This window comes from Bubalus kerabau, chromosome 14, assembly GCF_029407905.1.
Source record: "Bubalus kerabau isolate K-KA32 ecotype Philippines breed swamp buffalo chromosome 14, PCC_UOA_SB_1v2, whole genome shotgun sequence".
Lineage (NCBI taxonomy): Eukaryota > Metazoa > Chordata > Mammalia > Artiodactyla > Bovidae > Bubalus > Bubalus kerabau.
In genome coordinates, this window is record NC_073637.1 from 26197742 (window position 1) to 26269830 (window position 72089).

General features: G+C 40.4%; 1 long non-coding RNA gene across 2 annotated transcripts; it reads right to left on the reverse strand.

Annotated features, from left to right (window-relative positions):
• Positions 1-14062: 14062 nt before the first annotated feature.
• Positions 14063-44099, reverse strand: LOC129627220 (uncharacterized). Of its 2 annotated transcripts, none has more exons than XR_008702485.1 (4): positions 43892-44099; positions 34096-34155; positions 33768-33921; positions 14063-14307 (listed from the first exon to the last, which is right to left on the reverse strand). It is a non-coding gene; the product is annotated as an uncharacterized LOC129627220 (long non-coding RNA). The 2 variants fall into 2 exon arrangements; XR_008702486.1 differs by lacking the exon at positions 14063-14307 and adding an exon at positions 27952-29107.
• Positions 44100-72089: the final 27990 nt, after the last annotated feature.

Genomic DNA, 72089 nt, shown 5'->3' on the forward strand with positions numbered 1-72089 from the left:
TAATTTTTTGTTGCTGGTGTAATAAACACAAAGGAAACAATACATTATTCTATAGTATCACTTTCCAGCCAACACATTTTAGAATTACGTTATATTTCATAGAAGAAAATGATACTAGGAAATAGTCTCTAGAATCTGCCTTTATGTCCATCAAAGGTACTGGAAAGTTGACAGAATTTCTCAGCACCTTTACAAATATTTTCATTCTTCTAACAGAAAAGTAGAAGTCCTGATAAAAACCAATAAAAAATAATAAGTATCATAGAGATAAACAGAACATTCAAAAATGTATTGAAAAATGAATGAACTGAGTTATTAATAGCATCAACTAGATTTATTTAGTTAGATTTTGGTTTTGTTCATATCTTTTTAGCATAAGCTTGCTCTGACTGTGGAATTCTTTTAGGGAAAAAACCCAGGAAAAGTCGTGGACCCCTGACATTGAGAGCTCTGTGGTCTGAGAAAAAGTACCCCTGAGGGAGAAGGGAGGAGAACTGGGCTGTAGGTCGGGTCAAAAGAGTTTAGACAAAGGTGTAAAAAAGAAATACCATTTCAGAGGTGGCAGTACTCTCCAGAAAATGCCAGAGCCTCTGGTATTCTTCTGGAGGGCAGGGGGCAGGGAGAAGGTGTGGTCTGGCTCCTTTCAACCCACAAAATCACAGGAACCAACTTTCTTTACATTTTGGAAGGAACCAGCAGTCACACTGACAACAAGGACAATATTTAAATCTAAAGTTCATTTTAAATATATACATATGGTTAAACAAAACGATCTGACTTAACAGACTGATACTCGGCACTGAAGAACATAGAGAACAACACAGGGGAGAGACAGTCCCCGCCTCCCTGGGACAGCAGAGCTCTTGTGAACACAAGGCCCTTATGGTCACTCAGCCTTGTCTCATGGTCTGGAATACGGCCAGCATGCAAAAAAAAAAAGCGGGTGGGGGGTGAGGGGTGGCGAGGCTGGTAATGAATAATGGCTAGGTAGTTATGCGATTAACAGAAAGCAGCATTTAATTAAATTGTAAATACTGCAGAATACAGATTTGGCTTAGCATTAAACATGGATTAGGTAATAACTAATTGGAAACAAATGTGTGGGATTTTACATATTTGGCTCTTTAAAGCTTGTGTGTGTGCATGCTAAGTCACCTCAATAGCATCCAACTCTTTGCGACCCCATGGACTATAGCCCACCAGGCTACTTTTGCCCATGGGATTCTCCAGGCAAGAATACTAAAACAGATTGCCATGCCCTCCTCCAGGGAATCCCAGGGGTTGAACCGGCGTCTTTCACTCTCCTGCACTGGCAGGTGGGTTCTTTGCCACTAGCACCATCTGGGAAGCCCCTTTAAAGCGTGCTTTTCCCCATAAGTATTTTCCTCTCTTGATATAAAAGATACTGAATAAATCCAGAAACTGGAAAAATCCTATTTCACCCTTCAGCTGTGACCTCATTAATGTCCAGAGCGTGCCTACCTATTGCACAAAATGTCCCTCCATTTCCAAACTCCTGAGTCTTGAAATGCCAACATTTCATGATTAGGAGGACATAGTCACATTGCAGATGCTAAGAAACTCTGGCAACCTCATTAACTAGAGCAGGTTTTGGAGAACAAAACATTTCTTGCCACATCAGATCCAATTTCTCTTCTGTCTTTCGTGGGATCCTGCAACCCATTCAGCCAATCAGCTTTGTTTCTGTAAATTCACATCAAGGTTTTTTCCACAGTTCACTGTGTTTGGGAGCTACATCAGTGTTTGCTGAGGCAAAATCTTCAGAAAGAGACTCACCGTGTAGGACACTTTCTGCAGTGAGAGGACATCTAAACTGAGATGTCAGTTTCGACCCTTCCTACCACGTACTTCACCTTGTCTTTTTTTAAATGAATTAGTTACTTGATTTGGCTGCATCAGATCTTGGTGAAGGCACATGGAGCTCCACCGCATCATGCGGCATCTTTCATTGCAGCACTTGGCCTCAGCAGTTCTGGTGCAAGGGTTTCCTTGCTCCCTGGTATGTGGGATCTTAGTTCCTGGATCAAGGATAGAACTTGTGTCTCCTGCAGTTCAAGACAGATTCTTGATCACTGGATCTCCGGGGAAGTCCCTAATTCACCTTGTCTTTTAATTCAACCTCCTTCTCACCACTAGCCCAGGACTGAGGGCGGGGTCTTCAGTTGGAAGATGGTGGACACTGGCTGCTCTGGTGGCAAATCCTCATCACTCGCTGGGGGAGGGAGCCACACGGCCAAACAACTTTGCTCTCTGAAATTCCATTTTGCACACTCACCTCCAGAAGTGTCACATTGAACCACTTTTCCTGATGGGAGTGTGCCATATCTCAGGTGGTTTAATGCATGCATGAAAAAAAAAAAAAGTGGAGGTAGAAATAGATTCAAGGGAAGGAAACCCTTTTTAGGAAACCCACAAAGAGTCAAGTCTTAGAGGAGTGCACGAGTGAACCATGGGCTACATTGGTTATTCAACTGGGAAATGGTGTGGGGGTGGCAAGCTTCGAACTGATTTTTTAAAAGCCAAAACCCAATACGTGATGAATAGAGGATATAAAGTGTCTGGTTCTTAAGTCAACTGTTTCAGTTTTCATGCTGACCTGTTTCATGTAAATGTTTAACACAGATAAATTCAATTCAATTAATTTTAAATATTACTGTTTCAAAATGAAAGATCCTGTGGAAACTTGGAGAATTAAACAAAATAGGAGAAAAGAGTATGAAAAGTGAAAATAAGTTCTGATGCTGTTTTCTTTCTTCTCACATTCCATTTCTAGATACTTTTCATAGAAAGAATATTTAGTTTCTGACACATATTTACCATCTTCTATCCTTCTATGTACACCTTTGAAATCCTTTTGCCACAAAACTTTTTCATGTGCTCCTTTAAAAGTTTTTTTATGATAAAATATTAATTTTTTAAAGAAAAGCCACAGTGAGCAACACGCATTTTCATTTATGGGGTTCTGGCTCTGAGCTGTCCACGGACTATCTTGATTATTTGTTAAGAACTTGAGGCAAGAACATATCAGTGAATTTACAGCACTCTGTTCTCTGATGCCATGTAAGAATAACTGTAGTAGTATCTTTACATGGGAATGCTTTTGCTTTCAGATGCCCTCTAGCTTTAGGAAATGAAAGTGAAGTTGCTCGGTGGTATCCAACTCTTTGTGACCCCATGGACTGTAGCCTACCAGGCTCCTCAGTCCATGGAAGTTTTTCAGGATAGAGTACTGGAGTGGGTTGCCATTTCCTCCTCCAGGGGATCTTCCCAACCCAGGGATTGAACCCTGGTCTCCCACATTGCAGGCAGACGCTTTATCAGCTGAGCCACCATGGAAGCACCCCTCTAACTTCACTGAGGTATAATTGACATAAAAGCTTTCAACTCTTATGATATAGAGTTCTGTGTTTGCAATTGGTTTTCAATACTTCAGGTTAATAGGATTCTAAAAAACATTCAATCTATTTTTGGACATTTTAATTTGTCAGAAATTGTCTAGGCTGTCCCCACTAAAGACACCGGGCTTGGCAATCTGGGAGACTCTCTGAAATCTGAGAGTTGAGACAAGTTCTCAAAAATTGTTGTACTAACATGAAAAGAAAAGGAAAAAAAAATTTCAAGAATCTAAGAGGGAATCTGAATTACAATAAGCCTCAAATGACACAAGTATTTATAGACTAAATGAGAAGGGGCAGATGTCAAGAGAAATAAAAGAGAGAGAAAAAAGAGAATGTATGGAAATACACATGGGCTTCCATGGTGGCTCAGTGGTAAAGAATCCTCTTGCAATGCAGGAGACCATGTTCGATCCCTGGGTTGGGAAGATCCCCTGGAGAAGGAAATGGCTACCCACTCCAGCATTCTTGCCTGGGAAATCCCATGGACGAAGGAGACTGGCAGACAGCAGTCCCTGGGGTTGCAAGAGTAGGACATGACTGAGCAACTAAACCACCATAAGAAAATACATAGAGGCTGTGGCAAAAAGAGAGGAAGGGACAAAGTTAAATTACAGACAAAACCTAGAGGAAGAGCCCAAACAAAGGAGAGCAGCCTTGAGAAAGGAATGGATATCACAATAGTTTCACGCAAAGGAGTAGGATGAGCAATTTGGGGACGCACTCTTCATTTCACACGTGTTGTCTGGTTGTGGTGTGCCATTCAGAGCTTCTGGGTTTTTTCATCCCATAGAATCTCTTTTTCTTATAGGTTTGCCAAGTAAAAAAATAAGATCTCTTTGAATAAATACTTCTACCAATTTACTTAGAATCACAGTTTGAGAATCTCGTAGTTTTTTAAAGAATGAATGTCCTAGGGATAAAAAATTTACTTCCAAAGGGGCAAACATTGATAATTTAAAGAGAAAAGTTTAAATCCCATCTCTTACTTTGGGTTTCTACAACAGGTCTTGTAAGCAGGAGGTTGATAAGAAGAGAAGTGACAGGGACTTTCCTGGTGATACAGAGGTTAAGACTTCACCTTCCAAGGCAGGGGGTGTAGGTTTGATCCTTGATTGAGGAGCTAAGATCCCACATGCCTCAGGACTAAAAAAAAAAAAAAACAAAATATAAAACAGAAGCAATATTGTAACAAATTTAAAAAAGACTTTAAAAATAGTCCATGTCAAAAAAGAAAGAAAAAGAGGGCAAGTGAGGAACAGAAGGAACTCAATAAAGGAGAAACCAGGAGACTGTGCTTGGGTGAGGGTGTGCCTATGAGAGGCCTCCCAGAATTTTCCAGCTGGCTACCCACAGGATGGGCACCCACCAGCTGCCACCACTCCCCGACTCCCACCACCACCTGAGGGCTGTTCCTAGGAATGCTAAGTCCCCTGCATTTCTCAGCTGTGTCTATATCTGGGCTGAAAAGGCTTCTGTTTCTCAAACAAATAAACAAAAAGGCCTGAGGCAGGAAAGCAGAGATGGACAGAGGGTGACAGAGATGGATGCAGTTGGTAGCCTGCAGACTGTTCTCTAGAGCTGCGGATAAAGTTAGAAATGCCTTAGTTCACCCTCAGGTGGCTCAGATCTGCTTATGTTCCCATCAACTTATCACTGCCTCTTCAAGGTGGCAGTCGGCACCATCTCTAACAAATACACACACAACAGGACAAACCTTAGTCCCCAGTCATGCAGCTCCTACCAAAGATGTATCATCTTGCTCCTGTGTTCCAGTCCCCTTCTAGATTTTTCTCATCCCCAGCCAGTCTTCAGCTGCTCCTAGATGGCTAGACGATTAGAAGACTCCACCTCCAGGGTCTGAGCACACTTGGTAGCTTGGTTTGGTTCTGGTGACTATTATCACTGAGCATGGGAGCACCAGGAAAGGATCCCACCAAACCACTGATTTCCAGATACATGTCCCATACCTGTGTAACAGAAGCACCAGCTAATCATAGTGAATTACCCTGGCCAGTGACTCCTTTGTTCATCTACCAGCCTGAGCATTCAAAAGAGACCCAAGTTGCAGTTGTAGGAATAGCTTCAATTTAATAGATTTTTTTACTTTACTCCTTGAAATCTTAGCTCTCTAATCCAGAAAGATGCTCTCTTCCCCTTGCACCTTCCCATGAGAGAGCAAGCAAGCTTTCTCCGAATTGTGGAATCTAGATTTGCTTTAATCCAGTCTGATCCTCTCTGTGGCAGTATGCATTGCTAACTTTGGAAAAGAGCATTTTATGAATTGCAACATAGTTCTAACTGACTGAATGAAATAGAGTTACAGTTTTCTGGACAATTCTCTTTTATTTTAATCACATCCCCAAGGCACATTGATTATATATAGAGAGAAATCTTAAAGAAATTCTCATCAATTCTTTTTGCAGTATGGAGATGGTCCGATTTGAAACTATGTATGTATATGTACATGTGCGCTCAGTCATTTCAGTTGTGTCCAGCTCTTTGTGACCCTGTGGACCACAGGCTGCCAGGTTCCTCCGTCCATGGGATTCTCCAGGCAGGACTACTGGAGTGAGTTGCAATGCCTTCTTGATGCAGGGATCAAACCCTGTGTCTCCTGCACTGCAAGCAGGTTCTTTACTCACTGACCCACCAGGGAAGCCCATGTATGTATACATGTACTGTATATTATAATTATATTTTGAGTCATTTTTTTTTACATTTCACTAATAATCCTCCCACAAACAAATGTAATTCCATTCTACTCTAGGAATCTGAGTAACAAAGAACCAACTTGAAATGAGAAATTTGGCACCTGATGAAAATAAAACATACCCAGAATACACAGATCATTTAGCTTTACAATTTGTTTCCTGGGTAAATGTAAAACTCCTCCTTATTTTTGGTTGTTTGAGCTCTTCTCTAGGCTTCAATTCTATTAAATAAGTATTTTTTAAAGTGAGAGAATGGGACAGTTACTAGGAGCTTTAGAACTCAGGTTTGCGAAACCATTTTCTTGACTTCATACCCAGTTTATCTTTTGTGTGTTTTTTATCGTTCTATATTTCATTATTGACAAATCTAGCAGCAATATACTGCCAACTAATGTCACTACTTTCACTTAAATCATGGCATTGTTTTAAAGGAAATTCCGGTAGGACTGTCAATTCCAGCTCTCTGATATGGGCTGTAAATGCAGTTCTTCAGCTTTAAACATACCCTACCATTGTCTCTTTTAGGGAAAAATATTCAGAAAATTGCATTTCAAGTGGTGGTAGGGATAATTAAAAGAAATAATAAGGCAAGTTTGGTTGAATAATGGAAACCATAACACAATTTAACTCTCTGTAGATAGTTTCATAAGCCAATAAATCACAGGGGATATGAAACAACTTGCTAGAGAAGAATTAACAGGAAAAGATCTGGAGATCATGAGTGACCACTAGCTTCCACATGTTATATTAAAAGAGTTACATACTTTATTAAAGTGTGACATGAAAAATAATATTAACAAAACTGAATTCTGGAGACTAATAATCATGAAAGAGATCAAAACCTGTCAAAGAACTATCTAAAATATTCCCTGTGTACAGATGGTAAATTCTATCAAACCTCAAGGAACAGATAATTCTGATTCCAGTTAATGTGTTCTAAAGGATAGAAAATGATTTCAAGCTTCCAAATTTATTTAGGACTTTGATATTAAAATCTGACAAAGATCAACCAAGAAAAAATTACAGCCAAATTTTGCTTATGAATATGGATGCAAAATTTTAAATAAAATATTGATGAGTTAAGATATAAACATTTAGATGGATTAAAGATGGAAACACAGCTAACATCTCGTTTTCACCCTTTCTCTGCCCTTCTAAAATGATGTATTATAAACATACTTCAGCACTGATTGGAGGCAACTGAAGCAAAGTTCTTGCTGTTCTATGGAAAGGGGAGGTCATAGCCAAGTTGCTCACAATTCAGGCAGTGGAATTAATGGATTATAAATTCCTCCTGCCTGGCAAAGCCCCAGAGAGAAATAAATTCAAGGTGTGTCTACAGAGACAGGACCATGGACCTGGCTTTCTTAGCTTGCAAATGTTCTGAAGTCCCAAGACAGTCATGGAAGCAGAAAGCCACTGGATCAGAAAAGATCAGGGTTTAGAGGGTGCCTGACTGTAACTGTGGGGACAATCTGGGACCAGCATTTAGAAATCAGCCAACAGTAGTCTTCATATTAGTATTTTAAGGAGGATAATATTATAATTACCAAAGAAATGCCAAAGAAGTAATTGCTAAAAGACAGCTTCGATTTATTGCTAAATATAAAATCTTTTATTTTTTCCAGGAATGGTAGGATATTCTTTTATCATAATAAAAACCCATCAGCTGCAACCATATTTTACAGTGTAACACAGCATCATACCCATTATGATAAGAATAAAACATTTGGGGGCAAGTTTTAGCCAATACAAAGCAGCAAGAAGAAAAAACAAGTGTGAATATTGAAAAGGAAGATATAAAATTAGTGCTATTTGCAGATAATGTACACTGCTCTGGAAATCTAAGAGAGATTACATTTTAAAACTGTTAAAAATGAAAGAGAGTTGGGAAAGTAGCCAGACATAGTTAACTAATTTTAAACATATATTCTATATTTAATAATGTTATTTAACACTTATATAGCACATAAGTATTTGCAAGACCTAATCTAAAGTATACTGCCTTTACTGATCACATACCACATGGAACTCCACTCAGTGTTATGTGGCAGCCTAGGCGGGAGGGGAGTTAGGGAGAAAATGGATCTGTGTATATATACGGCTGAATCCCCTTCACTCTTCACCCGAAACTATCACAACATTGTTGGTTAATTGGCTACAGCCCAGTACAAATTGAAAAGGCTTAAAAATAAATGAAGAATACTAACTTTAACATCACTATATTAAGGATAGAAAATGGAGATACAATCAAACTAAGTGATTTTTTTACACAGCTAGTAGTAAGTGGAGGAGTCAAGATTCAATCCCAGGTGAGCCGGCTCTAGGGACCACCACCAAGACATATTGACATGTTTGAAAACAATAAAAAGATTATCTAAAAGCTGAACAGGAAAAAAAAAAAGTATGAGAAATAGGCAGAACCCACAAGAAGAATGAAACCTTATAAAACTATTCTTCAAAGTATTAGTTTTTAATGGATAGATATTTTAATGGATGAACTTTCAAAAATGTACTTTACAGAAATATTATGCAAAATATTGTGTTTGTGTATATGCAATTTTTCCCAGATGTCAGGGTTTTATGCTTCAAAAAATTTGTCAGGAAAGTTTATAGCTCCCAAAGGCTTAACTTTGGTTATAAAAATAAAAGATCTGAGTAATTCAAGAAACTTACTTCTTTCCAGGTGGGAAGACAATACGGTAAAGATGACCACACTTCTCTTTCCCAGAGAAACATAAATGAAATGCATTTACAATAAAAACACAGGTCATATTTTTTTAGGAGAAAAAGTTGCCAAGAAGACTTAGAATTTCACAAAAAGGAATAAATGGGCAGTAGTGGGTTAGACAGTCTTAAAAATAAGATTGGAGGTGGCCCTTTCTGTTATTCAAACTTACTCTAAAGCTACTGTAACTGAAAATCCATGGCACTTTTAGAGTAAAGCAAAGATTCTAAAAATGAGATCAAATACACACATGGACATACAGGAGACACATGTATACAGCACAAACACTTACATATACTTTATAATCTAATAACTATGTCCTTCAAATAAATGGAGAAATTATAAGTTATTCAGTAAGAGGCAATTGGAAAGTTGATAACCTTTTTTGAAATGAGAAGTTAAACCACTACTGAATACCTAAAATTTAATTCCAGATGATTCTTTTAAAAATTTTTTATATGAATTAAATTTTAAAATACTGTAAACAGGAGAAAAATGGGCTTTTTTCAGTAACAACGAAGGTGGAAGGAGTTCACATGACAACAAAGTTAACAATTAAAAGCAAACTACTAAATTTGTTTATATAAAACTTAAAACTGCTTTATGATGGAAAGAACCATGATGCTCTGGCTGTTTTCCTACTAAAATAGCAAAGTTGAACAGAGCCACAGAGATCATACATGTGGCTATATCAGAGAGTGAAATATTTACTCTCTGATCTCTTCCAGAATATCTTATTAGTATAAGGTTGAACAATTAAAAACAGAATTTATAATATGATTTTTATATAAAGTCCAAAACCAAGTGAAACTAAACAACATATAATACAGCAAAAAAAAAAAATAAACACATGGTAAGGCTATATTTTTTAAAAAGTATAAGAATGATGAATATAAAATTCAGGATTGTGACAAACTGGGGTGAAAGGAGTCAGTGTGGTACAGAAAAGAAACTCACCCTGTTTGCACCTTATCAGCAACTCTGATTTTAGCTTCTCCATGGGTTTGAGGTTTCATTAGCGTGGTTTTTTTTTTTTTTTTATGCTTTGTAATTTACATTGCTGTTGTTTATTTGCTTAGTCGTGTCCGTCTCTTTAGGAACCCCATGGACTGTGTTCATGGGATTTCCCAGGCAAGAACACTGGAGTGGTTCCCATTTCCTTCTCCAGGGGGTCTTTCTGACCCAGGGATCGAACCCTCTTCTCCTGCATTGACAGGTGGATTCTTTACGACTGAGCCATCAGGGAAGTCCTTATAATTTACACAGACATTACATAATCTTGAAGGTGTTAAATATTACATATGAAAGAAAGAAATGAAAACAAGTTAGGTACTAACAAGCTGACGAGGGAGTCTGTATGTGGGTTGAACAGCTCCATTCGCAGATATGATACTGGGAATGACCAGCGTGATGCTGAGTGACCCAGAAATGCCAGACTGTGGGTGTCTTTTCTTTGATGCTATTAAATCTTTCTAGAGAAGGTTTCCTCTGAATTCCTGCCAGAGGTTGGGAGGTAGACCCTTACCTACTTATATTCTGTTAGGGTGCTGGATTTAATGTTCACATGTAGAATCCAGTTAATCTTGGTCATTTTTTTCCTGAATATTCTTCCATCCTCTCTGTCATCTTAGATTTTTTTAAAATTCTTTTGTTACAGCTTTAATGGCATCTCTGGGAAAAAGGAAATCATTGCCTGTTGTTAATCCACCATGTTTAGCTAGAAATAAATTACAGACCAATTTCTCAATTTTAGATGATAATCTCATACCTTTCCACCATGAAAGATGAGGGTTTGCCCTGCTTCCGTTTTCTTCCTAAGAATGTTTGATAATAATTCTGTTTTAAGTTACACTCTTTGTTACTTTTCTAAACTTAAACAGTAGCTGTTCCTTTTTCAATTATCACCTTGATAAACACTATGTAAGCTCTATTAATTCCCTTTACCTTTCTTTTGATGCCTTTACATAGTTTTTGTTCATTTATCAACAACACTTTCCTTATTGACAAAAGAATAACGTTCATTATCATACCCTAAAAATTTTCCATCACATCAGTTATTCTAATTGTTGCTTGGAATCTTTATTTTTCCCCCATGGATACCTGTCTTGCAGAGTCCTACATCATCCAAATCCCATTTCTAGCTTAGTATTTTTGTACATTTTTTGTTTTTTGGAATCTGAAAATCATTGTCCTTTTTTAAGTTCTATGAAATTATTTTTTTTTATAATTTCCTCTCATTTTTCTGTTCTCTTTCTAAAACTGACCATAGTCTGATGTCACACCTCCTGGTTTGACCCTGTAGATCTTTTTCCTCCCCTCTAATTATCTTCCTTGTCTTTCTAAATTTTTGTCTCTACATCTTGAGAGATTTTGCCACTTAGTTTTTAAGTCTTCTAATTAAGCTTTTTCTTTTTACAATAATATTTTTAACCTTTGAAAGACCTGTCACATTATTTGAGTATTCTCTTCATCTTATTCTCATTTTATAAGAAATCACATTTAAAAAATTTTTTCTTCGTATTCTAATTAGAAATTCTTCCAAGTTCTCTTTGTTTTGAAAGCATCTATTTCCTCCACTATTAGTTTTCTTTTAAAAATGAGATAAAATTGACATATAGCACTGCATAAGTTTAAGGTGTACTGCTTGCTGGTTTTATGTATTTATATATTTAGACATGACTACCACTGTAGCATTAGCTGTCTCTTCTATTATGTTACATAATTACTGTGTCTTGTTTGTGGTGAGAACAGTTAAGATCTAGTCTCTTAGCAACGTTGAAGTTTATAATGCAGTATTATTGACTACAATTACTATGCTATGCATTAATCTCCAGAACTTATCTACTAGTTGTAAGTTCTTACCCTTAAACATCTTCCCAATTAGATTTTTTTATCTTATTAATTTTTTTACAATCTTCCACAATCAACATCCATGATTCTCTAAGTCCTCATTACGTGGTCATCCCAGGAGTGTGTTCACATGTAAGAATGAAATACAAGCTGGCCAGTGCGGGTTTTCTTTGCTTTGTTCTAGGAAGATTCATGTCCTGGTAAGATCCACCTCTTTAATGTGAAGCTTTTCTAGAGTCCTGGGTATTGCTGGGTGTCTTCTCTTGGAAGTCTGTGTTGGGGGTGGGAGTGACCTGAGATTAAGCCTGTAGTCCCTCAAATGTCAGAACTAAAAGCTTTACTCTGATGGATAACCAACGAGGACCTACTGTATAGCACAGGGAGTTCTGCTCAATGTCAGGGGCAGCCTGGATGGCAGGGGAGTTTGCAGGAGAATGGATACATGTATGTGTATGGCTGAGTCCCTTCACTGTCCACCTGTCACAACCAAAATACAAAATAAAAAGTTTAATTAATGTAATAAGAAGCAAAAAAAGCTTTATTCTGGAAATAGAAATTTGTCCATTTATTTCCTGACTTAGCAGCTTTAAATAACAGTTCTTCACCTTCCCAGAAAGAAAGGTGAGAAACTGGCTGTCTTTGACACTTCCTCTTTCTTTGTACAGTTACTAAATGGCTTAATTCTCTCTCTACTCCTATTTAAAAGTGAGCCTCCCTTGTTCTTTGCAATAACCCTCTTGCTGGTTCTTCCATCATCACTCAGAACCCCTAATGGAGTTCATTTCCTTACTGTTCACTATCCCTTCCCTTATATCAAATCTTTAATTTAAGCTAAGGTGACAACCACTTGACATTAAAAGATGCTTGAGTCAGCTTCCCTAGCAAATGGTTGCTTTTTGACTAACTCAGATCAATGGTTCAGTCCACGGTGCACTTCTATGGATGAAGAAGGATTTCATGATTTCAGATTCCAAGCAAGGTTTCAAAGAGAAGTACTCTGAATAATTGGATGCTAAAAATAAGAACAGTATATTTAGGATGTTGACAGTAAAAATAAATTAACTAATTGTCATGGACAATAAGATAATTCTACTTTCTTTAAGAAAAACCGCAATGCTGAGCTCCTTTAAAGTTAATTAATTCAATAGCTCACTGATGTCATCAAGGAGTAGGCTGGCCACATCTCTCTCCTCTGCCCGCCCCCAGCCAGTATCATCAGGCTCTGAAGGTGGCTTTCCCAATTCCAATTCATCATGCTGTTTCTTCCTCCGTGTCTCTTTTTGGCTAAGAAACCCTCCAAAGCTCTCCAAGTTGGCTTCCCCTCTTTTCTCATTAACCAGCATTGAGTTGAAGATCCTTTTCTAAGTCATCACTGGCAAAGGGAATAAAATCACTGTGATTAGCTTAAATTAGTAAGAATTTACTCCTGAGCCCATGTGTATTGGGTCAGAGGCTGAACACTCTGACAAATATGGAACTCTGCTGAAGGTGAGAAGGGAGAAGTGATTCAGGGACAGCAGACAGCCATTGATGTCTCCTTCAGTCTTTTTTTAAATTATAGTTGATTTTACAGTGTTGAGTTAATTTCTGCTGTAAAGTGAGATATACACATATATATTATATACATCTTCTTTTTCATATTCTTTTCCATTATGGTCTATCCCAGGAGATTGGATGCAGTTGCTATACAGTAGGACCTTGTTTATCCATTCTATGTAAGACAGTATGCACCTGCTAATCCCAAACACCCACTACATCCTTCCCCTTCCTCCCCCTAGTCAAACACGAGTTTGTTCTCTATGTCTGTGAGTCTGTTTCTGTTTTGTAGATAAGTTCATTTGTGTCATATTTTATATTCCACATATAAATGATATCATATGGCATTTGTCTTTCTAGTTTAGACTTACTTTGCCTAGTATGATTAACTCCAGGTCCATCCAAGTAGCTGCAAATGGCATTCCTTCATTTTTTATGGCTGAGTAATATTCCATTACATACATCTTTGTCCCTTCATCTGTCGATAGATATATAGTTTGTTTCCATGTCTTGGCCATTGTAAATAGTGCTGATATGAACAAAGGAGTGCATATATCTGTTTGAATTACAGTTTTATCAAGATACATGCCCAAGATGTACATCTGTCAAAGACATTGATCTGTCAAAGAACCTAAGGAAAGCAGCTTCCTTTTCTCTTTCAGCAGCTGGATGTGGTGGTAAGATGTGGATATAGAGAAGACCATAAGAATGTTAACATATGATTGATCAGAGTCAGAGACAAACATTCTTCATAAAATTATATATTTAGTTCATAAAGGGGATCAACAAGTATTTTTCCCTCATCTGCAAAATGAATGTTCTCTCTTCCTCTCAACTTTTATGAATTCCGATACATCTTCTTATACAATGAATAGTGTAGACAGTGTCAGATACAAGTCTTCTGATATTTTCTAAGAACTCAGTATACCAGATGGTAACAGTCTGAAGCTCTTTATTCAGTGCAGGGTTGAAGGTATTCACCAGAAGCCTGTACAGCTTGATAAGAGTTGTCAAGGAGACAGGTGGCTGGTTCAATGATAGCTGATAACTGTCCTTTCAAGGGCTGCACACAGTCAAGGAGGGGAAGAAAAATGAGGTAGGAACAAATGAGGCTGAGATGAATAGGTGTATTGAGAGACTGTCTCTTTACCCTTACAACTCCCCCTCCCATCCGGGTACTAAATGACACAATGGTAATAGAACTCACATAGGAATGAATAGCTTATTGGCAGGTGCACAATGCTCCCTCACCAAGTTAATCTGTGTTCTGCTTATGTCAGCCAGTGCACAATACGATAAAAATTGCATGGGTAATGAAAGAGTGGAGCAAACTCTGGAGGGTCTCGTTCAATCACTTTCTCTACAGAACACCAATGTGCGTAAATTGACACCACCAGTGAAATGGATCCTGCCAACACCACGTGGGAGCAAAGCCTGTGGTGAACAGAGACTCAGATTCTCCCTGAATTTGCTCTTCGTGATGTGAGAAGTTTAAATTTTATGTCCTCATGTCTTTTGACGGCTTGTTATTGGTAGTTTCTGAGTACAGCGAATGCTATTTAATTAACTATTCTCAACGTAGGCTGAGAAGAAAGACCCTATGAGCTCATTTGTCTATTAACACAGAAGTGATACCCATTTGGAGATTTTTTTCTTTAAATCAGATTTTGGATTATTTACACAATAGGAAGCTTAACAGGTATGTACATTTTTCTAACTGACTTTATTATTATTTGATCTTAAGGAAATGAAATGAATACGTCTGATGTTCTTTTCCATTTTTTTTTTTCATGGATAACACATTTCACATTTTCTATCCCACAAGTCCTGGGTCTGGGATCATGAAATGCTTCTGTCCTCCCCATGGTCCCTCTCTCCAAAATCTGAAAAATGAGCTATTTGGTGTCCTTACAGATCAGATGCATCTTCTAAGTTCTCTTGAAGACACTGGAATAATTTCTCCAGAATAAGTTTGTGGACACTTGCAGTGAACCTTGAATACCCTTTTGCTAGTAACTGATGGATTCAGTGGTTAGTAGGAGAGAAGTTTTGACTAAGTCTGTAGCCCACCCACAATTGAAAATAGGAAGTTTTAATCCTCCAAATGTGAAGGATTTTAATTTATTAAGTTTTAGAAAAACAACAAAGAGCATAATTTTTTAAGATTTACTAATCAAGTGAGGAACTAAAGAGCCTCCTGATGAGGGTGAAAAAGGAAAGTGAAAAATCTGGCTTAAAATTCAACATTCAAAAAACTAAGATCACAGCATCTGGTCTAATACGTGTGTTGTTTCATCTCATTGTTGTTTTAATTTGCATTTCCCTGGTGACATATGAGGTAGGGGCTTCATTTTATATGTTTATTTTCTATCAGTATATCTTCTTTGATGAGGTGTCTGTTAAGGTCTTTAGAAAGTGAAAGTGTTAGTCACTCAGTCATGTCTGACTCTTTGAGACTCCCTGGATCATATCTCTGTCCATGGAATTCTCCAGGCAAGAATACTGGAGCATGTTGCCATTCTCTCCTCCAGGGGACCTTCCCATCCCAGGGGTTGAACCTGGGTCTCCTGCACTGCAGGCAGATTCTTTACTATCTGAGCCGCCAAGGAAGCCTGTTAAGGTCTTTAGTCTATATATTAGTTGAGTTGTCTATTTTCTTATTGTTGAGTCTTGGGTTCTCTGTGTATTTTAATAACAGTTCTTTATCAGATATTTCTTTTGCAAATATTTCCTCCCAGTCTGAGACTTGTCTTCTTGTTCTCTTGGCATTGTCTTCCACAAGGCAGAAATTTAATTTTAATGAAATGCAGCTTATTAATTATTTCTTTGATGGATCATTCTTTTGTTGTATCTAAAATGTCATCATGATACCCAGGGTTATCTATGTTTTCATCTTTGTTATTATCAAGGATTTTTCTAGTTCTGTATTTTTGATTTAGGCTTATGACCCATTTCAAGATAATTCTGTGAAGAGTGTAAGGACTGTATCTAGATTCACAGTTTTGCCTGTGGCTGCTTAGTTGTTCAATCATTTGTTGAAAAACTATCTTTATTCCATCATATTTCCTTTGCTCCTTTTTCAAAGTTCAGTTGACTATATTTATGTGGGTCTATTTATGGACTCTCTATTTTGAAATATAATTTTAAGTAGATTTTCTTTTCTGAGTCTTTCATGACTTTTAGTTTCCTCTTTTCCTTTTCCTCTGTGCTCTGGAAGATTTTCTAAATTTTTCCTTCATATCACAATTTAGTATTTGTACCACTATGTTTTCTTTTTCTCTAACTAGTCCCAATGCAAATTTTGATTCTGTCCTTCCAGTAAATTTTTTGCAGTCCTTGTGCATTGCACTCAAATCTGTTTTAGTTTTAATTTTATCATGAATCTTTTCATGCTCTGCTGCACTGTAATCTTACCCCAAGTAGTGGGCCTCTGTTTGCCTCTCTAGTTTTCATTTCCACTGTTCCAAGCCAAGTCTCCTGGTTTACCTTAGAGATTTATTCAAGTCTTTGTGACCTGACAAGTCTCAGGGAAAGGCAAGAATCTTGCACCAAAGCGGCTCAGTGAAATCAGCCCCAGCAACTGATTTCTAGAAAGACAACCTGACCTGACCAGCCAATGAAGTTACAAGAGCGAGGTGCTGGGTGAGAGGCCCTGCTCTGTTTCCATGGATACTGAACCTGAAAGGTGTGACTGGAGCTCACAGCCATTCTTCTACCCAAAAGAAAGAGATTTTCTGATAGAACCCACAGAGAGGATGGTAGTTTTCCTCTTAAAAAGGAGGAAGACAGCAAGAAATCATTTTGTGAGAATACAGTTTGGAGTCTTCTATGCAGCAGCAACTAAAACCAGCACACTCCTGGGCATTTCATATAAGGGAGTTAGTTAAATCCTTTTTGCTGATGCCAGTTTGTCCTGGGCTTTCTGTCTATTGCAAAGGAATCATGATTAATACAACCCATTCTCTTATTGCCTTTTGGACCTGTTTCACAGAGGTCTTTTTTTTTTTTTCATCCTACTGATGGAGATTCATTTAGGTGCTATTCTAAATAGTCCGATGTTTCCTGTAGTAAGATATTTTAGGAGGTTTGCTGTTCTACTGACCCTTTACAATAATGTTTTATGCTCTTAGGTGTCAGAAAAAGTGAAGGATGTTTTATTTCTGGAGAGATTTGGGCAAAATGTGTATTTCCTTTGGCCCCATTGCAAAGGTTAATTAGTATAATTTCAGCTGAAATCCCAGGGCCCAGTCACATTTATCCAGTGCTGCTCTGGAAAAGGACCTCCACTCCCCCAACGTGGACCACTGGCTTTGCACAATCTTAGGGTAGCTGTCACTTTCTAGCTGGAATTTTATTAACCTCTGCACCTTTTGATTAGAATCGTGTGGATGCAGAGGAAGTCAAGGGCTTCCCAGGTGGTGTTAGTGGTAAACAACCCACCTGCCAATGCAGGAGACGTAACAGACAGGGGTTCGATCCCTGGATCTGGAAGATCCCCTGGATAAGGGCATGGCAACCTATTGAAGTAATCTTGCCTGGAGAATCCTCATGGACAGAGAAGCCTGGCAGGCTACAGTCATGGGGTCCCAGAGTCGGACATGACTGAAGCCACTTAGCATGCATGCACACAGAGGAGGTCAAGCATGACCCCCAACCGGATACATCAGTACTGGCAGGATGATAAGGGAGCTGCTGCTGCTACTGCTAAGTTGCTTCAGTCGTGTTCGACTCTGTGTGACCCCATAGACGGCAGCCCACCAGGCTCCCCCGCCCCTGGGATTCTCCAGGCAAGAACACTGGAGTGGGTTGCCATTTCCTTCTCTAATGCATGAAAGTGAAAAGTGAAAGTGAAGTCGCTCAGTCATGTCCGACTCTTAGCGACCCCATGGACCACAGCCCACCAGGCTCCCCCGTCCATGGGATTTTCCAGGCAAGAGTACTGGAGTGGGTCGCCATTTCCTTCTCCTATAAGGGAGCTAGTCTTCCTATAATTTAATTGAATATCACAAACAAGCACATGCAATGTTTTCAAGATTTTTTATTTCACATGTACGTGTGTCCTTTCTTCAGCTTTATTGAGGCATAATTGATGAAAATTGTATATACTTAAGGTGTGCAATGCAATGATTTGAATCATTGTGAAATGATTACCAAAATCAAACTAACAAATGTTATCTCACATAGGTAGTTTTTTCTTTGTGGTGAGCACATTTAAAATCTACTTTCTTCATAAAACTAAAGTATACAATGCAGTATTATTGACTATAACCACCATGCCGTACATCAGACTCTCCAGAACTTATTCATCTTATAAGTTAGAGTTTGTACCCAATGGCCAAACTCTCCCCATTTCACACAGCCCCCAGCTCCTGGATACTTCCATTCACTGCTCAGAATTCTGAGTGTTAACTTTTAAGATTCCACATGTAAGTGAGATCATGCGATATTTGTATATGTCTGGCTTAGTTCACTTAAGGATAATGTCTTCCAGGTTCATTCATTTGTCCAATAGCAGGATTTCCTTCTTTTTATAGCTAAATGTGCTGTGCTTAGCTGCTCAGTCCTGTCTGACTCCCTGCAATCCCATGGACTCTAGCCTGCCAGCTAAATAGTATTCCTTTATAGATGACTAATAGATAGATCACCTTCTTTGTCCATTCATATGTTGATCAATGTGTATACTGAGTAATTCACTCAGTCATATCTGACTCTTTGCAACCCTATGGACTATAGCCTGCCAGGTTCCCCTGTCCATGGGCTTTTCCAGGCATGAATACTGGAGTGGGTTGCTATGCTCACCTCCAGGGGATCTTCCCAATCCAGGGATCAAATCCAGGTCTCCTGCATTGCAAGAAGATACTTAACCGTCTGAGCCACCAGGGAATTCCTGATAGATGTGTAGATTGTTATATATTGGCTGCTATGAATAATACTGCAATGGATATAATAATATAATGATGATTTCAGTTATCTCTTGGATACTGATTTTATTTCCCTTTAGATATATACACAGAAGTAGATCTGCAGGCGCATATGGTAGATCTATTTTTAATTTTCAGGGGAAACTCCCTGCTGTCAAAAGACTGAATCTTAGCATTTCCTACCCTTTAAGAGTTGGGTTATCTGAGTCCTGAACCCCTCCCGTACTTGCAGTTGAGCTGAAAACGAGTCTGCAGTTATAGGTGTTAAGCTCTTTCTTGGCAGTTGGCCCCAGGTGCACTACAGAAAATTTCCCCTGCTCACCTTATGAGACACTATCACCTTTCCCACCTCACAAGCACCACGGCCACTTCTATTGAAAGTTTTAAAAGGTTTTTGAGGGAAAAAGAATGCCAGAAGCCTTCAAAGCATAATAGTGGGTTTAAAACCATAGTATTGACAGAAGCATTCTAACATTATAAGCCCTACTAATAAATGAAACTATTTACCAAAATACCCTAAATCATATAAGATTGTACTAGTAATCTAAATTATACAAATAGATGGGCTTCCCCTGTGACTAAATAGTAAGGAATTCTCCTGCAGTGCAGGAGATGAAGGAGACACAGGTTCAATCCCTGGGTCAGGAAGATCCCTTGGAGAAAGGAATGCAACCTCCCAGTATTCTTGCCTGAAGAATCTCATGGACAGAGGAGCCTGGCGGGCTACAGTCCACAGGGTCACAAAGAGTCAGACACGACCGAAGTGACTGAGCATGTATGCTTACAAATAGATTGGATAAACTCCCAGTGGCCCCTAGAGAGCTGGGGATCTCTGAAAATGAACAGGTCTATAGCCTGATATTTCTGCCTGGCATTTTATTACATTTAGAAACTTCAACTGCTCTTGCTTTACCTTTTGGCATCTAAAAACAAAGACTAGTTTTATGGATGGTGCTCAAGTTTTAATGGTGATTATGAGTAATGAAAAGCATTCATGTTTAAAATCCAGAAGTTATGCCAGGATCAACATTAGGGTTTTCTATTAGCGCAATTGAGGGAGATTTCATGTTCGTAATTTAATTGAGACTCACCGTTCTAATTTCCTTCCCTATAAAGCTGTGGAAATCTGATGCTGTCGGACACAATAAACAACTCCACATTTCAGTGCCTTTCTGTGCAGTAGCTTATGTGCTATTTTGGTGTTTACTACGGTTACATAACTTTTCTGCCCTGGGACTGTTTTTTTCTTATTGTCCATAAAGTTTGCCTCTGAAAGTCTCCAGTTAGCCCCTTGGGAAGGGTTAAAGAATTGCAAGTACTTCTCTTTTAGGATAGCTACTGAAAGGGTTTTGTTCCATTGATGGTGATGTCTACATTCAAAACCTCTAATATCACTGACAGAAGACTTTGATGGAAATCTAAATTAATATAAAAATTTAGATGGTGCTGGAGCAAAAGATAGAAGAGCTGAAACAAGGCACTTATGGTATTGGATTTTACTTCAAGATCTTTTGTCAACTGCCAAGAAACTGAATTCTAGGAGGAGGCAGGGGGATCAAAGAAACGTGTTAAACTGAATAAGAAAATAAAAGGTTAAAAATGGGGAAAGCCCTGGTATGTTGCATTCTTCAGAGTACATGAGATGATATTACAGTCCAGACCTGCATATGACTCCAGTCAAGTGATGGCCACAGCATCTTCCCACCATCTGACTACATCCGAAGCCTGGGCATTCTCCCCATTGTTCAGTACCATCTGGAAGTCTATTGCTGGTCCCACAGCTGATCATGTGCTGTCTATAGGCACTAAGTATGTGTCAACTACTGTGCTGCTTAGGTTTCATTACACATTGTTGACGTTATTCTGTCGCTAAGTTGTATCCAACTTTTTTGCGACCCCACGGACTGCAGCACTCCAGCCTCTTCTATCTTCCACTATCGCCTGGAGTTTGCTCAAATTAACACCCATTGACTCAGTGATGCTATCTAACCATCTCATCCTCTGCCGCCCTCTCCTCCTTTTGCCTTCAGTCTTTCCCAGGATCAAATTTTTTTCCAATGAGAGCTGCACTCTAGCAAATGCTACAGTCTCATTCTTCTATGTCATAATTTGTAGACACGTGGATGGACCTAGAGACTGTCACACAGAGTGAAGTAAGCCAAACAGAGAAAAACAAAGATTTTATAATATCACTTATATGTGGAATCTTGAGAGTCCCTTGGACTGCAAGGAGATCCGACCAGTCCATTCTGAAGGACATCAGCCCTGGGATTTCTTTGGAGGGAATGATGCTAAAGCTGAAACTCCAGTACTTTGGCCACCTCATGCGAAGAGTTGACTCATTGGAAAAGACTCTGATGCTGGGAGGGATTGGGGGCAGGAAGAGAAGGGGACGACAGAGGATGAGATGGCTGGATGGCATCACTGACTCGATGGACGTGTGTCTCAGCGAACTCCGGGAGTTGGTGATGGACAGGGAGGCCTGGCGTGCTGTGATTCATGGGGTCGCAAAGAGTCGGACACAACTGAGCGACTGATCTGATCTGAGCTGATATGTGGAATCTAGAAAAATGGTACAGATGAACTTATTTGCTAAACAGAAATAGAGACACAGACATAGAGAACAAATGTATGGACACCAAGCAGGTATGGGGGTGATGGGATGCATTTGGGAGATTGAGATTGACATATATACACTATTGATATAAAGTAAATAAATAAAATAGATAATTAATGAGAACATGCTACTGCTAAGTTGCTTCAATCGTGTCCAACTCTGTGTGACCCCATAGACGGCAGCCCAACAGGCTCCTCTGTCCCTGGGATTCTCCAGGCAAGAACACTGGAGTGGGTTGCCATTTCCTTCTCCAATGCATGAAAGTGAAAAGTGAAAGTGAAGTTGCTCAGTCGTATCCAACTCTTAGCGACCCCATGGACTGCAGCCTACTAGGCTCTTCTGTCCTTGGGATTTTCCAGGCAAGAGTACTGGAGTGGGGTGCCATTGCCACTGTATAGCTAATGGAAAGAAAATCCAAAAAGGAGGGTATATACGAATACCTATAGCTGATTCACTTTGCTGTATAGTAGAACTAATATGACACTGTAAAGCAACTATACTCCAATAAAAATAAAAAGTAATAAGTAAATATATTTTAAGAAATAAAACTTTAAAAAGTAAACCCATGCCAAATATCAGCTGGGATCATTAGTCACAGCATGTAAGTATGGTATTAGTTTCCTAGGGTTCTCGTAACCAATACCACAGACCGGGGAGCTTTAAACACAGAAACAGGACTTCCCTGATGGTTCAATGAAGACTCCACACTTCCTTGCACGGGGCATGGGTTCCATCTAACATGCTACGCAGCATGGCCAAAAAAACCATGAACAAAAAACAAAAATAGACTGTCCCACAGTTCTGGAGGCTAGATGTCTGAAATCAGGGTGTTGGCAAAGCCATGCTCCTTCTGAAACCTACAAACAAGGACCCTTCTAGCTCCCTCCAGCTCCTGCTGGCCCAGACTCACCTTCACTTGTGGCAGCATAACCCATCTTCACTCACCTGTCTCCTTCCTTACTAAGCCTTTCTCTGTGTCCACATGTCCTCTTTGTATAAGGACGTCAGTCATACTGAATGAGGACCCACTCTAATGACTTCCCTGGAACTTGATTACCTCTGTAACGACTCTCCACATGAGGTCACATCCAGAGTCACTGGGGTAAGACTTCCACGTATCTTTTTGGGGAGCACACAGCTCAACCCGTAATTAGCACCTCCATTCTCCTGACATTCCAACAGGACTCAGAGAAGACTGGGGAGAAGATCATCCAGACTGTAGCCTTGAAAACTGGAAATAGTGGTGAAACTAGTCCTTGGGGGGCCGAATCGCATTACCAGCCACTCCAGCACTGGGACCACAGTGTCCACCTCAGACTTCCCCCAACCTCATGCCCTCTGAGGATCCTCCTCACTTTCCAAGCCAGTGACAGAAAGGATTGTACGTTATACACTCAGATAAGTGTGTGTCAGTTTGCACGAGGAGCTAAAGCACAGTCTTTGTTCTCTGTGACTGACTTCTTCCATACCCTGATAAAGAGCTAGAAATCTAAACTTGGTCAAACACAAAAGTGAAATTACATCACACAACACAGCTAAGAAAACTTCTAACTGAGGAGCCAAAGAGAACATATCTGCTTCCAAAGGCTGATTAGCGTTGAAGGTTGACTGCTAATTATAATCTTGTGATAAAAATTCAATCAAAGGTTTGTAGAGGAACAACAGTTTTAGTAATATTTGTAATAGGGAAAAGTTAAAACCCAAATGACTCTTAACTAGGAATTGACTAAACAGATTGAATTGTGTTCACCACAGAGTAAGGATCTGATGCATTTTCTATATTACAAGCACACTGTCAATGAATACTTAATGTCAAGAGAAACACTGAGTTGTGTTCAAAGCTCAAAAACAGTGCATTTAATATGACCTTGATTTTGCAAAGATTCACTTAGTATACATTCTTGTTATTTACAGGTCTATAAAAGAAACCAGAAGAAATATATATACACACCATATAGCTCACATATGATATATAACTATATAAATATATATATCAAAATGCATGTGTTTACTTATACACGTGGAATAGACTGATGTGTAGGAGACATTCAAGGACTAAGTGTTCTGGGTCATCACAGAGCGCCAGGCTGGGTTCCTGTGTTATACAGCAGCTTCCCACTAGTTATCTATCGTACACATGCTAGTGTATATATGTCAATGCTACCTTCTCGGTTCGTCCCGCCTTCTCCTTCCCCCACTGTGCCCACAAGTCTGCTCTCTATGTCTGCATCTTCATTTCTTCCCTGTAAATAGGTTCATCAGCGCTATTTTCCTGGATTCCACATATATGAATTAATATAGGGAAGAGGAGGCTCAAGGGGGAGGGTAGGTATATATAATTGTGACTGATTCGTGTTGTCATATGGCGGAAATCAATACAACATTGTAAAGTGATTATCCTCCAACTGAAGAAAACAGTCTGTAATTCAAAAACAAACAAACAAACAAACAGGGAATTTGTGTTGAGTGAAATAAATGGACTTGACCCTTGATGATAGAAAGACAAGGGTGTGCTCTGAGCATATGTGGGGGGAGGGAGCCTAGGACAGAAGTGAGAGAGGGGAGACTTTCTGAGAGATGTCACACTGAGCTAAACTGGCCTCTTCTCACATACCTATCTATCTGCCCCCACACTGTGAGCCTCTTGAGGATAGAGACCATGTCTAAATAATCCCCATAACCCCAGCATCTAGTCCAGTATTTATTACTTAAGGAGATCCTAATGAATATTGGTTACCTGTGTGGCTTAGTCCTAGTTGGATATAAACTCAAAAAAATAAGCTACTTAATCTATTTTATGAAGTCAATCATTTGGCTTCCTCATTTCTTCCATATCATTGAAACATTTTAGAAAATTTCTTCCCAGTGAGAGTTTAAAATGGAAAGAATGCCCATATATACGGCGATCGTGCTAAGTCGCTTCAGTCGTGTCCAACTCTTTTGTGATCCCAAGGACTGTAGCCTGCCAGGCTCCTCTGTCCATGGGATTCTCCAGGCAGGAATACTGGAGTGAGTTGCCATTTCCTGCTCCAGGGGATCTTCCCAAGCCAGGGACTGAACCCAGGTCTCTTATGTCTCCTGTTTCGGCAGGTGGGCTCTTTACCACTAGTGCCACCTGAGAAGCCGATGTATATATCCATACCATCATGTCCCAAAATAAAAGCCGAACCTTTTAATGAACATACAGTTTCTAGAAAATGTTGATTTAGACTGCCTCCTTCCTATCACTTCGGTTTCTGCGCTTGCCGCTTTCTTGTGCAAAAATGAAACTGCTGTCTCCGAAGACTATGGTGGACTCAAACCTTGGCCTTGTAACCAGACAACAATGTTGAAGGTGGAATCAGATGTCTGTCCCCATCAGGAAACTGCTGATCCTCACATTATCCCCTAGTGCCGATGTCGGCAAGCTATCAATGAGAGTTATTAGGAAGAGTGACAGCAGTTAGTAAATGCTGGTGGAAGCCAGCTCGAAGCCGGCCACTGCAAACACATTCTTCCAAAGACAAAAGTAAGTCAGGTTAATCGGACAGTCTTCTAAGACAGCCAAATACATGTGGATGTGAATAGCTCTTGATACTTATCCAGATCATTACTATGCCCAGTCTGTATCATTTTTATTGCCCTTCCTTTTTGATGTCTGTCTCACTCCCTAGAAGAAAGTAGAAACTTATTCCAGACAGTCTTAAATAAATAGCTATTCATCTTTTTATTTATCTTCTTTTCAATCTTAATGAGTTGTAGTGATAACCATGCTATTATGGAAAAAAGCAAATTTGTATTTATCAGTCTTGTATTCCTGAATTTGAAGAATCACTAGCAAGGTTGGAAACAGCAAGTGTGTTTTCAGTATTATAAATTATATATGCCAAATAGTTTCCCTTTCATTAAGTTGAATATCTATTATGTTTATGGAAATATAAACTATTAAATTTATACAATAAGTGAAGACTTTATTCATATGTTGTTGTAATGACCACAATAAAATCAGGGCATGGAAATAGCTGAACTGCAGTCCTATCTCAAATTTAGTAATAACTTTATAGTTTCTTTTTCCTGAGATTCTTCTGTTACCCATAAATGATATCAGAGGTAATAAATGTACCAAACATTCAGACATTTAAACACTGAATCATATGAATATGAAAACACATAATTGGAGACTTCACTCCACAACTAACTTTTTATGCAGCACCCATGATGTCCTAGGAGCTTTTCCAGGGGTGGAGATGCAGTCAGGGCAAGGTGGAACAGGTCCAGGTTTTCATGAAGTTTGACTCTAGTGGCCAAAATGCTGTGTTTTATAAAGGCTGTTTGTTCTAAATTGTACATTTAAAAAGACATGGACATGTTATTAACTCTCTTAGCAAGGAAAATTCAACATAAAACTATGCTTTGGAAAACAGAGTTTATTTCAAGACAAATTTTTTACCCTTTTAGCACCACATTTTGTTTTCTCGTTGCCTCTGTCCTGGACTGAAAACCCTGGTAGTTCGTAAGTACCGTACATAACCAAGAGACAATTGTTTTTCTTATGCCTACAGTTTTAAAAACTCTTAATTCTTGACTCAATGTAATTCAGAGCCTTGGTGAACATCAGGCAATTTAGACTATGTGCAAAAAAGATGTTGGTCCAGATGCCACAGGTCCCATCTGCATTAGCCCAGGTACACCTAACCTGGGCGTGCTCATAAAGCAGAGAACGTGGATACTTGGTCCTGCTTCCAAATCCTGTGTCCTGAATTCACGTGCTGTAGAAGTTTTTCAACTGCTGTTCGAAGATGGTGGCTTCTGCCTCTGAACTCAGTAAAGCCCCTTCCAATCTTAACCAATCACAGGCTGCCTGACTTCTTGAGCAGGAGGCAGTGCCAGGAGCAGGTGGGGGGAGTTCTTCCAGAACTCATTTTGTTGTTGTTCAATCACCCAGTTGTGTTCAACTCTTTGCATCCCTATGGACTGGAGCACACCAGCCTTCCCTGTCCTTTAACATCTACCAGAGCTTCCTCAAACTCATGTCCATCGAGTCGGTGATGCCATCCAACCATCTCATGCTGGATGGTGATGCCATCCAACCTTCTCCTCCTGCCTTCAATCTTTCCCAGCATCAGGGTCTTTTCAAATGAGTCAGTTCTTCACATCAGGTGGACAAAGTATTGGAGTTTCAGCTTCAGCATCAGTCCTTCCAATGAATATTCAGGATTGATTTCCTTTAGGATTGACTGGTTTGATCTCCTTGCAGTCCAAGGGACTCTCAAGAGTCTTCTATACCACAGTTCAAAAGCAACAATTTTTCAGTGTCCAGTTTTCTTTATGGTCCAACTCTTACATCCATACACGACTACTGGAAAAACCATAGCTTTGACTATATGGACCATTGTTGGCAAAGTCATGTCTCTGGTTTTTAATAAGCTGCCTAGATTTGTCATAACTTTTCTTCCAAGGAGCAAGCATCTTTTAATATTATTGCTTCAGTCATAATCTGCAGTGATTTTGGAGCCCAAGAAAATAAACTCTGTCACTGTTTCCAGAACCCATAGTGGAATTCATAGGTGTTTCAGATGGTAAAGAATCTTCCTGAAATGTGGGACACTTGGGTTCGATCCCTGGGTCAGGAAGATCCCCTGGAGAAGGGAATGGCAACCCACCCCAGTATTCTTGCCCAGAGAATTCCGTGGACAGAAGAGCCTAGCAGGTTACAGGCCATGGAGTCGCAAAGAGTTGGACCAGACTGAGTGACTAACACACACACACACGCACACACACACACACACACACAGAGGAAAGAGAAACTAAGCTTGTGCTACAAAAATATCTTCTATTCATGAGGCTCTTCTAAAATATTACACTATCACAAATCAGTCAGACTCCTCGCAGTTCACAATTTTAACAGAGAGAGACGTTAATAACACATTCCTCTCAGGAAACAAGAATGTGTTTCTACCCTTGGAAGTAAGTCCTAATTTCTAAGTAACACATTAGGCAACACAATTATTTTCTGTTTTAGTAACATAAAGGAATTATGAAGCATTTAGAAATATAGGCAAGTCAAATGAAAATAAAAGGTTTTTTCCCTCCTAAAGTCTACTCTTCTATGTGATTTCATCACTGTGATTCATTTTTCTCTCTTAGGGAAGATGTGAGTTACCTAGGAAAACAATAATATACTTAATAGCAAGGTATATCCATATAAACTCTGAGACTAGATTGTTTGAGAGATTTAATAGCATTATTGAAGAAATTATGTGCATAACAGATGAAAACCTAACCAACTAGGCCAATAAAAGATGTAAAATTTTTTGTTATAAACAGTTATAAACAAAGACAAATGCTCAGATTCAAATATCCAGCTTTTCCAGTGATTTTCTGGGGAAGCGATATTGATTGGCCAAGTCAACTGATACTCAAGCCCCACTCTCCTTGGCCTGTCTTCATTAGAGTTTGTGGAAAATAAATACTTTCCAGCCTCCCTTACAACTCATGGCAGCCAAGTGCTACAAAATAAGATGAAAGCCAATGTCTTTGCTGGGATGAAGGAAGGGGCTTCTGGAAAAGTGCTTGGATTCTTGATAGAAGGTATCCATGTGACTCTTCCATCCATTTTCTTTTTTCCGTCTCTTCAAGATGCATGTAATTCTTGGAACTCTGCAGTCTCAATGCCATTAAAAACAATGTGTAAAAATATGAATGACTAACACATTAAGGATTGTCTAACAAAAAGATTTAAAAAAAAAGAATTTGAGTCCTTATGATATTGGTGAGAAATCTAACACTAAAATCTAACTCTAGCAACCATTTGCCTCTAGACTTCCTTTTATATGAGAAAAATAACTTCTTATCAATCAGTTCAATGGACAGTTAGATAGTCTGCTCTTTTCAAGTTAAATCATTTCCAACTAATTTTTGATCCCACTCACTCACTGTCTCTATTGTCTATGAGAGGATTGTATCTTCACCTCTTGTCATGTAGTTGGCAATGCTTCCTCCATGTGAAAGGCAAAAACATTTTCCCACGGCTCTTGGGGTTGTCCATAATATACACTTCGGTCATGCAGGTTCAATCCCTGAGTCAGGAATATCCCCTTGAAGAGAAAATGGCAACCCAGTCCAGTATTATTGCCTGGGAAATCACATGGACAGAGCAGGCTGCAATCCAATGGGTCGCAAAGAGTTGGACATGACTGAACAAGAAAACAGCAAGAAGCATCAGGAGTTTCTCCTAGCTATCTTGTTCTCTTCTCTCTGCCATGAACATGGTTTCTTGCTCAACTCGTATCCCGAAGTGAGGAGACACGTGGAGAAGAGGCATGGCTTCCAACTCAAGACAACTCCTGTGTAATGTGAGCAAGATTCAGGAGTTACTTCTTACTGCAGCTTAGTATAAAGCAGACAAATACAAAACCAGTACCAGAAATGAGTGTGGTTATGTGACGTGCTTTGGCCAAGGAAATATGACCTAAAATGATATAAGCAAGTAAGAAAGCAAATCTTAGAGGATTTCATCCCAGAATGAGAAGAGGTTAGGATTAAGCCATGACAATAAACCTGTATTTGCAGACAGGTCATGTGAATGAGAGAGAAATACTACTGCAATTGTGGGATTATTTTGGTTTAGGTTGTCAGAGTAAGACTAAATGATATACATGCTGTTAATGAGTGAACCGTGGTTGTTGTTGTCATTGTTCAGTCACTAAATCATGTCCGACTCTTTGTGACCCCGTGAACTGCAGCATGCCAAGCTTCCTGGTCTTTCACTATCTCCTGGAGTTTGCTCAAATTCATGTGTATTGAGTTGGTGATGCTATCTAACCATCTCAACCTCTGCCACCCCCTTCTCCTCCTGCCCTCAATCTTTTCCATCATCAGAGTCTTTTCCAGTGAGTTGGCTTTTCGCATCAGGTGGCCAAAGTATTGGAGCTTCAGCTTCAGCATCAGTCCTTCCAATGAACATTCAGGGTTTGTTTCATTTAGGATTGACTGTTTTGATCTCCTTGCAATCCAAGGGACTCTCAAGAGTCTTCTCCAGCACCACAATTCAAAGGCATCAATTCTTTGGCACTCAGCCTTCTTTATGGTCCAGTTCTCATATCTGTACATGACTACTGGAAAAACCATAGCTTCGACTATACGGATTATTGTCTGCAAAGTGATGTCTCTGCTTTTTAATTTGCTATCTAGGTTTATCATAGCTTTCCTTCCAAGAAGCAAGTGTCAATTTCATGGCTGCAGTCACAATCTCCAGTAATTTTGGAGCACAAGAAAGTAAAACCTGTCACTGCTTCCACTTTTTCCCCTTCTATTTGCCATGAAGTGATGGGTCTGGATGCAATGATCTTAGTTTTTTGAATGTTGAGTTTTAAGCCAGCTTTCTCACTTTTCTCTTTTCTCATGGTAAAGCTACCCAAAGTGTGTTCATTGTTGAAATACTTGGTCTGGAAAGATCAGCAGAAACTGGCATGGACAGTATCTGCCAAACCATCCAGGTAGGAATAGGGTAATGCCAGCAGAGCCACCCACCTGTTTGGAGGATGGAGTGAATCCAGCCAGCACGCTCTTGGTGGAGGTGGTAGCAGTTGTTACATGCTGAGCTCAGACTGCCAGCGTCAACTTTCCTCATCCTTTAAGTTGGCTTTGAGGAGCAAAAAGTCAGTGTTTCCTTAAATTCAGAGCTTCCAGAGGCTCCTGTCCAAACTGGTTGCTACGCTTTGTGTTCCACAGAAACCCTTACTGCCAGTAGTCTCAATCTCTTTTCCTTTTAAAATAAAATGTGCTTTCTGCATTTAATATCTCTCAGAATTCCTCTAAGGTGGAGTAGACAAAAAGCCATGGAAAAAGCCTTTAGGAAAACACTAGAAGCTCTCTCATACATAAGAATCTCTGAAACCCAGTCCATTTCTTGATTTTATCCTGAGTGCATCATACAACAGAAAAGTGCACATATTCCAAGTGAAGAGTCTGATAAATTTTCACAAAGTGAACTCACCCTGTAACAAACACCAGATTAAGAAAGAAAACATTACTAGCTTCCTAGTAAATCCCTCAAGTCTGCTTCTATTCACTCCTTCCCAGCAAGGATAACCACCATTCTTACTTCTATCATCAAATATAAGTTTAGCCTGCAATGAAAAAAAAAATGGTATTTTGTCTTGTATACTTCTATGGGTTTGGTTCTTTAAGCCTAACCCTATGTATATGAAAATCATTTTGTTGTACGTGTTCATTTATTCTCCTTGCTCTAGTCCATTGTAAGAATATAGCACAATTAATTTAGCCATCCTGTTACTATGGGCATTTAGGATGTTTCAGTCTGGGTTTATTACAAATGATGCTGCTATGGAAATTCCTATACATGTGCTAGATTCACAAATATACATAAGTATCTGAATTATCTAGGAGTGAAATTGCTATGTTATAAGAAGTGGTACAGGCTGCCCTGGTGGCTCAGATGGTAAAGAATCTGCCTAGGGTGCACAAGACCTGGATGTGATCCCTGGGTCAGGAAGATCCCCTGAAGAAAGGAATGGCTGCCCACTCCAGTGTTCTTGTCTGAAGAGTTCCATGGATAGAAGAGCATGGCAGGCTCATGGGGGTTACAAAGAGTCAGACACAACTGAGCAACGAACACACACATACACAAGATGTGATATGTTCATCTTTTTATAAATACTGCCAAATGGTTTTCCAAAGTGGTTGTGTCAGTTTATACACCATGGGTTATAATACCACCATGTGGTTGGTGCCTAGTGGCAGTGAATTATAGCTTGCATTTCCCTGATGGTTAATGGTAAAACTCAGCCACTTTATGGGGTTCTGATAGAATTTACGTCTTCATTCCATGGAGAAGGCAAAATAAAAAAGAAAAGAAATCTTTTGCATATCAAAATATTATTTCTTCCTACAGTAAAAGAAGGGAGAGAGTTTTGGGGGAAGATGATTAATCTTAAAATGCACAGATTTGAAACAAAGTACATGAGTGGCTAGACTTCACCTTCAACAGTCTTGGTGGGTGTTCTGGACCTGGGGACTAAGCTGTGGGGGATTAAGTCTTCGATTTTCTCTGCTCTGCAGCCACTACCACTTTTGTCGCTTCCTCCACTTCCCCTCATCTGCGACTCAGGGACAGCACAGGAGGAGGAGCCTGCAATAAACCAGACCTAGCACTTTCCTTCAGAGAAGGCAATGGCACCCCACTCCAGTACACCTGCCTGGAGAATCCCATGGACGGAGGCGCCTGGTAGGCTGCAGTCCATGGGGCCGCTAAGAGTCGGACACAACTGAGCGACTTCACTTTGACTTTTCACTTTCATGCATTGGAGAAGGCAATGGCAACCCACTCCAGTGTTCTTGCCTGGAGAATCCCAGAGACGCGGGAGCCTGGTGGGCTGCCGTCCGTCTATGGGGTCGCACAGAGTCGGACATGACTGAAGCAACTTAGCAGCAGCAGCAGCAGCACTTTCCATGTGGCTCCGATGGTAAAGCTCCTGTCTGCAATGCAGGAGACCCAGGTTCAGTCCCTGGGTTGGGAAGACCCTCTGGAGAAGGAAATGGCAGCCCACTCCAATAGTCTTGCCTGGAAAATCCCATAGACAGAGGAGCCTGGTAGGCTACAGTCCACGGGGTTGAAAAGAGTCGGACACAACTGAGCGACTCCACTTTCACTTTCAGCACTTTCCTGTCCTTGTCTCAAGGCTGCCAGGATGCAGTGCTGTGATTTATCATCTACACTGCCGGCTGCATAAGAGAGCTGATGGAGGTCGGTTCAGCTCAGAGATCAGTCACTGAAACTTAAACAGCTACTTCTGAAACAATGAGGCAACAGCTAAATTAAGTGAAATTGCATTTTAGAAGTGACCTTATATTTGATTGCAATTTGCAAACAAACTGGCAAAAGAAAGATTGAATTTAATGGAACTTTCTGGAAGTCCTTGGAGGTGGGGAAAGAAAGGTACAAAGGCTTGAATATAACTAAGTAACATCTACAGGAATACAAGCTGAGTGGAGGGTCAGCAAGCATGGGATTAAGGAAATGTCTTGGGACAAATGTGGGAAAAGTGAGGAAGTCTAGACTAGTGTTTTGGTCTTTGAGAATCAATAATGGGAAAATAAAAAAAGACTAAATAAAAAGTAAATAAATATGTGCCTCTATGGTTAAAAGATTGGTCCCTTTTCTCTTTATTGATTTCCAAAGTCAGACCATTTCCCCTTAATGGATTTGGGCTTTATTTTTCCTGCCGATGTGGTCATATTTACTGGACTCTTTTTAAAATGTCTTTTTACAACTCTTCAATAACAATGTTAACTCCTATCACACCAGAAAAATCCCTCGGCAAGCACTGCTAGCTCTTCGTTTTCTTTTCCTGTCCATACAGTCCTCACTTCATCTCCTTTCCCCTTTTGTCTTAACTTGCAGAGTAACAGCATACGCAAGCCTGCTTCGTGGTGCACAAAGCATATTCACATACATTACCCTCAATTCACTCAATTAGAAATCACTGGGACCACATTATGCTAGTCTGTACTTGGCGCTAATCAGATAGAACCATCGTATCAGGTACAAGGATAGGCTTCCCATGTGGCTCAGTGGTAAACAATCAACCCTCAGTGCAGGAGAGGAGGGTCTGATCCCTGGGTTGGGAAAATCCCCTGGAGAAGGGAAGGGCTACCTCCTCTAGTGTTCTTGCCTGGGAAATCCCATAAACAGAGGAGCCTGGTGGGCTACAGTCCCTGGTGTCACAAAGAGTCAGACACGACTTAGCGACTCAACAACAATATCAGGTACAAGGAGCAGGCCAGGTTGCCTGCATTTCATAAGCAAATAAACTATGTTGCAGATCAGTAATGAGATGAAGTCAATCTAAGAGGAAAAGTATGGCATTGATACAAGACAACAACCCACTCGAGACAGGTACAAATCAAAGGATCCTGAGTTCACAATTTCATCCCTCCAAATCTATTTTTTTTTCACCTATGACAGGAGACAGGGATATTTACCTGCTGGTGTATTCTGAAGGTGAAATCAGACACTGCATGCAAAGTGCCTTCTGCAGCGGTGGCTCACGTATACACGCCATAAAACAGAGAGCTGAGTGGCCTCGTGAAAAGTTTAAACACTGTGTTCCTGCAGACATGTGCTTGAATCCTTGCTCTGCAAACATTTTTGAAATATAATTGACCTATAACACTATGTTAGTTCCTGGTACACAACACAGTGCTTCTGTATTTCAAAATATTTCAAAAGGGTAAATTTAGTTACCATCTGTCCCCGTCCAAAGATATTATGTAATTATCATCTGATTTCCCCACACTCTGTATTTCATACCTGGGGCTCACTTATTTTGTAGCTGAAACTCTGTACCTCTTCATAAGTTTCTTTTATCACCTGAAAAAAGAAATTAAAATAAGAAAAATCAGATATTTTCTAAAATTGAACTGAAATGATAGAATAAAGCGTGCATGAGATAATACAGTTTCTCATCATTTTTTCCACAATGTTGCTTGGGTTCAATCACGTCAGCTGGCAAACCTAACTCTGAAGTCTCTTGGCTGGGTGTATGTATTCAAGTTTGAAGATCTCCATCAGTACAAAGCAGGGAGCTATTTTAAGGATATTTTTGTCCCCATGTGAGCAAAGGAAAGGCTAGGCAGGGAGATAAAATATTGTGAAGTCATTGGGGGGAAAATGGCAGATCCATTTGGAAAAAATTCCGTCATTTCTGGAGGCAAAACTATTTTAAGTCATACTTCCTGTATGAGAAAATAAACGACTCTTTTTGAGTGGATACGACAATGGCCTTGTGCAATAATTTATGAGGCTTATGTTGTAGGTGTTTACTGTAAAAATATTTGACATCTACATGTAAGTTAAGGAAGGAACAGTTTGTGTCATAGAAAAGCGCAGCCTCCTCGCCATCCGGTTTTCCAGCAGGGTCTCTGCATGCCTGCAGTGGCTAGGAGATGTGCCAGCCATTCATCCGCACCAAGGCAGAGAGAACTCATCAATCTGCCTGCATGTTCCATTTCCACACTCTGAAATGCTGTGCAATGCCCCGGCCACACTGAATGGCCCACACTAAGTACAAAAGGAAACCTGCCATCCTCTTCATCTCTCAAGCCCTGGGAGAGTATGCTCCTAATACACTTCTGGGTTTTCAAAACCAGCTGGGGTTGGTCCACAGGCGCCTTATCCAGTTTACAAGCACAAGCTCTGGGATTAATTCAGAAAGTGCTCTTAAATCGTTTCCTCTATTCTTTTTTCTTTGAAAGAGCATGCTTGTCTAAAACTATCCTGAGCATTTTATTTTATAGCAGAGGAAATATTTTTATCTTAAAAGGAGCATCTCTTCCTTAGGTCAGTAGATTCCTGCAGAGACTGGGTTGGGGTAGTAGTCTAAAAATTAAAACAGGCTCGATTTGGCTGTTTTTTTGTTTTGTTTTGTTTTGTTTTTTCCAGAAGACAATCTACATATCACTGTGCATGCATGCTTAGTCGCTCAGTCGTGTCCAGCTCTTTGCAACCCCATGGACCATAGCCCACCTGGCTCTTCTGTCTATAGGGTTATCCAGGCAAGAATACTGGAGTGGGTTGCCATGCCCTCCTCCAGGGGATCTTCCTGACCCAGGGGTTGAACCCATGTCTCTCGTGTATCCTGCACTGGCAGGCAGGTCTCCGCCACTAGCACCACCTGGGAACTCCTGTATGTTATTAAAGGCAGGTAATCCTAATGCCTACTGGCTCTAAGAATCTGAGCCCCACAATAACAAGACCTCATGACTTTCTTCTCCCTCCAGAAATAGTCTCCATTTATTTCTTACAGAGCCCAGACAGGTTCCTGCCAGTGCCACAAACCAATTAGCATCATCTTCCCTATCGTCCCCTTCCTTCTGACCACACTTGCCACTTGGAAAAGCTTCGTCACCATCACATCACATACTGAAAATGCCACCGTTCATCCCAAAAAAGCATCCCTGAGTGTCCCTAAAACATTTAGGCGTCAACATGCTAGAGGCACAGGTCCAGGGCAAAACTAAGGGAAATTCTCTTTTCCACTCGATGACAGTCCTTTCACATCAAACAAAGTGTCTTCTGGATAGTTCTGCTGACTCCTTGTCTGTGCCTCGTTCCATATTTCTCAGGAAAATTAGTTTCAAACATCCTGGTACCTCAAGCAAAACCTGCAGAATTTAAAGAGGAAGAGTTGCCATCGTATCTCCTTCATCTTCTACCACTCAACTAAAACCCTCCACCCTTTCCAGTTGCACAAGTTCCCACGTGGGCATCAGTAGATCCCAGAAGACACTGGGTCGGGGGAGGAGGAGGTAAGGTAGAGGAGGAGGATGAAGACATCCCTATGGATAACATCCTGGTCTCAGCTCAGCCAGACCAGAAGCCCATGATGTAAGGTTCAGGATTGTCAGTTTTTACCTGCCCCAGGAAGATGAAAGATTCCATTGTCAGCAGCATTTATCACACATGGCACTTGCCTTGCAGCTGAAATAACATACTGTAGAGTTCAGAGCTGCTGTTCAGAGTAAGGAAATGTTGATTCCAGTCCTGGATCTGCCCCTTTCTTGCCTGCTGCCCGTGGACACACAGGAGGGAAAGCACTTTGTCGTGTCCAGACCTTTGTCCTCACAGCCAAACAACTATTTGATTAATACTTTTAGCTCAAATTCCTTGGAGCTCCCCACATCCTTATCCATAGAGCTGAGATGATAACACATATCTTATCTGCCAAATGGGGCTGTGAACTTAGATGTATTCTGTGTGAACATGTCTACCAACTGTCTCCCTTTGCCCTATGAGGCCAAATGTAATCCCCCTGGAGTCTGATGGGCTTAGGATCACACAGCTGGACTTGCTCACCCAGGAAAAGGACAAGCGCCTGGCTTTTCAAATCCTTCCTTGCAAGTCCTCACATATCTCCTCCATAGCCTCCTTCACAATCTGAATACATGAACACTTCTTGCTCCAAAGAAGCCACCTTTGTTCAAGCACAAGCCTTCAAAAAGAATCTTTAATGTGTTTGTTATTCATTTTATCCCAAGTATTTTTCACTATAAAATGGCTTGTGCCACCACCACCAAAAGGGCCACATGTGGCTGATAAAGCAACCGAAAGGCCATGAACCCTCTGCTCACAAGGTTTCTCTAATGACTACAGAGACCAGGGCCCATGGAAACCTCTGCCACCCAAAGGGAGAGAGGCGCCAACTTGCCTTGCATTCAGTCACAGGAATTTCAAGGCTAGTCTCCGGTCTCAGGGAGCCTAGGCTACCAGAGAGATTCAGGCTCCTGATAAAACCCCACTTTTGCTGGGATTTGAAAACAGCTTGTAACCAATGCATGAGTTGAGAACACGCTGTGAAATAGTGATCACAGAAAAACTCTTGTACACTAGGGGTCAGGACCCCAGGCTCCAGACCCACCTGGACCACTTATTGTTGTGTGGCTCTGATATCTCATTATATGGTATAGGCCTCGTTCTCTTTTTTAATAAGTAAGGAAAGAGCACTAGATGGTTTTTATTGGTTTTCAGGTCCTGGTAGCTCAGATGGTAAAGAACCTGCCTGTAGTACAGGAGACCCAGGTTCGATCCCTGAGTTGGGAAGATTGCTTGGAGAAGGGAATAGCAACCCACTCCAGTATTCTTACCTGGAGAATCCCATGGACAGAGGAGCCTGGAGGGCTATAGTCCATGGGGTTGCAAAGAGTCGGACACAATTGATGCAACTAAAACTTTCAGGTCCAGCATTCAATATATGACCTTCTGGTTGCTTGTCTAGGAACCTACCCACTGTGGCTTTAAAAGTGTGTGTTTAAAAGTAAAAAAACAAAAACAAAATCTGACAATCATTTGGAACACAGCAAATTTATAAGCATAGGATTACATTAAAGCAAAAAATCTCATTTACTGTCATATTGCATATGTTCTCAGTTGCTCAGTCATGTTCGACTCTGCGACCCAACAGACTGTACCCCGCCAGGCTCCTCTGTCCATGGAATTTTCCAGGCAGAAATACTGGAGTGGGTTGCCATTTCCTACTCCACGGGATCTTCCCAACCCAGCTCAAATCTGCATCTCTTGTGTCTCCTACATTGGAAGGCAGATTCTTTACCACTGAGCCACCTGGGAAGCCCATTGTCATGTTACGTATAATAAATCCTGTACTGGTATGGAAGCAGTTCTACCTTATGAAGCAAGCTTTGTGTGTGTTTCTGTGTTTGTATGCTTGCATGTGTGTGTGTTTTAAACACTCCTACAATTTGTGCAATTAGCCAGTTCAGTCGCTCAGTCATGGCTGACTTGTTGCAACCCCATGGACTGCTACACAATTTGAGCATACAAATATCTAACTCTACAGAATCCAGAATTAGCTGCATGATCAGTGAGTGAACTAACAAAGTGATGATAATCATATTCAGAGCAATAAAGGAGAAGATGCTCTATAAAGAAGCATTAATGAGAAATAATGAACCTAAGCTGTTGTCAAAACAGATGGAACCAAGCCTGTTGGGTAGTTTCCCATATGACAGGGAAGCTAGACTTTGAATTCCTAAGGTCCAGCTCTGGCTTCTGTTTATTATGTCACAGAGCTTTAGGAGAACTTTAGAAAAATTGGATTACAACACGAGCACAGACGTTTCTGGAAAGGGTGTGGGAAAGCCAAGCCTCTTTATTTTAATATGAATTAAGTCTTCATCTCTGGTTTTGAGTTGAACTTGCTCTTGTTCAGGTTTTCCCGCTAACACTTGCCTTGGCTGCAAAGCTAAGCTTCAAGGCATCAATTAACATCTCACACTTTGCCTCATCCGGCTCCTGCTTGTCACCTAACATTTTACTTGAATCACTTTCAAATTCTCTCTCTGAACAAACCTGTACTTATCCCATGATTGGGCTCTGACTTAATCAAGTCATGCTTGTTCATTTATTCTTTCTGTTTAGAACTGTGTCTGGGAAAATGAATACCTTTTACTTTTAAATTGTGGATTAAAAAATACAAATGTGTACAGGTTAAAAACAGATATATATTTTGCTTTCTGACACTACTTTATATTTTATAAAAATATGGGTAAAACAAGGAAAATAAATATTTGAATTGTGTCATTCCAGGTGTTATACATTTTCCTCATAAACAGTTTTGAAATTACATTTAAAGTTAGCATTACAATATTTTTTATGTTTTGCTGTCATAGACACAGATGTCACATTCTACAACAGGTTTGTGTTTGAATATAAGAAGCTTTTGGTAACCTGCTACATTACAAAAATTTTAAATAAATTTATTATTTAATATAACTTTCTTTTTACTCCTTGAAGTGTTCTAAATATATAATCACATCATCTACAAGTGCAGACAGTTTCACCTTTTTCTTTCCAATCCTTATGCCTGTAACTGCTCTATTTTTATCTAATTGTATTGAGTGATTCTTCTAACATAATGTTAAATATAAGGAGAATTTTCCCCCATATTTAATAAGAAAGCCCTTAGAGTTTCTCCATTAAGTAAGATGAAGGCTTTGGAACTCACACACACACACACACACACACAGAATGGATATAAGAATCTTTAAGGATGTATTCATCACCTCCTACTTCATTTAGTCTTTCTCACATGAGTGGGTGAATTTTTCCAAATGTATTTTCTGTGTCTATAGAGACAATCATATTATTTTTCTCCAAAACTCAATTAAAATGATGGATTATACCAATGGATTGCCTAATATTGATCTATCCTTGTATTTCTGAAATAAAAAGTATTTGGTCATAGTTTCTTAATTTTAATTACTATTAGATGTATTTGCTAATAATTTATTTAAAATTTTTACATCAATACTAATACGTGAAATTGCCTGTAATTTTCTTTGTATTGCAATCATTGTCAAGCATAGGGAACAATGTTAAACCCACTGCACAGAAAGAATCTGGAAATTTCCTAGTTCTACTCTAGTTTGAGTAGAACTGAAACTATCTTGTTCTTAACAGTAGAGTTGATAGACCCTCCCTGGAAAAGGAAATGGTAACCCACTCTAGTGTTCTTGCCTGGAATATCTCAGGGACAGAGAAATCTGGCGGGCTACAGTCCAGCGCAAAGAGTCGGACATGACTTAGCGACTGAACAGCAACAAAGACAGACCCTATATGCTATGCAGACCAGTTTGGAAGGGAGAACTCTAACTAATTTTTTTATTCTATTGTAATTAGTTTGTTTAGACTCTATATCTCTTGTGAAGTCAATTTTTATAAGTTGTATTTTTCTTTAGAAATTATTATGTTTCATTTATTTGTCATTCGATTATTTCATTTACTATGAGATTCATTCTGGACGATGGCATTTTGCCAATGTGACACCAGCTGAGGCTGGAAAATCACTTGTGCACTGAGGTTTGCTCTCTGGCTGTGGTTGAAGTGCTGTGACTACCATGTAAACAAGCCTGAGCCAGCCTGAAGGAGGCTGCAAGGCCACATGGGAGAACCAGTATGCCGCTCCATCAGCCTGCCAGCCGTCAGACACCCCGGTGAGGCCATCTTGGACCCTCCAGGCTCCAGCTGATAGGAGAGCCCCAAGAAGATGAGGCATGGTGGTCAAAATCAGAGGACCATCCTATTTTTCACACAGAGTGAAAGATAGGTGATAGTTTTCAGCTGCTGACTTTGAAGTGGTTTGTTTTGCATCATGAGCTTAAGGATACAGAAGTCAACATCCAACAGAATTGCAAAATTCCAGGAGGAGGGCTGTTTAAATAGAGAGTCCCTGAAGAGTCTACATTCTGAAGGGTGAGAAGAGGTGAGGTTTTGAATGAGGTGAAAGTGGGGTCAGTGATGAGGATGAAGAGGGAAGAGAAGAACAGAAGCTGAGGGTAGAGCCGTGACACTGTGCAGGGGAAGGTAAAACAACTTGGAATTTGGGTTTACGGTGCACTAAGAAGCCAGTAAAAGGGGCGTGAGGAAGAATGTAACATGGGGTTTCTTTGAAAACTTACAAATGATTCCAGGGTATAAATCAAAGCTGAGAATCACTGGTTTAGTTTATAGGAAAAGCCAATGACAAGACTCTGAAATACATTGCTAGCTACTTTAACCTTCTTCTCCTTCTTTAGTCACTTACTAGGCTATCATTTGAAAGTGTATACTCTGCAGGGTGGACAAACCAAATGCCAAAAGTGTAGGAGCCAAGCAAATAAACAAAAGAATAAAGCAGGAGAGATTTTTAAGTTGGGACATTCTACTGAGTCCTACTGGTTAAAAGCAAGACAATAAGCCCCAGGTAGAGTTGCTTATGCCAACCAAGCCCCACATAACCAAATTGAGACTTAGTTAATTATATACTTGCAGTTTTTCCAGAAATGGAATCTTCAACCACTTAATCAGGAATCACCTGATCAGTTAGGTCATCTGCCTGAGAGACCCTGTCTTCCCCTAAAGGAAAATAACTTTGCAATAACCAATCTGCTTTTTAGCCTGGTATAATTTCCTCGTTTCCACTACTTCTACCAATAGTCTTCTGTTCAGCTCCTCAGAGCCCCTTTCATTTGCTAAATTGTATGCTGCCTAACTCGAATCAATTTTTGCTCAAATAAACTCTTAATTTTATAAATATGCCTCAGTTTATCTGTGGACATACTGGTTTGTATTTCCCGTGTTTCAACTCTGGGTTGGAGGGTAATAGAGAGAGATGGAGATTGTAGCAAACAGAAACAGACACCAGTAACTCAAGACCAAAAGCCAGATGCAATGTTACAGGTTTTGAATTTTTAAGAAAAGCCAGGAAGGAGATAACTAAAAGAAATCCACAGTTGTTTTTTTTTTAATACATTATAATTTTTTAAAAGTTTGATTGCTCACCTTCCCCCTGAAAATAATGCATAGATAATACAACCTATATGACAAATTGGACCCTCAAGGTCCCAATTTAAGACTTGCTATCTGTAAAAATTTCAATTGAATAAGAAAAAAGGGACAGAGTATGACAAGTTAGATTTTCAGTAAGAAACAATTCCTGCTGCTCCAGGGGACAGAAAGCAGAGGTTCAGGACCTAAAATTGATGGAGAGGTAAGAACTGCATAATGGTGTGATCACTCACCTAGAGCCACACATCCTGGAATGCGAAGTCAAGTGGGCCTTAGGAAGCATCACTATGAACAAAGCTAGTGGAGGTGATGGAATTCCAGTTGAGCTATTGCAAATCCTGAAAGATGATGCTGTGAAAGTGCTGCACTCAATATGCCAGCAAATTTGGAAAACTCAGTAGTGGCCACAGGATTGGAAAACATCAGTTTTCATCCCAATCCCAAAGAAGGGCAATGCCAAAGAATGTTCAAACTACTGCACAATTGCACTCATCTCACACACTAGCAAAGTAATGCTCAAAATTCTCCAAGCCAGGCTTCAACAGTACATGAACTGTGAAATTCCAGATGTTTAAGCTGGATTTAGAAAAGGCAGAGGAACCAGAGATCAAATTGCCAACATCCGCTGTATTATCAAAAAAGCAAGAGAATACCAGAAAAACATCTACTTCTGCTTTATTAATTATGACAAAGACTTTGACTGTGTGGATCACAACAAACTGTGGAAAATTCTTAAAGAGATGGGAATACCAGACCACCTTACCTGCCTCCTGAGAAATCTGTATGCAGGTCAAGAAGCAATAGTTAGAACAAGACATGGAGCAACAGACTGGTTCCAAATAGGGAAAGGAGTACATCAAGGCTGTATATTGTCACCCTGCTTATTTAACTTATATGCAGAGTACATCATGAGAAATGCTAGGCTGGATGAAGCACAAGCTGGAATCAAGACTGCTGGGAGAAATATCCTCAGATATGCAGATGACACCACCCTTATGGCAGAAAGCAAAGGAGAACTAAAGAGCCTCTTGATGAAAATGAAAGAGGAGAGTGAAAAAGCTGGCTTAAAACTCACCATTCACAAAATGAAAATCATGGCATCCAGTCTCATCACTTCATGGCCAATAGATGGGGAAGCAATGGAAACAGTGACAGACTTTATTTTCTTGAGCTCCAAAATCACTGCAGATGGTGACTACAGTCATGAAGTTAAAAGACACTTGCTCCTTGGAAGAAAAGCTATGACTAACCTAGACAGCATATTAAAAAGCAGAGACAATACTTTGCCAACAAAGGTCCATCTAGTCAAAGCTATGATTTTTCCAGTAGTCATGTATGGTTGTGAGAGTTGGACTATAAATAAAGCTGAACATGAAGAATTGATGCCTTTGAACTGTGGTGTTGGAGAAGACTCTTGAGAGTCCCTTGGACTGCAAGGAGATCCAACCTGATGTGAAGAACTGACTCCTTAGAAAAGATCCTGATGCTGGGGAAGACTGAAGGCAGGAGAAGGGGACAAAAGAGGATGAGATGGTTGTATGGCATCACCGACTCGATGGACATGAGTTTGAGCAATCTCCCAGAGTTGGTGATGGACAGGGAAGCCTGGCATGCTACAGTCCATGGGGTTGCAAAGAGTCAGACATGACTGAAGTACTGAACTGAAAGTCCGCATTCTTGATAATATCAGTCACTGTTTTGGGGGTCACTAGAACTTAAAAGCATACCTTGGATATAGAAACTTAAAGGAAAAAAACCTCAGATTGTTTTTGATTTTAGGAATCTCTTTTCTCTCTCTCTCTCTCTTTTTCTCTGGATTTTTAAGCAAGTTTTCCCTCTCTTGCTTCTTTCTAAATCCTTCTAGCTCCCTAATCAACTAAGTATATTGTATTCTTTGCCCATTCCAGAATTTATTGCTTCAAGATTCTTTAAATGAACTCTTTTCTCAACCGCAGAAGTACATCCCATGGCAAATAAGAACATTAAAAGATGTTTAACATCTTTAGTATTCAGGGAAGCTGAAATGAAAACCACAATGAAATATTTCTTTGCACTCATCAGTGTGGCTGAAATAAGGAATCGTGACAACACCAAACGCGGGCAAAGATGCAGAGAGACTGAATCACGTATGTTGTTATGGGGAAGCAGAACGGTACAACCACGGTGGAAAATAGTTTGACAGTTTCTTATAAAACTAAGCATGGAATAACCCTGTGATCCATGCATTTCACTTGTGGGCATTTACTCCAGAGAAATGAAAACTTACATTCATGCAGAAATCTGTATAAAAATGCTCATAGCCACTGTATTCATGAAGTGATGAAAGAAAGCGTTAGTCGCTCAGTCCTATCTGACTCTGTGGCCCCACAGACTGTAGCCCACCACCAGGCTCCTCTGTCCATAGAATTCTCCAGACAAGAATATTGGAGTGGTTAGCTGCTTCCTTCTCCAGAAGACCTTCCCAATTCAGGGATCAAACTGGGATCACCTGCATTGCAGGCAGATTCCCTACCCTTTACTTATAATCAGCCCCAAACTGAAAACACCCCAGATGTCCTTCGTGAGGTGAAGAGTTAAATTAAGGCACAAATTAGAGACTTCCCTGGTGGTCTAGCCACTAAGATTCCATGCTCCCGATGTAGGAGACCTAGGTTCGATTCCTGGTCAGGGAACTAGATGCCACATACCACAACTAAGAGTTCGCATGCAGCAGTTTAAGATCCTGCACGCCTCAATGAAGACCAAAGATCCCACGTGCCACATCTAAGACCCAGTGCAGCTGTATTTTGTTCTCCCACTTGACTTCAGCCTGTCTCCTTTGTGTGACCCCCAGAATTGGGGTACTAGTGGCTTTTTGCTCACTGGTCTCCTCACTATATTGCACGTGGCATTCCATCCACTGTGTAACAAATTCCCTGCATTAAATTTCCTCTGTTGTAAGTATTAAAGTGCTTTCTGTTTTTCTGTCTAGACCCCTGGAAAGTTGGATAAAAGTAAGAGCCTTCATATGGTTGATAAATCTCCCTCTATGGCTAGTTTTTTGTAAGTGTTTTCAAAATAATAAGCAAATATTATATTTTGTCAAATATTTCTTCTGCACTATTTGAAATAATCATACCCTTTTTCATTCCTAGTCTATGAGTGTAGAGGTTATACTAATAATTTCTGCTATTGAATCATCAAACCATTTGGTTACCTGCTTTTTTCATTTAGAATGATGGAATTCTCCTGCTATGTCTGATTACTTGAGTTGTATCTAAGCTTCCGTGCTCCTTGGACAAGGCTGTCCAGGACAGCCTAGCAGCTCTTCTTTGTTAGCCTCTGCAGCCAAATCCATCCTGGCAAGGGCCGCCTCATAGGCTTAGCCATCCCTTTTCCCCACCCCCATCCCATCAAAGAACAGAATTCTACCTAGAAACAAGCTTCCTTTATTGATGGACCAAATTTCTTTGGTCCATCATGAATTTCCTGGTCTTCCCTGGAGGCTCAGCTGGTTAGAATCCGCCTGCCAATGCAGGAGACTCAAGAGAACTGGGTTTAGCCCATGGGTTGGGAAGATCCTCTGGAGGAGGAAATGAAAACCCACTCCAAAATTCTTGCCTGGAGAATTCCATGGACAGAGGAGCCTGGTGGGCTGCAGTCCATAGGGTTGCAAAGAGTTGGATGCAGCTGAAATGACTTATCACACGTGCACATGGAAGTTCCTTAAAAAACTATAAAATGCAGGTTTTAACTGAAAGCCTGACTCCAAATTCTTTTTCCATTTCAATACATATGTTTTTAAAAATTATTCTCTCTTCAGTCGATTTTTATCCGGGAGAATAAATGCAAGCAGGATTTTATTTAACACCACTGATAACGTTGTAAATGATTTTAAAGCTTGCCCTGAGAGGAAAGTAAACCTATAATCAGCACAAGATAAATCATCTTTATCTTTCACAGAAATAACTATAATCAAAGCTGTTCTCGTATCTCATGCATGCTGACCTCCTTTTTAATGGCTTGTATTTCAAACTTGAGCTCAGGCACAAATAGAAGACAAAATGGAATATGAATACATCTGAATCAGTAAGAAGAATTCTCAGATCACCTAGTATCAACCATTTTTTTGGCTTCCCTGGTGGCCCAGATGGTAAAGAATCTGCCTGCAATGCAGGAGACACAGGTTTGATCCCTGGGTCTGAAAGTTCAATTCCTGGGTAGGGAAGATCCCCTGGAAGAGGACATGGCAAATCACGCCAGTATTCTTGGCTGGAGAATCCTCATAGGCAGAGGAGCCTGACCGGCTAAAGTCCACTGGACCATTGGATTGCAAAGAGTCAAACACAACTGAATTAAGTTCCTTTTCATATGCGTAGAGGCCATTTGGATACCTGCTTCTGTGAAGTGCCTGTTCAAGTCATTTACTCATTTTTCATTGTAATGTTTTCTTCATACTAATCTATCAGCATTTTTTTTACATATTTGGAGGATGAGTCGGAGGTACATGTGTTGTAGACATCCTCTCAAAGCCTGAGCTTGCCTTTTCACTCTCTTCCTGTAGTCTTTTGATAAACTTAAGTTCTTCATTTTAATAAACCCTTTTTTCAGGTTTTGAGCCTATATTCTTATAACCTATATGATTGGAAAATTTTTAAAATATATATAGATATAGGAGAACTGAAGGGTGCTAATTTTAGCTTCTAGATAAATTATCTAAACTATAAAATCCACACTCAGTTTTTTAAAGGAAGAAATTATTATTTTTAAGGGAAAGGAAGTCAATTTCTTTTTCATTTTGGACAAAAATGTCCAAGGTAAGATGAAATGATTACAGGGAAAAATCCCACATACAGCTGAGAAAATCTGGGTACACGTATGATTTTAAGAATGTATAGTGATTCTTGTCAGAGATGGGGTGGTAGGCCCCATAGGCCATGCCAAGTTGGTAGCTTAGCAGCACTGAAACTTAGGAAAGGAACTGTCTTAGTCATTTGTTTTGAACTCCTAGCAAGATCTGGTTAAAAAAAATAAAGTGCTTCAAAATATTTTTTTAATAGATCAATAGAAATGAGTCCCAATTCAAAATGGAATATGCTCTTCCAGCAAAAAGACCTCCTTTAGCGGGGAAAATGTGTTTTGCTGAGAAAGGTGAAAATTTAAAGGGAAAGGTAATTTCAGCGAAATGCATATTAAAACAGCTCTTACACATAGATCAATACAACAGAACATAGAGCCAAGAAATAAACCCGCACATACACGGTCAATTAGCTTATGATGAAAGGAGCCAAGAATACATGAGAGGAAGAGACAATCTCTTCAATAAATGATGCTGGGACAGCTGGAGAGTCACATGCAAAAGAATGAAATTGGACCATATCTTATACATTTTATCTCACAAAAATCAACTGAAAATGGATTAAAGACTTGAATGTAAGACCTGGAACCGTAAAACTCCTAGAAGAAAGGCAATTAGTTCCTGGACACCAATCTAGGCAATGATTTTTCAATTTGACCCCAAAAGCAAAGGCAACAGAAGCAAAAATAAGCAAGTAGAACAACATCAAATTGAAAGGCTTCTGAACAGCAAAGGAAACCATCAACAAAACAAAAAACAGCCTACCATATAGGAGAAAATACTTGCACATCACATATCTGAATAGGGGCTAATATCCAAAATATATTAAAAACTCGACAACTCAGTAGCAAAAAATAAATTAATTAATTAAATAAACCAAGGGGATTTGAATAGATATTTATCTAAAACAGACACAGAGTCAACAAGTACACGAAAAGGTGCTCATCATCACTAACCTTCAGGGAAATGCAAATCAAAATCACAAAGAGACACCAACTCACACTTGTTAAAATTGCTGTTATCAGAAGGATAAGAAATAGTGCTGGTGAGGATGTAATGAGAAGGAAACACTTGTGCATTGTTGAAAGTGAAGTCACTCGGTCCTGTTGGACTTTTTGCGACCTCATGGACTATAGCCTACCAGGTTCCTCTGTCCATGGGATTTTGTAGCCTACCAGGCAAGAGTACTGGAGTGGGCTGCCATTTCCTTCCCGGGGATCTTCCTGATCCAGGGTTGAACCCAGGTCTCCTGCATTGCAGGCAGATGCTTTACTGTCTGGGCCACCAGGGAAGCCCTGGTGAGAATGTAAATGGGTGCAACCACTATGGAAAACAGTATGGAGCTTCCTTTAAACAATTAAAAATAAAACTACCATATGCTCCAGCATCTCTACTTCCGGGTAGTTAAAGGAAACAGAGATCTTAATTTGAAAAGATACCTACATGGTCATTGAAGCATTATTTACAATAGCCAAGATACGGAAACAATTTAAGGGTCCATCAATGGATGAAGGGATAAAGAAAATGTGATATAGGTGCAATGAAATACTATTCAGCAGAACAAAAGAAGAAAGACTTGCCATTGACAACCTGGACGGATCTTGAGGGCATTAATGCTAAATAAGTCAAACAGAGAAAGGCAAATATTGTATGATCTCACTTAAATGTGGAATCTGAAAAACAAACCAAAAAACCCTCATAGGTACATGGAATAGATTAGTGGCCACCAGAAGTGTGGGGTGCAGAGTGGGGAAAGTGAAAGAAAGTGGTCAAAATTCCAGGTATAAAATAAATAAGCTCTGCATTCTATATGTGAAAGTTGTTAAAATAGTGGACAGTAAAACTTCTCACCACAAGAAAATTGTAACTATTTGTGGCAATGGATATTAACTAGACTTATTCTGGTAATCTTTCTAAAATACATACATGTGTCAAATCATGTTGTCCATCTGAAACTAATATAATGTTATGTGTTAATTATATCTCAATTTAAAGTAAAATACTCTAGCAGACAAAATAATGGCCTCCCGAAGGTGTCCCCGTCCTAATCCTCAGAACCTTGAATGTGTAAATTTACACAACAAAAGAGACATTGTTCAAATAACTAAATTAGAGATGGGAAGTTTGTCTTGGATTATCCACATGGGCCCAAGGTAATCATTGGAATTCTTAAGAAAGGAAGACAAGAGATGGATAGCAGAAATAGAAGATGTGAAACAAGAAGTTGGAGTAATAAAAGTAAGGAGCCACCAGCTGAGGAACACAGGAGGCACCTAGAGGATGAGAAGGGACAAGTAACAGATTCTCCCCTCTGAGACACCAAGAAGGAACCAGTTCTACCAGACATCTTGACTTTAGTGCCATGAAACAGAGTCTGAACTTCTCCAGAAATGGAAGATAATAAACGTGTGATTCTTTAAGCCACTAGGGCTTCCCAGGTGGCACTAGTGGTAAAGAATCTGCCTGCCAATACAGGAGACATAAAAGACTTGGGTTTGATCCCTGGGTTGGGAAGATCCCTTGGAGAAGGGCATGGCTACCCACTCAGGTATTCTTGCTTGGGGAATCCCATGGACAGAGGAGTCTGTCAGGTTACAGTCCATGGAACCACAAAGAGTCAGACATAACTCAGTCACTGAGAACACACACTTTAAGCCACAACAGTTGTGATAATTTGTTATAATGGCAATCGGTTCAGTTCAGTCGCTCAGTCATGTCCAACTCTTTGTCACCCATTGGACTGCAGCACACCAGGCCTCCCTGTCTATCACCAACTCCTGGAGTCTATTCAAACTCATGTCCATTGAGTCAGTGATGCCATCCAACCATCTCATCCTCTGTTGTCCCCTTCTCCTCCTGCCTTCAATCTTTCCCAGCATCAGGGTCTTTTGCAATGAGTCAGCTCTTCCCATCAGGTGGACAAACTATTGGAGTTTCAGCTTCAGCATCAGTCCTTCCAATGAATATTCAGGACTGATTTCCTTTAGGATGGACTGGTTGGATCTCCTTGAAGTCCAAGGGATTCTCAAGAGTCTTCTCCAACACCACAGTTCAACAGCATCAATTCTTCATGCTCAGCTTTCTTTATAGTCCAACTCTCACATGACTACTGGAAAAACCATAGCCTCTACTAGACGGACCTCTGTTGGCAAAGTAATGTCTCTGCTTTTTAATATGCTGTCTAGCGTGGTCATAACTTTCCTTCTTAAGGATAAGCGTCTTTTAATTTCATGGCTGCAGTCACCATCTGCAGTGATTTTGGAACCCAAAAATAAAGTCTGCCACTGTTTCCACTGTTTACCCATCTATTTGCTATGAAGTGATGGGACCAGATGCCATGATCTTCATTTTCTGAATGTTGAGCTTTAAGCCAACTTTTTCACTCTCCTCTTTGATTTTCATCAAGAGGCTCTTTAGTTCTTCTTTGCTGTCTGCCATAAGGGTGGTGTCATCTGCATATCTGAGGTTATTGATATTTCTCCCGGCAATCTTGATTACATTTTGTGCTTCATCTAGTCCAGTGTTTCTCATGCATAAGCATTTCTGCATATAAGATAAATAAGCAGGGTGACAATATACAGCTTTGATGTACTCCTTTCCCTATTTGGAACCAGTCTGTTGTTCCATGTCTGGTTCTAAGTGTTGCCTCTTGACCTGCATACAGATTTCTCAAGAGGCAGGTCAGGTGGTCTGGTATTCCATCTCTTTCAGAATTTTCCACAGTTTGTTGTGATCCACACAGTCAAAGGCTTTGGCATAATCAATAAAGCACAAGTAGATGTTTTGCTAGTATTCTCTTGCTTTTTTGATGATCCAACAGATGTTGGCAATTTGATCTCTGGTTCCTCTGCCTTTTCTAAATCCAGCTTGAACATCTGGAACTTCACGGTTCATGTACTATTGATGCCTGGCTTGGAGAATTTTGAGCATTACTTTGCTAGTGTGTGAGATGAGTGCAATTGTGCAGTAGTTTGAGCATTCTTTGGCATTGCCCTTCTTTGGGATTGGGATGAAAACTGACCTTTTCCAGTCCTGTGGCCACTGCTGAGTTTTCCAAATTTGCTGGCATATTGAGTGCAGCACTTTTAGGATTTGCATCATCTTTTAGGATTTACAGCATCATCTTTTAGGATTTGCAATAGCTCAACTGGAATTCCATCACCTCCACTAGCTTTGTTCATAGTGATGCTTCCTAAGGCTCACTTGACTTCATATTCCAGGATGTCTGGCTCTAGGTGAGTGATCACACCATCGCGATTATCTGGGTCATGAAGATCTTTTTTGTACAGTTCTTCTCTGTATTCTTGCCACCTCTTCTTAATATCTTCTGCTTCTGTTAGGGCTTTCTTGTGGCTCAGCTGGTAAAGAATACTCCCACAATGTGAGAGACCTGGGTTATATCCCTGGAATGGGAAGATCCCCTGGAGAAGGGAAAGGCTACCCAGTCCAGTGTTCTGGCCTGGAGAATACCATGGACTCTATAGTACATGGGGTCATAAACAGTCGGCCACGACTGAGTGACTTTCATAAAATATAATGGCAATAGGAAAACTAATATAATCACAGGGAGATGTTATCACATACCAATCAGACTGGCAAAAATTAAATAGTCTAGTAGTATTTGAATATAAAGCAATAACATTTTTCATGCACTAATAATTGATGTACAAAAGTCTTGGGAAACACTTTCCCATTAGCTAGTAAAATGAAAGTATCTGTATACCCTTTAACCCACCCATTCTCTTTCCAGGCATGTATTCTAGAGAAAATCTTGCACAGATATACCAGGAATACATATGGACTTTCAAGAGTCCGACTGCTCATGTTGTACTGTTTAAGCTGGTGGTAGTTATTCCATTTCTTAAAATTTAGCCATTGTATTTAAGTTATGTACACTCATTTGTGTATATGAAGCAATTCAATATACAAAAGGGCTCTGATATCTTTCCATTCTTCTTTATAATGTTCTCAACTCAGTTCTTATGCATTTTTGTTAGTTTTGTTCCTATGCACCTTTCTTTTTAGGGAGGGATACTCTTATAAATGGTAGCTTTTTAAGACTGTGTTTATTTCTGGCTTGTTAAAATGCATCTGACCTTTTTATATTGTTCTTCTATCTAGGGACATTTTTTAACTTTCTTATACTAATAATATGTCTGTAGATTGAGTTTTTAATGTAGATAATTGTGTCATCTACAAACAATGACTTTTTTTCCCTTTCTTTCTGATCTTCATGGCTTTTTTCTTGCCTTATTACAATGAATATAAGTTTCAGAGCAGTGTTTAGTAGTTGGAGAGAGAGTGCCTGTCATCCTTGCTGATTTTGAAATCACATTTGAAAGCATCATTACATGTGATATTACTGTGGGTTTTTGAGGACACTTCTCCTCAGGTTTTAAAAGTTCTCTTCTACTCCTAAATTGCGAAAAGTTTATAGACTGATTGCTGAATATATTCAATGTTAGGTGATCATATAATTTCTCCCTTCAATTACTTAATACAGTAAATTACATTTATGCTGCTGCTAAGCTGCTAAGTCACTTCAGTTGTGTCTGACTCTGTGTGACCCCAAAGATAGCACCCCACCAGGTTCCCCCGTCCCTGGGATTCTCCAGGCAAGAACACTGGAGTGGGTTGCCATTTCCTTCTCCAATGCATGAAAGTGAAAAGTGAAAGGGAAGTCTCTCAGTCATGTCCGACTCCTAGTGATCCCATGGACTGCAGCCCACCAGGCTCTTCCACCCATGGGATTCTCCAGGCAAAAGTACTGGAGTGGAGTGCCATTGCCTTCTTCGAAATTTCATTTATAAACTAGTCATATTTGGTAATAATCTCTATAATATGCATACTTATAGCCCATTTTTGTTCTATAGATCTCTCTTTATCTTTCATATAGAACAACATTATTTGGAACAAAAATGGGCTATAAGTATGCATATTATAGAGATTATTACCAAAATTACATTTATAAACTAGTCATATTTGTTATTAATCTCTATAATATGCATACTTATAGCCCATTTTTGTTCCAAATAATGTTGTTCTATATGAAAGATAAAGAGAGATCTATAGAGTTATATACTGTGGGTATATAGCACTCTGTACATCTCTCTATATATAAATTGTGTGTGTGTGTTTGTGTGTGTGTGCTCTTAATCAGGAGAAGGCGATGGCACCCCACTCCAGTACTCTTGCCTGGAAAATCCCATGGACAGAGGAGCCTGGTAGCCTGCAGTCCATGGGGTCGCTAGGAGTCGGAAACAACTGAGCAACTTCACTTTCACTTTTCACTTTCATGCTTTGGAGAAGGAAATGGTAACCCACTCCAGTGTTCTTGCCAGGAGTATCCCAGAGGTGGGGAAGCCTGGTGGGCTGCCATCTATGGGGTTGCACAGAGTCGGACACGAGTGAAGCGACTTGGCAGCAGCAACAGCAGCTCTTAATCATGTCCCACTCTTTGGGACTCCATGGAATACAACCTGCCAGCCTCCACTGTCTATGAAGTTTCCCAGGCTAGAATACTGGAGTGGGTTGCCATTTCCTACTCCATGTAAAGCATGGCTAACATCAGTCTCTAAGATAAAAACTGTTGAGATCTAGCTTTACAGATTCATCTTGTGTCCTTCACAAAGATACAGGATCTAAGATTCTATAAAATCATCATCAACTTCATCACCTACAAAACTGATGCAGTGGCTATAGCAATAGTAGATGACATTTGAGAAATATCTGGAATGTGATTAGAAATGCGCACCCCACATTCAGTCCTCATGCTCCATTATAAGCAATGTTTTCCAGGACTGTATACTGTATTAAGTATCTCTCAAGGTTTGGGGTTAAGATTTTGAATTAGACATTTTAACAATTTTGTATTAGATATTTTAATGTCACACAAAAAAAGAAATTTGACATTTTTTCTCTTGATTTCACATCCTATATAGCAGCAGTGAGATTTCCATTTACCTGTCAGTTGGCTGACCGCATCTCTCACACTCAAATCGGCTGTGGTCTCCAGTCTTTCCTGAATGTATCACAAGGAAAAACGGCTTATGATTCCTTCACCTGTATTTGTACTATGAGGTCATTAAAATCTGAATAGTGGGACTTTCCTGGCAGTCCAGTGGTTAAGAATTCACGCTTCCACTTCCCATCGAACTTCCATGGGTTCGATCCCTGGTCAGGGAGCTTAGATCCTCCATGCTGCATGGTATAGCCAAAAAAATAAATAAAAAATAACTTTAAGCATCTTTTAAAAAAGAAGAAGAAAACTAATAGATGCAGAGGAAAAATAAAACTCTCACTGATGTATAGAACAGTCTTATGGACTCTGTGGGAGAGGGAGAGGGTGGGAAGATTTGGGAGAATGGCATTGAAACATGTAAAATATCATGTATGAAACGAATTGCCAGTCCAGGTTCGATGCACGATACTGGATGCTTGGGGCTGGTGCACTGGGACAACCCAGAGGGATGGAATGGGGAGGGAGGAGGGAAGAGGGTTCAGGATGGGGAACACATGTATACCTGTGGCGGATTCATTTTGATATTTGGCAAATCTAATACAGTTATGTAAAGTTTAAAAATAAAATAAAAAAAAATTAACTTTAAAAAAAAAAAAAAAAAAACTCTCACATTTCCATGTGAGAAAACTCAGTTCCAAAGCAATGAGAGGATTTCCCCATATGCATTAACAGAGATTAGAAGCAGTTCCAGAGTCTGAGTCGGAACTGGGACTCCCAGTCCAGGGCTCAGTGCAGCCACAGACATGACTCAGAATTTAGTTTTGCTGTAACAGGATGGCCACACACACGATGCTCATAGAATACAACCTTCATTCCTCCTGACAAATCAGATGTCAAAAGTTATTATCCACTTGGTTGATATCAAAATGCGTTATATTGAAAGGGACTATTATTTACCAAGCTTTGTCCTAGCAAAGTGTCACCAGTCTTGGATTGACTAAAAGGCTTTTTATGACAGTATAAATAAAAAGTGCACAGATGGCATTGGAGTTTTCCTGAGAGGTTTCAAAAGACCGTGTTCTTCAGAAGAACTAGGACTTCCCTTGGAATAAAGCAATAGGTTACTAGGCTCTAGAGAGAATAAATAAAATGGTCTGATGTTCATTTTTCATTCTCAGTAAAATATTGATGGAGCACCACTGTCAAAATCTATTTGGCAAACCGCATAGTGTGTCTTAAATTATAACACTCTGTGTTTCCTGACACAAAGAATATCATCTTTCAAAATGTTCCAAAATAAAAGGTGCAGAAAAAATTGAATTCTAGTTTATATGTTTGATACTAAAACCATCAATACTTGAAGAAATCTGTATGTGTTACCAAATCAAGCAAAGGTCAATGAACTTTCTGACTGTATTTATAAATGTGCTGAATACATTTTTTTTCTTTCCGCTTAATTGCAAAAAGATCATTTGTATCAACAGTTTTACAAACCACTCTTAAGTATTTTAAACATTTTATTTCTTGCATTCATAGGCATGTGCTTTGCCAGTTTAAATACTACAGTGATCATAGAATAATTCAAATCCAACATGCATTTATTTACTAAGTATATAAAGCATATTCTTTGCTGATTATAGTAAATAAAATGTTTTTATAAGCAGGGACAACATTTCTCACAGGCATAGTGCAAAAATACTGGAGACAACATTTTGTCACTTTTTAATTGCACAATGTTCTCTTCACAGCTAACCTTTAGTTTTAAATGTTCATATTACTTACAGAGGACACAGAAGCAGCAGCCAGACACAGCTTTTGGGGGTAATTATCTTCTCTTTCAAAATCCTGTACTTTACCAATTCCACTAAAACAAAGCATATGAAAATGGGAAGAACAATATTAATCTAAGTTTTTAAGTATTTGAATTGCTTTAGCAAGTTTTAATTAGATTCATCTTTTAAATAAGTTTTTTGGAACGATGAAACATTGCAAGTATGTTACAGAGTTTTCATATACCCCACACCCAGTTTTCTTATTATTAACATCTGATGTTAGTATATTTGTTGCGATTAATAGACCAGAATTGATAAACTACTATTAACTAAAATACTTACTTTATTCAGAGTTCCTTAGCTTTTACCTAATGTTCTTCCTCTGGCCCAGCATCCCGTCCAGGACACCACATTACATTAGTAATCATGTCTTTTGGCCACAACAGGTGCTCAGATCTTCCTTGTCTTTAGTGACCTTGACAACTTGGGCATGTACAGTCCAGGTATTTTTGTAGAACATCCCCTGATTCAAATTTGTCTCATGGTTTGCTCATGATTTGGTTCAGTGCAGGTCCAATCCTTGGATCGAGAAGATCCCCTGGAGAAGGAAATGGCAACCCACTCCATTATTCTTACCTGAGAAATCCCATAGACAGAGGAGCCTAGTGGGCTACAATCCATGGGGTCACAAAGAGTCAGACACCAGTGAGTGACTAAGCAAATTCCTCATGATTAGACTGGGGTTGCATGTTTTGGAGAGAAAGATCACAGAAGTAAAGTGCCATTTTTATCACATCATATCAAGGATACATACCATGAGGCTGACTTATCACACGATGGTGAATTTGATCACACGGCTGAGGAAGTGTTTTCCGGCTCTGTCACTGTCAGGTTGCTCCAGTTTTTCCCTTTTCCGTACTTAGAAACCATGTGCAGCCCACCTTTCAGCACTAGGGAGCTATGCTCCATCTCCTTGAGGGCAAAGCATCTATGCAGATTATTTTGAATTCTTCTGTACAGGAAGTTTGTTTATTCTCCCCCATCTATTTATTTGTTCTTGTAATTAAATCAATATGGACTCATGGATATTCATTTTATATTTGGGTCATAATCCAAATACTCCTTAATTTATATTGTCGTTCAAATCATTCCAGCTTTGGCCCATCAGAGCTCTTTCAGTTGACTCCTGTCCCATAAACCCTAACGTTATGTGTGTATGGGGTTTGGGTGTTCTGTTTTATTTTTTAGCTGTGTGTTATTTTCCCACATTAAGATACTCCAGGATCGTTGTATTTATTTCCTGCTTCAGTCCTAGATTTAGCCATTTATCCAGAGTCCTAATTTCTTTTTTTTTTAATTTTATTTTATTTTTAAACTTTACATAATTGTATTAGTTTTGCCAAATATCAAAATGAATCCACCACAGGTATACATGTGTTCCCCATCCTGAACCCTCCTCCCTCCTCCCTCCCCATTCCATCCCTCTGGGTCGTCCCAGTGCACCAGCCCCAAGCATCCAGTATCGTGCATCGAACCTGGACTGGCAACTCGTTTCATACATGATATTTTACATGTTTCAATGCCATTCTCCCAAATCTTCCCACCCTCTCCCTCTCTCACAGAGTCCATAAGACTGTTCTATACATCAGTGTCTCTTTTGCTGTCTCGTACACAGGGTTATTGTTACCATCTTTCTAAATTGCATATATATGCGTTAGTATACTGTATTGGTGTTTTTCTTTCTGGCTTACTTCACTCTGTATAATAGGCTCCAGTTTCATCCACCTCATTAGAACTGATTCAAATGTATTCTTTTTAATGGCTGAGTAATACTCCATTGTGTATATGTACCATAGCTTTCTTATCCATTCATCTGCTGATGGACATCTAGGTTTTGGTATTAAAGACCCAGATCTGGGCACTAGATCCGCCTATTGCTACTGGATATCATTTCTTTAAGGCCATCTCAGCTGACAGAGAAAGGAAGTACATATTGTAAAGTATTCTGTGCATATACATATATCTATAAGTATCTCTAATATGTAACCATCTATCTCTATATTAAGCCAAACATGAGATTATCCTGATGTCTTCAACTCTTATCCATTAATGCTATGGATCCTTCGAGCCTGCTCTTCTTACACACAGTAACCTCCCACTCCAACAGTGAGTGGACCAGTTTTCTGACTGACTCAGCTCTAGTACACACGTGTGCAGCAGTATCGAACTGGTAACCCACATCCCCATGGGAATCATCTTTATCAGCTGGAGTCAATGCTAATCTAGCTCCTTTGCCTGGGTCTTATAGACTCTGCTCGTTCCTGAAGTTTCTTAACTCAGCACTGGCCTCCCTTTCACCCTCAACTAGCTTTATTTTTGAAAGAGAAAGGAATCAGGAAATAATTAGCTGGTCAACTCTGACACTTTGGTGTTTCCACTTACAAATTAGAAAATTTAAGTAGGAATGAATAACTCACTATGCAGATCACACTTCTAATATCTTATGGAAAAAGAAGTGGGGGGGAAAGCCTTTAGAATGAGTAGGCTCTGGAAGAAAGCTTTTCTCCAAAGAGAAATATAAAACACAGCAGTTCAGGATATTGATTTTATTTAAGCTTAACTACCCAGCTGTCACTTTGTGTCCACAGGCCAGTTACATAAACAGAAGCAGAGCTTAGGAAAAGAGATGAGGAAAGATCTTTATGATGGTAGAATTTTGCAAGACTCCTCCAGACTCCCCAGGATAGAAAGCACAGCAGTGCCATTTACCTTTGCATTCAATATAGCCTCCTATATAAATATAGTCTTTTAACATGCTCTGGGTTATTAGCAATAGGATTGTGAAACAATAGCTTAAAACCTCTTTAAGCTACTGATTTTTAAGGAAATATTTTCTTTGTAAGTTCAACTCTCAAACTAACCTAAATATTTGAGCACAATACTGATTGGAAATGAAGGTTCTTATTACTGAAAAACCCAGATCATCTTGGACTTAACATCTCTTTAATTGCTGGGCACCTCCCTCAGGTTCTGTAGCATTTACTTTAAATAGTACTTTCTCCAAATTAATTTTTCTTTCTTCTTAGTTGTATGACATCTAATGACCTGATAGCCTGTTTTTGGCCAAAGAAGAATAATTAGTCAATCATGTAGCTGAATGTATCTATCATGATTATGAAGGAATGGATATATTAATATATTAATTTATATAATGTATATATTGCCCATGGGACTCCCCTGTGGCTCAGATGGTGAAGAATCTGCCTGTACTGCAGGAGACCTGGGTTCTGTCTCTGGGTGGGGAAGGTCCCCTGAGAAGGGAATGGCAACCCACTCCAGTATTCTTGCCTGGGGAATTCCATGGACAAAGGAGCCAGGCGGGCTACAGTTCATGGGGTTGCAGAGAGTTGGACATGACTGAGCAACTGACACTTTCACTTTTTTTCATATTTTGTCCTAGAACAAGGTAGAATACTAACGAATAAGAACAAAACTTCTAATTTTTCAAAAAGACCATGCTTTCTTCGCTGAAGTTCACATGATCAAGACAAAATTTTGCAGCCATCTTGGAATATTGTATTTGGGAATTGCAGTAAGAATTTAAAGATAGTTTCAGAATTAAATCTGGGGGTGCTAGAATTCACTCTGGAAAAAAATCTTCTTTCTCTCATCTTCAGATTTTATCAACTTTTCCTTTTAATGTACAGTGGGGGCAAAAGAAAATTAGCCACTTTTCTACATTGAACACCAAATAATTGGTTGAACTTTTTCACTGATCGATTGATTCCTATTGAAATAGCAAAGGCTGTCTTTGTCACACAGTGGCATTACTGCTGCTTGAACCGTGATCGATTTCATCCTTGTCTCCACTTATTTGTCAGACAGTCAGTCTGTAAACATGTTTCCTGTGCTGAACTCTAGCTGATGGCTAGTTACTGCTTAGATTTCTGGATTGAAAACAATTCTGAAAACACAAGCATTATCAGAGAAGGCTGCTGTGGGCACCCTGGCAATGCTGATGACTAGTGAGAAAATGAGTGCCAAAAGACTCCACGTTTCTAATCTATACTCCTGACAGTTTGTGGTGAAATTAACTCACATTTTAGAATCAAATTCATGAAATTGGAGTTACTTTGTCAGCTAAGCTTATGTGACTTTTTCACTTTACATAAAACGGATTCCATTTCTGTACTCTGTCCACAGAAATCTGTCCCACTGTTGAGAACCAAAGGCTGTAAAATGTATCATCACATGAAGCCACACAAAGGATAATTTTTATATGCAATTCTCCCTAAAATCTGCCTTATGGATTATACCTGTGAGGACAGAAGTAAAGCCCTGTTCATCTCTGAACTTCCCGTAATGCCATAGCTTGGAATTTACAGTGATGACAGTCTTATGAACCTGGCTTCCCATTCCACTCTCAAGGAAGTCCAAAATCCCTCCATGCCCTCCTGTCCCCACATGATCTGCTTCCTGACCCCTCCTCTGACCTTCTCCAATCCTCTGCCCCTCACATCAGTCCAGCCATTCTGACCTCAGTGTAGGGCTTTTTAGAGGCTAAACCTAATACCACCCAGGAGTCTGAATTTACTCATTCTTGCGACTGCCACTCTGACCCTAGGCCCTGGCACTGTTTAGGTCACTCGCTACATCTAGGTCTGCTCTGATGTCACATCTTCATGGAGAAACATCCTGCAACACTGACCCATTCCCTTCTATCCCCTTTGTTTTCCTCCAGTTCTCATCACTGTCTCATTATTATATTACATACATACATACACTCTATCCCTCCACCACTGGAAGGTAAATGCTACAAGGCAAGCAATGTATCATTTTTGTTCGCTGCTGGAGTTCCAGCACCTAGAACACTAGATGACACATGGTAGATGCTCAATAAATTGATTAATTGATGAGTAAAAACTGTGGGAAACAACCAGTCAATCCTAAAGGAAATCAACCCTGAATATTCATTGGAAGGCCTGTTGCTGAAGCTCCAGTACTTTGGCCACCTGATGCGAACAACTGACTGATTGGAAAAGACCCTGATGGTGGGAAAGATTGAAGGCGGGAGGAGAAGGGGATGACAGAGGATGAGATGGTTGGATGGCATCACTAACTCAGTGGACATGAGTTTGAGCAAACTCTGGGAGATGGTGAAGGACAGGGAAGCCTGGTGTGCTGCAGTCCATGGTGTCGAAAAGAGTTGAACACGACTTAGCAACTGAACAACAATAAAAACTGTTAGGAAGAGCTTCTCCTACAGCCCAACCTCAAGCCCCAAGCTCTGCTTAGACCGCAGACACCCTGACATGGGTGAGAGCATCTAATCCCCTCCAGTGAAAACCTGGGTCCAGTAGTTTCCATTTCAGCTTTTTTTTTTCCCCCCAGCAAAACCCTCCTTTCACATATACAGAAAAAATACAGAATTCTAAGTATATATAAAAAAGGTTAAAAAGAAGTTGCGCTGGCCCAGTCAAGGATGGAGCAGCCCAGAAGGCCCATCTTCCTCCGCAAAGGGGCCACGATGCTATCTCTCCCAGTCCTTTCGGCTCTCAGAGCCCCACAGCCCCTCCCAGCTGCTGCCCGCTGAGTCTGGGCATCAACACATCCAGTTCTGGACACAACCTGCTGTTCACAGCAATTCAGGTAGTTTACACTCTCTTGTTCTTGAGCCTCCAATCACAGAGCAGCTGACCCAAAGCATATTGTTAGATTTCACAGGGAAACTGCAGAGCACACTTTACTGCATCAAGTTTCCTGAGGGCAGAATGTGGAATGTTGCCCTTTACTCCAACTGGCACAGTAACTAGAACACAAGTGTCTCTATAAGAAAGTAAGTATTTTCACGAAGAATTATATATCAATATTTCTATATATATTTGCACTTGAGACAGGAATTCTTCATATTTAATAAGGCCTTAGGATGCAACTGATACAGAACACTTATAGCAGCAATATTTAAATATTCATGAAAACATTATCATACAGTTTGCTACTTTTTCAGTTGAAAATAAACCATGAATAACCCATTCCCATCTTTTGAGAGGCACAGCAAACAAGGAGTCTCAAAGTCAGAATGGGTGTGTTGAACTGAGACCTCAAGAAAATCACTGTGATGATAGATTTTCAGCAGTGGAAAAATGTACAAATCAGGGACTTTTTTTTTTTTTAATATCTGGCCTCTAGGCTTAACTGCATGTTAAGTCGCTTCAGTTGTGTCCAACTACTTGAGACCCCATGGACTGTAGTCCACCAGGCTCCCCTGTCCATAGGATTCTCCAGACAAGAATACTGGGATGGGTTACCATGCCCTTCTCCAGGGGATCTTCCTGACCTGGGGATCCAACCCACATCTCTTTCATCTCCTCCACTGGCAGGCAGATTCTTTACCACTGCACCACCTTAGTTCAGTTCAGTTCATTTGCTCAGTTTGTGCCCGACTCTGTGAAACCCCATGGACTGCAGCATGCCAGGCTTCCCTGTCCACCACTAACTCCCAGAGCTTGCTCAAACTCGTGTCCATGGAGTTGGTGACGCCATCCAACAATCTTATCTTCTGTCATCACCTTCTCCTCCCCGCTTCAATCTTTCCCAACATCAGGGTCGTTTCAAATGAGTCAGTTCTTTCCATCAGGTGGCCAAAGTACTGGAGTTTCAGCTTCAGCATCAGTCCTTCCAATGAATATTCAGGACTGATTTCCTTTAGGATGGACTGGTTGGATCTCCTTGCAGTCCAAAGGACTCTCAAGAGTCCTCTCCAACACCACAGTTTTAAAGCATCAATTCTTCAGTGCTCAGCTTTCTCTATGGTCCAACTCTCACAACCATACATGACTGCTGGAAAAAAATCATAGCTTTGACTAGGTGGACCTTTGTTGGCAAAGTAATATCTCTGCTTTTTAATACACTGTCTACCTTGGTCACAACTTTTCTCCCAAGAAGTAAGGGTCTTTTAATTTAATGGCTGCAATCACCATCTGCAATGATTTTGGAGCCCAGAAAAATAAAATCTTTCACTGTTTCCATTGTTTCCCCATCTATTTGCCATGAAGTGATGGGACCAGATGCCATGATCTTAGTTTTCTGAATGTTGAGCTTTGAGCCAACTTTTTCAATCTCCTCTTTCACTTTCATCAAGAGGCTCTTTAGTTCTTCTTCACTTTCTGCTATACGGGTGGTGTCATCTGTATATCTCAAGTTATTTCTCCTGGCAATCTTGATTCCAACTTGTGCTTCATCGTCTGGCATTTCACGTGTTGTACTCTACACATAAGTTAAATAAGCAGGGTGACAATATATAACCTTGACGTACCCCTTTCCCTATTTGGAACGAGTCTGTTGTTCCATGTCCAGTTCTAACTGTTGCTTCCTGACCTGCATACAGATTTCTCAAGAGGCAGGTCAGGTGGTCTGGTATTCCCATCTCTTTCAGAATTTTCCAGTTTTTTGTGATCCACACTGTCAAAGGCTTTGGTGTAATCAATGAAGCAGAAGTAGATGTTTTTTTGGAACTCTCTTGCCTTTTTGATGATCCAACGGATGTTGGCAATCTGATCTCTGATTCCTCTGCCTTTTCTAAAATCAGCTTGAACATCTGGAATTTCGTGGTTCATGTACCACTGAAGCCTGGCTTGGAGAATTTTGAGCATTGCTTTGCTAGCATGTGAGACGAGTGCAATTGTGCGGTAGTTTGAGCATTCTTTGGCATTGCCTTTCTTTGGGATTGGAATGAAAACTGACCCTTTCCAGTCCTGTGGCCACTGCTGAGTTTTCCAAATTTGCTGGGATAGTGAATGCAGCAATTTCACAGCATCATATTTTAGAATTTGCAATAGCTCAACTGGAATTCCATTGCCTCCAGTAGCTTTGTTTGTAGTGAAGCTTCCTAAGGCCCACTTGACTTCACATTCCAGGATGTCTGGCACTAGGTGAGTGATCACACCATCATGATTATCTGGGTCATGAAGATCTTTTTTGTACAGTTCTTCTGTGTATTCCTGCCACCTCTTCTTAATATCTTCTGCATCTGATAGGTTCATACCATTTCTATTCTTTATCAAGCCCATCTTTGCATGAAATGTTCCCTTGGTATCTCTAATTTTTTTTGAAGAGATCTCTGGTCTTTCCCATTGTATTGTTTTCCTCTATTTGTTTGCACTGATCACTAAGAAAGGCTTTCTTATCTCTCCTTGCTATTCTTTGGATCTCTGCATTCAGATGCATATATCTTTCCTTTTCTCCTTTGCTTTTCACTTCTCTTCTTTTCACAGATATTTGTAAGGCCTCCTCAGACAGACATTTTGGTTTTTTTGCATTTATTTTCCATGGGGATGGTCTTGATCCCCGTCTCCTGTACAGTGTCACGAACCTCCGTCCATAGTGTATCAGGCACTCTATCAGATCTAGTCCCTTAAACCTATTTCTCACTTCCACTGTATAATAAGGTCTTTGATTTAGGTCATACCTGAATGGTCTAGTGGTTTTCCCTACTTTCTTCAATTTAAGTCTGAATTTGGCAATAAGGAGTTCATGATCTGAGCCACAGTCAGCTCCCGGTCTTGTTTTTGCTGACTGTATAGAGGGTCTCCATCTTTGGCTGCAAAGAATATAATCAATCTGATTTTGGTATTGACCATCTGGTGATGTCCATGTGTAGAGACTTTTCTTGTGTAGTTGGAAGAGGGTGTTTGCTATGACCAGTGTGTTCTCTTGGCAAAACTCTATTAGCCTTTGCCCTGCTTCATTCTGTACTCCAAGGCCAAATTTGCCTGTTATTCTAGGTGTTTCTTGCCTTTCTACTTTTGCATTCCAGCCCCCTATAATGAAAAGAACATCTTTTTTGGGTGTTAGATCCAGAAAGTCTTGTAGGTCTTCATAGAACCAGTCAACTTCAGCTTCTTCAGCATTACTGGTCAGGGCATAAACTTCGATTATTGTAATATTGAATGGTTTGCCTTGGAAACAAACAGAGATCATTCTGTCATTTTTGACATTGCATCCAAGTACTGCATTTCAGACTCTTTTGTTGACCATGATGGCTACTCCATTTCTTCTAAGGGATTCCTGCCCACAGTGGTAGATATAATGGTCATCTGAGTTAAATTCACCCATTCCAGTCCATTTTAGTTCGCTGATTCCTAAAATGTTGATGTTCACTCTTGTCATCTCCTGTTTGGCCACTTCCAATTTGTCTTGATTCATGGACCTGACATTCCAGGTTCCTATGCAATATTGCTTTTTAGCATTGGACTTTGCTTCTATCACCAGGCATATCCGCAACTGGGTGTTGTTTTTGCTTTGGCTCCATCTCTTCATTCTTTCTGGAGTTATTTCTCCACTAATTTCCAGTAGTATATTGGGCACTTACCAACCTGGGGAGTTCATCTTTCAGTGTCCTATCTTTTTGTCTTTTCATACTGTTCATGGGGTTCTCAAGGCAAGAATACTGAAGTGGTTTGCCATTCCCTTCTCCAGTGGACCACATTTTGTCAGAATTCTCAACCGTGATCCATCCGTCTTGGGTGGCCCCACATGGTATGTCTCATAGTTTCATTGAGTTAGACAAGGCTGTGGTCCATGTGATCAGATTGGTTAGTTTTCTGTGGTTGTGGTTTTCAGTCTGTCTGCCCTCTGATGGAGAAGGATAAGAGGCTTATGGAAGCTTCCTGATGGGAGGGACTGACTGAGGGGGAAACTAGATCTTGTTCTGATGGGCGGGGCCATGCTCAGTAAAACTTTAATCCAATCTTCTATTGATGAGTGGAGCTGTGTTCCTTCCCTGTTATTTATCTGGGGCCAAATTATGGTGAAGGTAATGAAGATAATGGCGACCTCCTTCAAAAGGCCCCACGCAGGCACTGCAACACTCAGTGGCCCCAACCCTGCAGCAGACCAGCACTGACTCACGTTTCTTCTGGAGACTCCTGGACACGCCCAGGCAAGTCTAGGTCAGTCTCTTGTGGGGTTGCTGCTCCTTTCTCCTGGGTCCTGGTGTGCATACGGTTCTGTTTGTGCCCTCCAAGAGTCTATTTCCCAGTCCTGTGTAAGTTCTGGCAGCTCTGTGGTGGGGTTAATGGCAACCTCCTCCAAGAGGGCTTATGCCATACCCAAGTCTGCTGCACACAGCCACACCCATTTGGGGGCAAATGTATAGATCAAACTGGACCAAAATCGTGGTGGTTTTAGACGTTCAACCTTGAACCTGATAAATTTTTTAAAAATTGAGTGTGTGGGATGGAGTATGACAGGGAAGTACCATTTTCCCTACCTTAAAATTTTCTAAATGATGTAACTTCACACGCCGATCACCCAGGCCTTCCAGCTAATTTTAAAGTAACACTTCATTTTAATCTCTAATGTTCAGATGGAAATAATGAAGGGAGAGAAGTTCAGTGCTTGGTCCAAGGTTCTCCATCTTCCACATTGTACCAACTCTCATCACCCACTCATAATGTAGAACAGAGCAAATCTTGCAGTCATATTGCTTATGCCATGGCCTTTCCTGATACAGAAAAAGATTCCGAAATCTTCCACATGGACAGTCGCTGAATGATAACAGAGCTATTGAAAACCCACTCTAGCCAATTATCAGACTCTGCCATTGCCACTGTTGCCCTTGGCTGTGTCTGCAGTTTTCTGCATTTGTTTTGGTTGCACTGGTCTTCTTGTAATGCTTGGGCTTCTCTAGTTGCAGCATGTGGGTTTAGTTGCTCCATGGGCTTCCTTGGTGGTAAAGAATCCACCTGCCAATGCAGAAGACACAGGTTTGATACCTGGGTCAGAGAAGATCCCCTGGAGGAGGATATGGCAATCCACACCAGTATTCTTGCCTGGAGAATCTCATCACAGAGGACCCTGACTGGCTACAGTCCACAGGGTCACAAAGAGCTAGCCAAGACTAAGTGACTGAGCTTCACACACACGTGGGATCCCTGAGCAGGGATCGAACCCGCACTCCCTGCATTGGTAGGCAGATTCATAACCGCTGGACCACCACAGAAGTCCCTGTGTCTGCAGCTCTAACTCAGGATTTCCCGATCCTGTGACTCTGCCAGCTGTGGTAGAGCCAGCCTGCTCTACAAACACATGAGTACTCTGCCTGTGTGGGCAGCGTCCAATTTGGGAACCGTTATATAGTTAACAAGCTAATGTGTTAAGGCAGTAATTTGGATCTGGAATATATTTCCCCACGGAAACTGTGTCACAAATGGTATTTGGGTTTTCAGGCAAGACCTCAAAGACTGTCTAATTCATAATGAACCCAAATTAATGCACTGTTTCCATCAGGCTGAAGCCTATTTTCAACTGTGTATCTGTAGAAAAACCCAAATGGGACCCCATGGGAATACGTGTTTTCTGACGAGGTGACACCAGAGAACAGGAACTCCGTGTAGAATGCAGTACCAATATTTCAGGCAAAAGAAACTCAGAAATCTATTTACCACTTCATAAAGAGAGGTGACTAAGATAAGCAGACTTCAGATCCAAATGGTTTAATTTAGAAACTAACAGCAGGACTTCCTTGGTGGTCCAGTGGTTGAGAGTTCACCTCCAATGTAAGACACACTGGTTCAATCCCTGGTCGGGAAGATCCTACATGCCATGGGGCAACTAAGCTTGTGCACCACATCTACTGAGCACACAACACACTCTAGAGCTGGTGCTCTGCAACAGGAGAAGTCACTATAATGAGAAGCCCATGCACCCCTATTAGAGAGTAATCCCCACTCGCCACAACTAGAGACAACCAGTGCATAGCAACAAAGATAATTTAAAACAAATTAATCTTTAAAAAATGGTCATTATTCTTGATGGGTAGACAAAGCAATGCAGGGACTCACCTACCAGACTTGTATTTGGGGATTTGGCTCATGTGATTGATTGTACTGCATATGGGTTTAGTTAATGGAGGAGCCCCTGCAGGTGCTTATCAGGGCCCAGACAGTGTGCTATGATGCTGCGAAGGGTCCTGAATAAGCCAGCTTCCCCAAAGCACTTTTGAATCAGCCTCCTTCCTTCTATGGCATAACCCACCCACCTCATGGTGCAGTGGAGTTTTCAACCTACACATCAACAGGTATGCACTGGCAGCCTCCATGCTGAAAATAAAAGCAGAGTCATCCAAGTTTAGATGGTCATTAACCTGCTGGACTGACGTGAGTCTGTATCTCAGAAGTGAAATGGGTCCAGGAGATACAGATAGTGTCCACATCATTGTGTGGCTTTAATTTCAACCTTGAGAAAGGATAAAGTTGATAGCAAGATACATAGAGCTAGGAGGGAAGAGGCAGACAAGTAGGAGGGAAGAGGCAGATGAAAGAGGGGGAAAAAATCAAAAGGAACCCCAGAGGTAAGGATGGGCAGAGGAGAAAAGAGCTTTGAAGGAAACTAAAGAGAAACCAGAGCTCACAGCATCCAGGGAAAAGAACACTTCAGCTCTTTCTAAAGGTTAGCTGTGTCCAGGAAAGATGCAGGCAGGAGCTAAGGGAGGATGCAGAGTCCAAAGAGCACTGTTTTTTTAAAAACAGAAGAGACTTAGTACATTAAAGTGGAAATGGAGAATCCAACTAAGAGGGAGAAGGTGAGGATGTAGGAAAGAGAGAAGATGAGTGATGTTCCCAAGGATGGGGAGAGGGTACATTCTGAGCCCCAGAAGAGAGTTAAGCCTTAGACATGATGGAAGGCTTTGCATATCAGGCTGGAAGCAGTACTCAGATTCTACAAGTGCTGTGTCTTCACTTCCATCTCAAGGAAAAAGGCAACAATCCCATATGAGAGTTCCAGGAAAGCAGGACCAATGATTGGGATGAAGTAGAGTCTGGCTAGCTAGGAACAGAAATTTGAAAGAGCACACTGAAAACATTGGGAAGGGAGGAGAGAAAGGAAGGGGAGAAATGGGAGTTTGAGTCTTGGAGCAAGAGCCTAGAGCATATGGGAATTAAGAGGAGGGCCCACAGGAGAGCCCATGGGAGTCACCCAGGTGGGGTATTGGTGGGAGTGACTAAGCATCTCAGCACAGGATGAGATGACCTGACTTCCTTTCTCTAGGAATGGCAACCCACTTCAGTATTCTTGCCTGAAGAATTCCATGGATAGCAGATCCTAGTGGGCTACAGTCCATGGAGTTGCAAAGAGCTGGACAAGACTGAGTGACTTACACTAACATATAAAGAACCTGGACATTGTCAACAACAACTGTCCTTGTAACAAGAAAAAGCTGGGCAAATTAAAAATCATTTACTTCTCTTGGAGCTCTCAGAGAACTGAAGTCATTGGATAAATCATTAGCCTGAATTCCCGATTCAGGTGCATTTAGACAGACACAGAAACTAAGATCTGCTGGCCCAGAGAAAAAGCCGTTGGAGCCACAGACAGATAGGAACAGTTAGATAATGACGACAAATTGTTGGAGCCTGAATGTGGACTGTGATGGGTGTAAGAAACTCCGCAAGACCACAGTCAGACATACTCCCTCATTTTCATGGGTTTTTCCTCTTCAAAAACCCCACCAGGTTCTTACAATAAGAACCCCCAAAAAGAACCTCTTCTCTGTGGATTGACGTCCAATTTCTAAAAACAAGCACTATTGGTTTGGGGGCTACCCAGGTGGCTTAATGGTGAAGTATCCACCTGCGATGCAGGAGACCCAGGTTCAATCCCTGGGTTGGGAAGATCCCCTGGAGGAGGAAATGGCAACCCACTCCAATATGCTTGCCTGGAAAAATCTCATGGACAGAGAAGCCTGGTGAGCTACAGTCCACGAGGTCACAAAAGAGTCAGACATGACTGAGTGACTAAACAACAACATTGCTTTTTGTTTCTTCTCAGTTTAGTGAAAGAGTCGCTGATAAGTGACCTGTCCCTTAACTGACAATGCCTTTTCTTTAAACCCATGAGGCCCAGACTAGGGCTTAAATTCTCAACTCAGAGCTTCTTGTTGTGTGACATCTCTGCCGTGGAGTCAGAACAAGTTCTCTTCCTATTCATCAGTCCTTTTACAAATGCTGTGTCATCATATTTTTACAGTGGGACTGTCTGGTAAGAATTAGTACCCCAGATTAGAAGAGGCAGAATCCAACAACGGTGTGATTTCAGGCAAAGGCCCAACCCTCACCTGGCTCAGCAGAAGGACTCTGCAAGGAAGCAGACCTTTACATCCCCCTCCCATGCACTCCCCACACCGTTTTTCTCCATCATTGGTCAGTGGCAGTGAGCTGGGCAATGGGAGTGGGGTAGGAATGAAGACTCCCAGGGACTTTGGGCTCGCCTGGCATGGGGCAAATCGGGTCCAGGAGCCCGATTACAGTTCTGCAAAGATAGTCATGCTAGGAGCAAAAGGATACAGAAGCTGGGTCCAGGGTGTAGGTGCATGATACGATCAAAGGGATCAAGGCATTTGGGTGTAACATTGATAGTATCAGCTTCAAAAGGACTGAGTGATTTTCCCATGAAAATTTGAAATTAAATATAGTTGTTGTTCAATTGCTCCATCATGTCAGACTCTTTGTGACCCCATGGACTACAGCACTCTGGCTTCCCTGTCCTTCACTATCTCCCAGAGCTTGCTCAAACTCATATCTATTGAGTCCTTGATGTCATCCAACTATCTCATCCTCTGTTGCCCGCTTTTCCTCCTGCCTTCCATCTTTCCCAGTATCAGGGTATTTTCCAACGAGTCAGTTCTTCGTATCAGGTGGTCAAACTACTGGAGGTTCAGCTTCAGCATCAGTTCTTCCAATGAACAGTCAGAGTTGATTTCCTTTAGGATTGACTGGTATGATCTCCTTGCTGTTCAATGGACTCTCAAGAGTCTTCTCCAGTATTACAATTTTAAGGCATCCATTCTTCAGTGCTCAGCCTTCTTTATGACCCAAGTGTCACATCTGTACATGACTATTGGGTTTTCAAATTTAAAGGATCATGATTTCACCGAGTCTTCCATTGTCTAAAACCACACTTTCTAAGGACATTCTTGATCTTCCTATCATGGCATCTACCAAAGACCTAATTGCTACTTATTCTGTGCAGACTCTGTTACAAAGCTACCACAGTCACTAATATATCCCCAAAGATAAAATAACATGCCGTGCTAACTTGATTGCTAAAAAAATAAGTAGCATATTTCCTCAGGTCACTGGTGTGACTGTGGCTTCCCTCAGCAAAACACAGGCTGGGACAGAAGCAGAAGGGACCGGTGACGGCTGAAAGAATGACTTGAAGAGAATACCCAGAGTAAGATGAATTCACAGGAAATGAACCTTCATTAGCTCAGATGGCTCCATATGGAACCACTTGTTGGGTTAAGAGCTTTCCAGAAAACCATATGAAACCCTGGGAAATGTCTGTGCTGGATGCAACAAACCTCAAGGGATGTTATGGATTCAGATCTTTGTTATGGAAAAAGGAACTTTGAGTTTAGCCTGCAAAGTTTGCTTTCTGGGAGGCATGCCAAACTCCAAACTGACGTGATTTGCAATAACCTAGTTAATCAACCATAAAAATCAAGGCTTTATCGTGTTTTAGAGATAATCACACACAGTAATTCTGAATAGTAAGACTTCTTGTGAGAAAACCCTGTGTTTTAGCTAGGGTATGTGTTTGTTTAAAAGACGACTTCATGTAAAAATCTCAGCCAACAGCTTGCCTTGTACATAAATATCCAATAGACTGATGTTTTCAGATACCATTTGCTCATATTTTTAAAAGATAAAGTGACTTCAGAGACCTTTTGTGACTTAAACTTGGCTTCAGCAATTAAAGAATTATTCTTTAAGTCAAACAAATGGACTTCCACTGACAAAAATCAGAAATTCATTCATCACCAATGTGTAGTACGAAGCTAAATCTTTATGTACACAAATCATCATGTTGAAACTAGAACATAGGCAGGCTCATTCTTACCAGCATGACTTAGTCTGAGACCGTTGTCTCTCTTAAGTGATCAGAATTTTTACCTGCTTTTTCTCTTTTCCTACAGATTACCTTTAATCCCAAACTGAAAATGTATAAAGGGTCTAGCCAAGCAGTTTTTAAAGTCTGAAAGGAAATGAGGATGACATTGAAGAGAGGAGAAGATCACAAAAACGCCAACCCCAAGAGAAATAATGAAGCAGCAAAAGCAAGTCTGTGCCCCACTTCAGGTCCCTATTTTTAAAAACCTAATGCTTTGAAGCTGCTCAGGATTCCATGATAGGTCTCAACCAGACATGCCCAGCAGAATAATCTATATGTATGCTGTCACTTCAGTTGTGTCTGACTCTTTGCAACCCCATGGATCATAGTCCACCAGGTTCCTTTGTCCATGGGATTTTCTTGGCAAGAATACTGGAATGGTTTGCCATGCCCTCCTCCAAGGGATCTTCCCGACCCAGGGATTAAACCTGCCTCTCCTGTGTCACAGGCAGATTCTTCACCTGCTGAGCCATCTTGGGAAGCCCCAGAATGACCTATAGCTCTTACAAAATAAATGCAAGTTTTTGAAACTTCAGGTTCCCAAAGTATGTTTGAGGAACCCCTGGGAGTCCCTGAGGCTAGATAAGAGAGGTAAACAGGCCAAAACCACTTTCATAAGAATACTGTGATGCTATTGCCTTTCCACTCTTATTTTCCCTGAGTGTGCAGTTGAGTTTGCCAGAGGCTTCATAATGTGATAGCATAACAGATTGAATGCATGTTAAAAATAGCTAGAATAGCAAGGATATAGACATAAAGCATATAATTTTCCAACAGGTGTTGATTTTTAACACATCTATGTGGAACCTAGAAAAATGGTACAGATGATGCTATTTGCAAGGCAAGAATAGAGACACAGATGTAGAAATCAAAGGTATGGACACCAAGAGGAAACGGTGAGGGGGTATAAATTGGGATACTGGGTTTGAGATATATGTAC